The sequence below is a fragment of the Hippopotamus amphibius genome, chromosome 16 (genome assembly GCF_030028045.1).
Source record: "Hippopotamus amphibius kiboko isolate mHipAmp2 chromosome 16, mHipAmp2.hap2, whole genome shotgun sequence".
NCBI classification, from domain to species: domain Eukaryota; kingdom Metazoa; phylum Chordata; class Mammalia; order Artiodactyla; family Hippopotamidae; genus Hippopotamus; species Hippopotamus amphibius.
This window is the reverse complement of record NC_080201.1, coordinates 64,521,441-64,593,529: the sequence shown is the minus strand read 5'-3', so window position 1 is coordinate 64,593,529 and position 72,089 is coordinate 64,521,441. Positions and strand designations below refer to the sequence as shown.

The 72,089-nt window shown below is 42.4% G+C and overlaps 4 protein-coding genes and 2 pseudogenes across 4 annotated transcripts; all 6 read right to left on the bottom strand.

Annotated features, from left to right (window-relative positions):
• Positions 1 to 11,199: 11,199 nt before the first annotated feature.
• Positions 11,200 to 12,105, bottom strand: LOC130839156 (vomeronasal type-1 receptor 4-like). The gene has a single exon (XM_057713080.1). It carries the CDS (start codon positions 12,103 to 12,105, stop codon positions 11,200 to 11,202), a length of 906 nt encoding a protein of 301 aa, XP_057569063.1.
• Positions 12,106 to 29,786: 17,681 nt separating this feature from the next.
• Positions 29,787 to 30,698, bottom strand: LOC130838208 (vomeronasal type-1 receptor 4-like). The gene has a single exon (XM_057710937.1). The coding sequence runs from the start codon at positions 30,696 to 30,698 to the stop codon at positions 29,787 to 29,789; it is 912 nt and encodes a 303-aa protein (XP_057566920.1).
• Positions 30,699 to 42,200: 11,502 nt separating this feature from the next.
• Positions 42,201 to 43,157, bottom strand: LOC130838207 (vomeronasal type-1 receptor 4-like). The gene has a single exon (XM_057710936.1). The coding sequence runs from the start codon at positions 43,155 to 43,157 to the stop codon at positions 42,201 to 42,203; it is 957 nt and encodes a 318-aa protein (XP_057566919.1).
• Positions 43,158 to 52,506: 9,349 nt separating this feature from the next.
• On the bottom strand, positions 52,507 to 55,869 carry LOC130838206 (ret finger protein-like 3; annotated as a pseudogene).
• A 315-nt stretch (positions 55,870 to 56,184) lies between these two features.
• Positions 56,185 to 57,055, bottom strand: LOC130838205 (vomeronasal type-1 receptor 2-like; annotated as a pseudogene).
• A 9,824-nt stretch (positions 57,056 to 66,879) lies between these two features.
• On the bottom strand, positions 66,880 to 67,809 carry LOC130838204 (vomeronasal type-1 receptor 4-like). Its single transcript, XM_057710935.1, has one exon. It carries the CDS (start codon positions 67,807 to 67,809, stop codon positions 66,880 to 66,882), a length of 930 nt encoding a protein of 309 aa, XP_057566918.1.
• Between the last annotated feature and the right edge of the window lie 4,280 nt (positions 67,810 to 72,089).

Genomic DNA, 72,089 nt, shown 5'->3' with positions numbered 1-72,089 from the left:
TCTGGCTGAAAAAATTTCTTTTTTGTTACTTTTATATACAAAAATTCAACCATGTACCCTTAGCCCAGTTTGGTGGCCAGTTCTTTGGCCTTTGCTTCTCCAGTTCGGTAATGTGAGCCACCGATTTTGGACCCAGGACATTGCCTCCCCAGTGATGGTGGCTCTCGTCACATCTGTAGTTGTAATTGGTCCTGACGGCTTCCACCAGCTTAGCCAGAGTGCCCTTGTCTTCCGAGCTGACTTGTATGAAGGCAACAGTGGTGCAGGGTTTCCTGTGGACCACAAGCCTCAGCCTGGCTGTCCTCTTGTTGCTGTAGGGAATGATCAAATTCCTAGAGGAAAATAATAGAATGAAAAATTCTTGACATTGGGTTGGCAACGATTTCTTGGATATGACATGAAAAGCACAGGCAATAAAAGCAAAAATAGACAAATGAGACTACATCCAACCAAAAACTGCTGCACGTCCAAGGACACCATCAACAGGGTGAAATAAAACCTACAGAAGGGGAGAAAATACTTGCAAATCACATATCTGATAAGGTGTTAATATCTAACCAAGAAGAAATCCTATAACTTAAAAAACAACCTGATTAAGAAATGAGCAAACAGACATTTCTCTAGAGATGACATAGAAATGGGCAACCAGAATGTGAAAGGGTGCTTGACATCACTCATCTTCAGAGAAATGCAAATAGAGACCAACATGGGGTATCACCTCACACAAATAAGGTATCGCCTCGCACAAACTAACATGGCTACTATTAAAACAAAAACAAAAACAAAAACAGAAAATAACCACTGTTTTTGAGGATGGGGAGAAATTCAAACCCCTGTGCACTGTTGCTAAGGTTCTAAAAGGCAGCAACCACTATGGGAAACATGGCAGATCCTACAAAAATTGAAACTAGAACCTCCACACAACCAAGTCATCCAAATTCTAGGTACATACCCAAATAATAGAGAGCAAACTGGAAGAACATTTGCAAACCCATGTTCACAGCAGCACTTTTCACAATAGTGAGGAAATGAAATAATCCAAAGCTGACCTTCAGATGAACAAGGGAACAAAATACTGTATGGTGTTTACCCACAGGGGAATATGACTCAGCCCTTTAAAGGAGGGAACAACGTGGATGAAACTTGAGGGCAGTATGCCGGTGGAATAAACCCGACACACACACACAAATTGTTTTAGAATTCCACACACATGTGTGATGTAAAGTGGTCACATACATAGAATGTCAAAGTAAAATGGTGGATACCAGTGGCTGGAGACAGAAAATAAGGATTATTTTTAAGTCTATAAAGATCAATTTGGTAAGATGAAAAAGTTCTGGAGATCTATAGACTAACAACAAGAACATTCTTGACATTACTGACCACTATACTAAAAAATGGTTATATAGTAAATTTATTTTATGATTTCAACATTTTTTTTTCTTCTTTTGGCTGCAGGATCTTAATTCCCCCACCAGGGCTCAAACCCACGTGCTCTGCAGTGGAAACTCCCAGTTTTTTGTTTTTTGTTTTTTTTTTTTTGGAAGAAAATAGTATTTTATTTTGGTTTTATTTCCTGAGCCAGAAAACTGACACAGTTGTGAAATGAGAGAAAGCTGCTTGAAATGGCAAGAACTATCAAAAATGCAGTTCTGTTTGCTTCTACAGCCCCTAGAAAACAGGTCAGAAGCAAAATTCAAACAAACCAAAGGACTGGTAGAAAAGGAATTGAGTACACAAGTTCAAAACAGAGGAAACTCTGAGTCTTAACCACTGGACCGCCAAGGAATTCCAGCAACACATTTTTTAAATGTAGATTTTCAACATAACACAAATTAGTCAGAATAATACAAAACATTCTTCAAGATGAACAAATTATTTTTCTTTTTGAGGGGATATAATTGCTTGAACGAATTAGTTTTCTGACAAATATTCCAGAAAGAAAAAGCACATTAATGCTGCTTTCTTTCTTCTAGATAAGATTAAGTTTCTGTAGATACTACAGTTATTATTAGGATAACTGTATCCTACGGGCATTGTTTCTAATTACTGATAATGAGAACTTTGAATTTTTTCCTGAAATTTAAATATAAAAATTACATTTTTTTTGTAGAAAAAAAACTCAAGAAACAACCTAACAACACTTCACGAAACTTAAGAACAAACTAAGCTCAAAGTTAGCAGAAGGAAGGAAAAAACGAGCAGGACAAAAGTAAATAAAAGAGATACCAGATAAAAATTAGATAAAAGTAAATGATACCAAGAGGTGTTTTGGTTTGTCTTTTCTTCTTTCTTTTTTTTTTTTTTTTTTTCAGCTGCACCGTACAGCCTGCACGATCTTAGTTCCCCTCGGCAATGAGGGCGCTGACTCCTAACCACTGGACCACCAGGACTTTCCACCAAAAGTTGATTATTTTTACAATGATAAACATTCCTTTTGTTACTTACCACTGGCAGGAACGTGAGGGAGGGGAACATTCGTGGTTCAGGCACCTAAGGCTTTTCTAACTCCACTGCCGTCCTCTCTCCCTTTCCCCACCAGAGCCAGCTGAATTCCTTTCCCTAAAAAACAAGAAACACGTTTTGGTTTCATCACAGCAACTCCTGGAACGCCCCCTTCCCAGCACGTTGGTTGTTTTGCTCCTTCTCTGACGCCAGCCCGCTTGGCTTCACCTGCCCTTCATCACCTACTGGTTACCCGCGGTCACCACAACCCACTCACTCTCTTCCTCTCAAAATGAAATGTAAACTTTTTTTCTTGTTGTTTGTTCACTCCTTTATCCTGTCTCTTCCTAGTAAATGAGAGCTAGATCAGGACAGGCACCTTTCTCCTTATCCACTGAGAGACCCTCAGCCACAGGGTCTGGGCACACGGAGCATCCCTGCTGCTCTCCCACAGCCTCTCCCACAACAGAGGGGAAAATAGAGAAATTCATTCTGATCTCTCCTCTGAATTATAATTACCTGCAAATTTTCTGGTGTTCCAGGGAACCAGGTATTACTATAGCCCCGATGAACCCCATAAAGCCCTCTGTATTAACAAATGAACTGACTTAAAGCTCATGCCTAGTGAATCCTCCTATGACCCCACTGGAAACCGCACTCTCCGCTCCCTAAATCACACCTGCACTCGGCCAGAGCCTGGGTGTGGACACTCAGAGTGCGGCAGGGGCAGCGTGTGTCCTGCCCAAGGTCAGTGCACAACCAGAGCTCACATCCTCTCGTGTTGGAGACTTCCTCTGTCCTGTTTTCACCCTGAGATTGAAGCGCTCACGGGACTGGTCTCTGCTGCAAAGCTCTGTGCAGGGACGTGTCGATCAGGGTGGGTCAGAGGCTCTCGAGTCTATAGTTACAGGGACACGGTCCTCGAACCTGCTCTCCCCACAGAGATGCCGTCATCCCATCACCTGCTGTCTCGGCCACACCATCTGCATCTGCGTGGAGGGTGTGGGGCGTCTCCCGAGAGGAGCCAGTTTTATCCCGAGTGCTCCTCCCCCTCCTCCTCAGGTGATTAAGTGATTGAAGAAGAGCCTAAGCAGCAGCCCAACAGCAGGTGAATGAAGTTGTCTCGATCCCTGCGGAGACCAAGGTTCAGAACCAAAGCTGTCCTCAGGCGTTAAAGGGACGTCAAAGGTGCAGCAGTGGCTTCCTTTCCTCTGTCTTCCGTTGGACGTGTTCCTCAAAGCTTTTTCATCTCGACAGAATACTGAACATCATCTTGAATCAGGAGTCTGATTCCGATGACTTTACATCCTGTGATTCTTGATGCTTGTGGCCCTTTGCATCTGCAACACACCCCATTTCGAAGCCATCTCTCTCTCCTCAAAGTGCTGTGTATCCCTAATGCCCACATGACTCCACGGGAAGATGTTGCCTTTATTGGGAAGAGTATTGGAGGATTTTATTGGAATGCAGTCACACCATTTTCTTTTCTCTTTTTTTAAAAAATTAATTTATTGGCTGCATTGGGTCTTCGTTGTTGTGCACAGGCTTTCTCTAGTTGCAGTGAGCGGCAGCTTCTCTTGTCGTGGAGCACGGGCTCTAGAGCGCAGGCTCAGCAGTTGTGGCACACGGGCTTAGTTGCTCCGAGGCATGTGGGATTTTCCCGGACCACGAATCGAACCCGTGTCCCCTGCATTGGCACTGGTTTCTTTTTTTTTTTTTTTTTGCTAGATATATTAATAATCAGATTTTCTATCTTTTTAAATCGGTTTTTATAAGTTGTGGGTTTTTTTAAATTTTTTCAAGCTCTTTATTGGAATATAATTGCTTTACACTGTTGTGCCAGCTTTTGAGGTGCACCAAAGTGAATCAGCTGTATATATACATATATCCTCACATCCCCTCCCTCCCACGACTGCTTCCCACCTTCCCTATCCCAGCCCTCTAAGGCATCACCCATCATCAAGTTGATCTCCCTGTGCTCTGCAGCAGCATCCCACTAGCTATTTTCCATTTGGTTGTGTGTGTGTGTGTGTCAATGCCACTCTCTCTGGCAGCGGATTCTGAACCCCTGCACCACCAAGGAAGCCCCCACACCATTTTCACATCATCTATGTCCACGTCCACCTACAAAGGCAGCATTGAGTAGGTGTGACAGAGACCATATGGCCCGGGACCTAAAATACTTACTCTCTTACTCTTTAAGAAAAAGTTTGCTGGCCCTGCAACTCCTTGTAATTTGCAACATTTTTAGGACCTGCCCATGCCCCCCTCACCCCATCTGAAAGTCTACAGTACACACACCTCTGGCATAGCCACACACATCCTCCGGATTTCCAACAGGTTTTCACCAAGAAACTGTTCTTTTTGTTGTTTTTTGTTTCCTACTGAGTAAGTCTTCATGATTTTATTCTATTTTTAGGGCTAATTTGTTGCCTTCTCCAGTCATTGTAAATGATGAGGAACTCTTCAGCTGTGTCAATATCAAAGGTCACATCCCTGCAGAAAGAAAAAAATCATAGTTCAGCCAAAGGACAGACTGTACACTCACTCATCATTTCTACTGCAAAGACCCAAGATCTCATTCGGTGTAGCTTTCCTAATTCTGCTTTTCTCTCTCAAATCTAAACTTCCTAGACACTGTACCGAGCATCCCAGGTAGCTCAACTCATCCTTATACGTTTTGTAGAAACCCTTGCCTTTTGTTCAAAAGAGTCATTATGTTGAGAGTAAGTTCTGTGGTTATCACATTAAAGATGTTTCTTCTCTTTAACATGTAAGACACAAGAAGGCATTTAGTGTACATGTTAGTACAAGACCTATCAAAGTGCGGGTATATCATAGATGCTTTTAATGAAGGAAAATAATTATATTTAAAATAGAATAATGCTGAAAATAGCAAACCTTAATTTTCTTACAATACTCTTTCCCATTTCATCTTGTTCTCTATACTGTTCCATTCCAGTCATGCTTTCCTAGTGCTATAAAAAATGAAGCGATAAAACTAGGATTTCTGGAATGAGTTGGGGTGCCTATAGGAAAGTCATGATACCAGAAAGGGACTCACTTGTACATGAACGTGGTTCTTGGCAGCAAGTGGATACAAGACTGCAAGAAAATTGAGTGTCTATGGAATAATATCAAGTATCACAACATGCATGTCATCGGAGTTATGAAAAGAGTGCAGAGGGGAAAAAGAATAGAAAAATGAATTGAAGACACATGGCTGAAGACTTCCTCATGATTTTTTTCTTTTCCTGAGGGTGTTCAGAAACTTCCTTGATTTTCTTTTTCTTTTGGCTGCACTGCACGGCACGCGGGGTCCCAGTTCCCTGACCAGGGATCAAACCCTTGCTCGCTGCAGTGGAAGCTCGGAGTCTTAACTGGACCTTCAGGGAGGCCCTGAAAACATCCCAATTTTGATTAAAAAAAAATCAAGCTACTGATCCAAGAATCTCAACAAACCCTAAGTACAAAAGCCACAAATTTTACACTTGGACAATGTCATAGTCAGACTAATAAAGATCAAATGTAATGAGAAAATCTTGAAAGTTGCAAAAGAAAATGACATACCACTCATAAGGACGGGTGCCTAAACCTTAGGTCATTGATGGTTTTCTCAACAGTCAAGGTCATATCCTCTGCAGGAAAAATTCAATCAGCAAATCCACACTACAGGCAGACTCTTGACTTCTCCTCTAAAGGCACAAATACCTCACTTTTACTTCTGTGATTCTACTTCTTCCATAAATGAGAATTTTCCTGCAGAAACCTCCTTGTTCCTTGATTAGGTAAAATTTTACATACAGAATGAATAATTGTAATTGGAACTACCCCTCATTCACAGTGTCTATTCCCTTTACATTAAGTTATTTGATTACTTGATTAATTACTTAAATTATTATTTAATTTTCTTCTCTCTGGTAAGTAATATACATTAAAAAATGCAAAAGTGTCATTCTCAAATTATTATGACTATACACAGATTCCAAATATAGACATTCTTGAATGACTAAAAATATTTTACTTATTGCAGAACAATGATGAAATAATAAAGGTTCTCTTTTCTTCTTTGGCAATTAACTCCTCATTTACTGTTATTGAATAGACAATTGTATTCCAGGCCTTTCTTCCCCTAAGGCTATAAAAAATGAAGACGCAATGGGAGGAGTTTTCAGAAGAGATGGGTTTCCTCTGCACAGTCCAGGTAGAGGAAAGGATTCTCGTGGACAGGATTAGGGATGCCCTGGGAGCTTGGTGGCAACTTAGATCTCAAAGTCCATGCGGCAGTGCTGAGAGGGGCAGGTAAATTGGAGAACGACTGTGTATTGGCAGCATCTCCAACTAACCCTAGTGTCGAGTATGGTGCATAGAGCTGCTTGTCCTAATGCCACCGTGTGGATGGCGCCTCAGAAATAAACCCTCTGGACCACAGATCCATTACTGGACTGGACTCCCTTAGGACCTGGTTTATTGGAAGACATTTGACTTACCCCACACTGAGACAGCAGTTGTCAAGGAAAAATTGTCTCGGACAGTTTTCACCATCCTAAGTGCACGTTTGCATGGAGCAAGAAGAAAATACTTCTTTTCCCCCCACAGCTGATATTGCATTGTGGAATACTACAAAAACACACCCAACCTCTTACCAGAGCATAGGTCTTGTCTTGTCACACACAGAATTCAGAGGCCAGACACGGAGGGCGAGAAAGCAAAGTGAGGGTTTATTAAGCCATAGTAGCCTCTCAGGAGGGAGAGCGGGCAGGTTGACTCAGGGGAGCAGCTGCCTCCAGGTCCTTAGGTGATCTGGTTATATAGGGTGTGAAAATGGGCAGAATATTCATCGAGGGGGGAGGGGGTTTGGGGGTAATTTCCAGGGTTTTGTCCCAGCTCCACCTTCCCGAGGGGAGGGGGAGTTTTTGTCCTTATATAGTCTTGCTAGGAAGTGTCATGTTATTGACATAAAGAGTGCACGATGGGTCCCTTTTTTTTTTTTTGCAAGGCTAATTTTATTGTAACAAGGCCATAAAGAACAAAAGGTTACATTCTGATGCCGGAGCTTCCTGCCTTTTCCCACCTTTCTTGGTCTGTCTCTAGACACCACAAGATGTGTGGTTTCCTGTCAGCCTGGAGGTGCCTACTTTTCTTTGGCCCAAGCACCCCTGTCATCTCAGGATGCCACCCTGTGCGTCTGCAGAGCCTGCAACGGTAGGACCTGCAGCTGGCCGTCCGTCCAGGGGAACAGCCACCGCCCACACCTCCTACCCGCCTCCTCCGAGCCCTGCTTAACGTCGTGTGCTCACCGGTGCCAGTGCTCTCAGGGCATTAGAACTTCTCGGGGGAATCTGGATGCTTGATTCCGGGGCCTCTCAGCCAGAGAGAAATTCAAGTTTAAAGCCTCTAAGCTTTTGTTCCTCAAAGCATGGCCCCCAAACCACACCAGAAATCTCTCCCTTCAGAATCTGCATTCTCGCAAGATCCCCAGGTAAATCTTTCATGCTCTAAGTTTCGTGAATTCTGGTCTGGATCAGACCTAGACGGCACTGCTTTGGGTTAAACATCATTAAGTGACAACATCTGTTGTCAGGGCTCAGAAAGACAAAGTCTGGAGGAGCAAGAACACATATGCTGACAAAATGTAGTAGCTCAAGTGAATAGAGAATTCAAAGAACAGTCCCTTTTCCTGGGCTCTTGGTGGAAAGAGTCGGGTTTTACAGACTGACCTTGGAAATTCAGCATCCTAGCTTCATCTGAAGACTATCTCTGAGCAGAAGCTCCCCACCCTGAATCTTGGAACTGAGCTCCACCAGCTGCTGTTTGAGCCTGGTGAGGTCCTTCTGAGTAACTACAGGGCGAGAGGGGCTTAATTAACCTCTGTATCTATTATTATTTCCATGCAAGATACCCGAAAATATCATGTCATTTTTCGTACATACTCACAGTGGGGGAAAAATCTGTAAGTGATCGATCTGGGAAAAAAATGAGTAAGCAGTACTTAGGAAAAAAACCAAGAAGAACATTACAAAAATAATACTACACCATACAGCATATATTCCTCCCTTCTTTTATTTGAAAATGGTTCCGAACTAGCTAGTAATGCAGTAAAGATCTGGGTGCAGGTATGTCTGCGAGATCCTGATTTTAAGGTGCTCACGCCAAGGAAATGTAAAGTGATCTGGTCATGAGGAATCATCAGGTCCATCGGGAGGAGAGACCCTCTACAGAATGAAGTAGGTCAAAGATATGATGAAAGAATGACAGAGGAAGACTTTGGGATGAGAGAAGAAGGAAAAGGCCTGACAACTTAATGCAACACATGATCCTGGTTGGCAATCTGACCCCGAGAAGAGGAGGAGATATTTTGGATCGGTGGGGAAGTTTGAACACGACCTGTGCAGAGCGAGCAGGGTTGCATACACCTTGGTTTTCTACATGGAAAGACAGTGGGGTTGTTATGCAGGAGACTGTCTTTGTTGAGGGAAAATCACAGCTGTGAATTTAGGGGGGCATTTGCCACATTCGCACATTGCTGCAAGAGGTTGAGAAAAATCTAGTGATCACGAGAGAAAATATAGAGGCAGTTGTTGATAAATCAAAAGTATTAAAGTGTTAACTGCAGGAGTATCTGAGTAACGGAAAAAATGAAGTAGATTTTTATTTTGTTGTAGTTGATTTACAACGTTGTGTTAGTTTCAGGCGTACGGCAAAGTGAATCGGTTACACATATACACGTATCCACTCTTTTTCAGATTCTTTTCCCATATGGGCCATGACAGAGTTTTGAGTAGAGTTCCCTGTGCTATACAGTAGGTCCTTATTAGTTATCTATTTCATATACAGTAGTGTGAAAAAATGAAGTAGATTTGAAATTATTTCCAATCAATTCTTTTGAAAATAAAAATAATTCATAGACATTTAAATCCTTAGTGTGTAAAAGCTGTCTATCGCTAAGTATACTTTTATTATTGAAAACATTTATTACCTTTTTATACACTTTAACAGGAAAAACTAAGTAAAATTATGATAAATAAACTTTGAAACGATTCACTTATAGTAAAACTAACTCCTTCAAAGTTAAAGGAGGACTTCCTAGGTGGTGCAGTGGGTAAGAATCTGCCTGCCAATGCAGGGGAAATGGGTATGTTCCCTGCCCCCTGAAGATCCCACATGCTGCAGAGCAACTAAGCCCATGCGCCACAACAATTGAGCCTGCGCTATAGAGCCCGTGAGCCACAACTATTGAGCCCATGTACCTCAACTACTGAAGCCCACACGCCAAGAGCCTGTGCTCTACAAGAGAGGCTACTGTAATGAGAAGCCCACGCACCACAATAAAGAGTAGCCCCCGCTCACCACAACTAGAGAAAGCCCGTGTGCAGCAACGAAGACCCAACACAGCCAATTAAAAAAAAAATGTTAAAGGAAATTCTTCATACAGAAGGCACATTATACAAAGAGAAAAACACAAAAAGATCTACAAGCAGTAGAGGTGGCAATCACATAGATATATGAATAAACTATAGAGAATAAACTTCTCTTCCTTTCTGATTTTGTTTGACACACCTAGCTGATGACAGTGAAAATCATAGCATTTATTGCGGATAAAAACATATACAGGTACACTACTTGGGATCCACATATGATGGCTAAAACAATCACTGAAAAATAGTTATACCTAACACCTCACATTTTTAAAATGGAACTTAATAAATAATACGCTATCCAAAGGGATGGCAAAAACAAAACAAAACAAAACACACCCGGAAAACAACATATTGGACAAATAGAAACAAATCTCAAGTTTCTGACTTGCAATCATGAAAACTGTGTATTTAAGTGACAAATAAAAAAGAGTGCAGCCTCTAATCTGTCCTTCAGACTACATCATCATCTAATCAATTAAATTTACTGGTGGTCTACTGTGTAAACACTCCAGGTTTAAAGGAGGAACAACCCACTGAGAAACATTTTTCAAACAACACTACTGAGTGAAATAAAGCTACAATAGTAGTAATACAGAAAGTAATACAGAAAACCACATTCTCTATTTTCATGTATGTAATCTTCATGTAGGAAGTAAAATCTCCACCTACACGACAGTAATGTGTACGGAGACCAATATCCGATTATGTGCCAATGCATGTCGGATGTCAGCCACAACACATGGAGATAACACTTGTGGAAACTCTTGAAATGTTCCTGAAGAAAGAAAATTTCTTTCAGAGAGCTGCCCTGGTCAAGGAGGAATGGTTTCCTCAATAATGGTTTGTACCTTTTTCGAGCTGATAATTTCATGGATTGACTTTCAGATTTCCCAAGGCATCACTGGTATTACATTAACCTTCTACGTTCATTGGAAATTATGTAAAAATTTGAGTATAAACATCGAAAGGTATCCACTTTCAGTTACAAAATAAACACGTCATGGGGATGTGACGAACAACATGGTAAATACGGCCAATTATATTTCATTGCTTATTTGAAAAATGCTAAGAGAGTCAACCTTCAGAGTTCTCGTCACAAGAAAAAAGCTTGTATCATCTATGAAGGTGGAAGGATGCTAACTAGGCTTATTGTGGTCATTTTGCAACATCCACAAATACCCATTCATCATATTGTATATCTGAAACTAATATAATGGTATGTGTTAATTGTACCTCAATAAAAAAATTGGTACTGGGTACTCACAGAATAATTATGGTTATTACTGAAGGTGCCTACTAGATATTCAGCACTTTAGCTGTATATTCTAACAACTCAAGAGCAGAGCCTAAGAGTTCTAGGATCCCTAAGGAGCAGCAGGAAGGGGGAAACAGTGGGAAAATAGGAGACCAAGACATTAGAGGCCTGTAGCAACCATAGACGAAAATCTAAAGAGACAGTGATGTGAAAAACAAAACTGTAGTTGAGCACGTAGAAGATGACAAAGGTGACCACCAGCATCAGGATGGTGTGGGCAGCTCTGGTCTCCGGGGAGCATTTGTGGTGCCCAGCGGGGGTGCGAACACACTGCATTCTCTGGTGGTGTCTGCGCAGGAGCAGCACCGTGCAGCCACTGGACCAGACCATGAGGCCAATAAGCACGGCATCAGAGATGGACCACAAGAATGTAAAGCCTAATTTATCATCCAAGGCTGTGCAGAACCACTTGCCTTGGGTATCAGTATGGTTGCGCATGTCCTGTGGACCAGTGAGTGTCACAGGAACACAGGTGTACATTAAGACACTGACTATCCAGCAGGTGCAACAGGAAAAGCCAGTGTGTCTGGGGGCTCTTCTGAGCATCCTCCACTCTGGTCTCCTGCGGATGAGGGTGAAGGACTGATAGGTGCTCAGGACACAGGTGCAGCACAGGGTGGTGCTACGAGCCATTCTGTGTATATAATTTACAAGTTGACACCCAAGACTGGACAGGGGGTTCCTTGAAACAAAAAATGCCAGGGTGTGGGGAATCCCAGAGGAAAGAAGAAGCAGGAGATTGGCCACGGCCATGTGGGCGAGAATCGTGTGTGTGGGTCTCTGCTTGTGGCCAAGCAAGACTGGAGAGATGTTGTGGAAGAAAAGGATGACATTGGCCAGAGACCCCACTCCTATCTGTATAAGATATGTGGTTTTCAGGGCTGCCTGGCTTGTGATTCTCAGGGCATCTTTGTGAAAAGACATGGAGAGGACTTCAGAGTGGCCTGGAGCAGAAAGGAGGCTGTGCCAGTGACGACATCAGAAGTCTTCTTACACATCCAATGCTGGACAAGGTTTCCCACATTTTATTTCTCCTGAAAAGAGAAGACACTGTCATAGTTCAGAGAAACGACTTTACCTGGAGAACATACGCCTGCCACCAGTTAAATTATTCGCCATTCTTATTTTGTATTTTTCCTATTTAGTTTTATATCCTGATCCTCTACCTCCATGTAAGGTCTATGAACTTAGGAAACGTGACTGCCTTGTTCAGCAACATTGTTGGCCCAGTTCAATCATTTTCAATGTCATTATTCACAGAAACAAAAAAACCCCGCAAATTTGCATGCAGTCGCAAAATACTCCACATAGTCAAAGAATCTGGAGAAAGGAGAACAAAGCATCAAACTTTCTCATTTCAAACTATATGTCCAATTTATGGTAACAGAAGCAGTATGGTATGGGCATAAAAACAGGCAGATCAATGGAACAGAATAGAGGGCGCAGAAATAAGCCCATGCACCTGTGCTTAATTAATTTTTGACAAAGGCACTAAGACTATATAATGGAAAAACGGTAGTCTCTTCAATAAATGGTGTTTGGAAAACTGAACATCCACATCTAAAGAATGAAACTGAGAGACTAAACCTTTTAAGATCTGATTGCATGAAATGAATTATAACTACATGTATAATGGATATTAACTAGACTTACTGTGATCAATTGGCAATATATACAAATATCGAATTATTATTTCATACCCATGAAACTAACATAACATTACGTCAATTATATCCTAATTTTAAAAACTACAACAACAAAACAACAAAACAAAACAAAACAAACAAACAAACCTGAACACTATGTTACACCATACCCAAACATGATCTCAACCGGATTAAGACTTGGATGTAAGATCTGAAACTGTAAAACTCCCAGAGGAAAGAAGTAAGCTGCTTCATATTGGTCTTGGTAATAATGGTTTGGATTTGACAACAAAAGCAAAAGGAAATGAATGGGAGTACTTCATATAAAAGGCCCTGCACAGCAAAGGAGACCATGAACAGAATGAAAAGGCTAGCTATGCAATAGGAGAAAATATTTGCAAACCACATATCCAGTAATGAGTTAACATCCAAAATATAAAAGGAATTTATCCAAAAAACCAAATAACCCAGTTGAAAAATGGGCAAATGACCCAAATAGACATTTTTCCAAAGAAGATATATAAAGGGCTAAAAGGCATGTGAAAAGGGGCTCAGCATCTCTAGTAATCAGGGAAATAGAAATCAAAACCACAGTGAGATAGCATCTCACACCTGTTACTGTGTCTGTTATCCGAAAGACAAGAGGTAACACATTGGCAAGGATGTTGAGAAAAAGTAACACTTTATATACCCGTTGGTGGGAATGTAAACTGGTAGAGCCTCTGTGGAAAACATTACGGAAGTTCCTCAAGAAACTAAAACTAGAACTACCATATGACCCAGCAGTCCTGCTTCTAGTATACATCTGACATGAAATCAACATCTTGAAGAGATACCTGCCCCTCCATGTTCATTGCTGCATTATTTACAATAGCCAAGACATGGAAACAAGCCAAGTGTCCACTGAGAGATAAATAGGTAAGGAAGCTGTGGTATATTATACAATGGAATATGATCCAGCTTTCAAAAAACGGAACTCCTTCCTTTTGCAACAACAAGGATGAAACTGGAGGACATTTTGGTATGTGAAATATCTAGACATAGAAAGACAAACACTGCGTTCTATCAGCTAAAGCTGGAGTTTGAAAAAAAATTCAGTCTCATAGAAACAGAGGACAGAATGGTGGTCACTTGGGAATTAGGGTTGTGGGTAAAGGGGAGAAGATGGTAAAAGGGTACAAACTTTCAGTTATAAGATGAACAAGGTCTGAGGATCTAATGTCGAACATGGTGACTACAGGTGATGGTACCTAATATGTGAGGTGTTGGGTGTGGTAATTAACTCAACTGTGGGAATCCTTCCACAGCATATACACACATCACATCAGGTCCTCCATGTTAGCTATACTGCAACTTTACTAAGCAGTTATACCTCAGTAAAGCTGAAAAAATAATGTAATAACTTAAGTAAATAAAATGGAAAATATGAAAATACTGTGGAAATTCCAAGATTTTCTGACTCATTTTAATACAGTTGCAAGAGGATCACTACCTCTGAGAACTCATTAATTCATCCAACAGAGTCACTGGATAGAAAATATCTTTAAAAAATATTTACTGGCGTATAGCTGCTTTACAATGTTGTGTTAGTTTCTGCTGTACAGCAAAGTGAATCAGCTACATGTATACATATATCCCCTCATTTTTGGATTTCCTTCCCATTTAGGTCACCACAGAGCATTGGGTAGAGTTCCCTGTGCTGTACAGTAGCTTCTCATTAGTCATCTATTTTATACATAGTGGTGTATGTATGTCAATATCAAAAAAAATCAGACACCATCTGAATACACAAGTTGACTATAAAATCTACTAAAATACTCTGTTACAGAAAAGATCTGCAGTGAGCAAAATAGTCTAATCCTCAAAAATTCCCTAGATATTAATTTATAGAGCTTGGAAGTCAGGTTGTGGACACTTTCTCCCGAGTATACTCCAGCCCTTAGTGTTCACCAAAAATTAAACATCCCAAATGTTAGACACAAGGCTTAGATTGTTTTCATTCTTCATTAGTTCTGAGTGCCTGCCTTTGACACTGCTTTATTCTGAATTTCATAAAAATGAATCAGCCTCCTTGCTTCAACTCAAAGTCACCCACAGCACACACGGTGTTCCCTTAAAATCAAGTTTAGTCAGCCCCTCATGAGGGAATAAGAAGGTTATATGAGGGCAGAGCAATATTGACTCCCTCTAGTAGAAGGTGTGTGCTTTCTCGAGAAGAAATAATCCTCAATTAAATACGTAAAATTCAGAAGCCATTGTCAGGTACAGAACAGGGAAAGGAATTGGAAACAAAAGTCCAAAGTCAGGTGGGACTTCCTTGGCAGTCCAGTGGTTAAGACTCTGAGCTTCCATTGCACAGGGCCCAGGTTGGGGAACTAAGATATCTAGTGCGTACTGTACAGCATGGTCACAAAAAAAAAGAAAGAGAAAGAAAAAAGAAAAAAAAGTCCAAAGTTAGAAATAAAACTAGATCTTCAGGAAAGCCGTGTCCATCTTTTGAAAATACGAAGCAAAAGGGCAGCAGGACTGTGAAGTTCTAAACAGCTGTGGCTCCACCAGGTGGTCCTGGTGCCCACTCCCCACCCCCTGTGCTGAGACATGAGAACACAGGCTGGACTTCAGAACCTTCCCCTCATCTGTACTGTGTACCTCATTACAGCACCTGGGGTTAGAGGCAGGAGCGCAGGTGTCAAGGGTCCAGCCTCTGGATCAGAAAGCTCTTCTCTGAGTCGAGATCACCCACTTACTATTTCAGTGCAACCTAAGGAATTTCGTCACCAGCCTGAGCCACTTTTCTCCTGTAAAGAGTAAAGTATAACTAAGGAAGAACACGCATCGCAGGGTAGGCGTGAACACCCGATGTGGATTTCCTTGTGGATGGGATTCTGGGACAAAGTGGTCATTTACTATTAGTAGGAACCACCCTTATTGTAAACACTGTGCATGTTTTGTTTTCATAAGCCCTGGCGGGAAGACAGGAGAGATAATAAAATGCAGAGCTGGGCACCTAACTGCAGTCCCTGCCCCTCTTGCTTTACTCGCTAGATGCAGCCTGTGGAAGGAACAAGAACCGTGCGTTTCTGCTTCACACAGTAAAGCACATCCTTCTCTCTCATGGGACTCCCATCTTCCCACCACTTGCCTTGCTTCCTCCGTCTGGCTCTCCAGCTGCACGCGACCTTCAGCTGCACAGACACCTTCAATCACGCGCACTCGCCACGCTCCATTCCCTCCTTCATCTCACAATGAAGTGATGGCTTTTCCGTTTCTTTGTTTCTCCTTCTCTTCTCTCGTCCTAATACACTGAAAGCTACACCAGGGCAAAGCATAAGCCTGTTTCCTGCTGAGAGATCCTCAGTCCATAATCATGTCTGTTCACAATTCCTACCTATCCCTGGAGCACAGCACACTCATTCAGAGAGTCTTTTAAAAAGTTCCAGATCCAGGGATTTCCTAGGTGGTGCAGTGGTTGAGAATCCTCCTGCCAATGCAGGGAACACGGGTTCGAGCCCTTCTCTGCGAAGATTCCACATGCTGCGGAGCAGCTAAGCCGGTGCACCGCAACTATTGAGCCTGCACTCTAGAGCCCGTGGGCCGCAACTATTGAGTCCGTGTGCCGCAACTACTGACGACCACGTGCCTAGAGCCTGTGCTCTGCTACAAGAGAGGCCACTGCAGTGAGAAGCCCGTGCACCACAACGAAGGGTAGCTCCTACTCGCCGCAACTAGAGAAAGCCTGTGTGCAGCAACGAAGACCCAACTCAGCCAATAAAAAAAAAAAAAAAAAGTTCCAGATCCAAAGTCAATACAGTTATGGAAAATGTATCTGGTGCCAACATGTGTTTGTGTGAATGTCCCTGAGCATGTATGTGTATGTGTGTGAGTGTGAGCTGAGGGGACCGTGTCCTCACATACTTTGACTCCAACCCACATATCACACTGTGTTTTTTTTTCTCTCCAAAATTGTTGTCCCCTGGCATCTTCTTTCAAGTCCAACTTGCATCTGTTCAACAAAGCAAACTCTTCCCTGCAGTGTCTTTTGATGAGCCTGTACTATACAAGAAGATTTCAAACAGAGATTATTCAAATCTCGCCTTTGAGTTACAATTACCTGTACAATTCATAGTTCTCCAGTGTGTTAAATTTCCCTCTATTCTGCAAATCCAGCAGAACCCTGTTTATTGGTAAAAGATCTGACTTGCATCCCATGCCCAGTGAATCCTCACATGACCCTCCCTGAAACCCCCTCATTTCCCCTCTATCTCCCCTCTAAGTGCACACAGGTGCCCTCATCCCCGTGCACCTCTCCTCCCAAAAACACGGCCCACGGCCTCCTTTCTATGGGGCTGGGAGTTTCCTGGGTGAGTGATGAGGTCACACCTCCTGGGTGTACATTTCCTGGGACACACAGAGACCAGCGCCACAGGCGAGTACCTCCCTGACACCCACAACCATCACCCAGAACAGCAGAAGGACACGCCTGTCCCCACACAATCCAGGACCACCAGCCCCCCCAGCCACACATGGGCACCACCACAGCAAGAGTCAGAAACAAGCCACAGAAGCTGCCCTTGTGCTGTGACAGGGATGCACACCCTGGTGCCTGCTGCCTTCCTGAGCCTCTCTTCACCCGCAGGTTTGGGGACCAGCGTGGGCAGGTCAGCTTCCCTGTATCTGGACAAGCTGGTGCAAAACAAACTTGAAAAAAAGAGAGAGACCCCTGAAATCTTATTATGAAACAGCTCTGATTTCATAAAACAACACAAAATAAAAACAAAAAACTTCAAGTCAGCTGTGTATCTGGTGCCTGAGAATTTCTCCTCCACTAGCTTCCTCGCAACTTCTGGGTTTTATAACCGCTGTGACTGAAAATGCACACAATACAGGGGAAGCAGCAGTAATTAATGTGATGCTGAACCAGCAGAGGAGAGTGTCACTCACCTCATCCCAGGTGAGCACAGACATCAGGGCTGCTCTGTGAAGACCTCCTAAGAGGATGAGGGAGTTCTGCTAAGAGAGCTCATCCTGTGCCCAGGACCATGGACAAAGGAGTCGTGAACAGGGCCCCAGACAGAGGGACACAGGGAGAGCTGGGGGTGGGGGTGGGAGCCCTTTGCTTCCCGTGTAGAATCTCTACACCTTTTCTCAGAAACGGCCTCTGATGGGGACTTGGTCTTAGCTGTGACCTCCACCTGGAGTCCTTTTCTGTGGTGCTCACACGGTGCCTCCCTGGTGAGCGCCCTCTCCCTGATTTCTGCCTGGTGTCTTCTGGCTGTGTCCTCACGTGATGGACAGGGCTGAGCTGTTCTGGGGACTCTTTTATAAAGACACTATCCCGCTCACGAGGGCCCACCTTCCTGATTAAAGGACTTCTGAGAATCCACCTCCTTGTGCCATCCGTTTCGGTGGCAAACATTCCAACATATGAATGTTGGGGAGACACTAACAGTTGAGCCCTAGCTTGGCCCAAGGCACCTGCCACTGTATCTTCCAATGTACAATGCAATGTGGATTGACCACAGACAGTCCTATTTAATCCTGTTCCCAATGAGAAACAGCATACATTGCTTATTTTCCAACTGTCATAACATTTGGCAGACTTGAAAATCCATGGATTTCATTCCATTACATATTCTTTTTTCTTCCTTCTGCTGCTTCAGGTTTAACAAGGACAGAGGTGCATTTCCCATTTCAATCACACAGATAAAAGTATGAGCAACACTTACACACACAACGTAAAGACACTCACAATGGTGACTTACGAGGGTGAATCAAAAATTATCCCACCTCTGGCTGGAGAATTTACAGAGGTTATAATATAACTGGAGTGCGGATAGTTTTTTACTCACCCCTGTATATCTCAGCAAAATGACACACCAGACCCTAATCTGTAGGTCCTACAAAATCAGGAGACCCTTTTTAACGTGACCAGAAGCTCAGTGGCTTTGGCCATACGAGGCTTGGCACAGGTTCCACAGTGACCCCGTCCCTCTTTCCCTCACTGTCAGGGACGCCAGGGCACAGGGATTTGCAGTGAACCCACGACTTTGGTCCCCTCAGATACACACCCCAGCACAGTCACACCTTCTACCTGCGCAGCCAGGGCAGGAACGGGGCAGCTCAGGACAAGGCAGGGTGAGCACCTGTCCTGCCCAAGGCTGCTGACCACGCAGCCCTGAGCTCCTCTCCTGGGGGAGAGCCCTTCTCTCCTGTTTTCTGCCCTGAGATGGAACACGAGGAAGCACTCACCTGCCTGGACGTGGCTCCAGAGCTCTGTGCAGGGGCGTGTCCATCAGGATGGGCCACCGTTATAGGGACGGGGTCCCTGGACCCGATCTCCCTACAGAGGTGCCATCATCACGTCACCTGCAGCACAGCTGACACTGTCTGCATGGAGAGTCTGGGGCATCTCCCGTGAGGAGCACGTCTTACCCCCAGGGCTCATCCTCCTCATCCACGTCTGGGGACTCGTGAAAACTCCTGGCAATTATGGAGAAGATCTACATGAGCAGCTGAGCAGAGGGCAGGGGAAGTTTTCTACGTTCCCTGTGGGAGAATCCAAGTTTAGAGGGAAAGTCATAACTGGGGGGAAGGGACACTCAAAGCACACCCAGGCTCCCATCACTATGGTGCCCGTTGGGCATGTTCCTTCATGGCCTCATCTTTCCAAACTGTCCCAAAGTTTGTCCACCCTGATCATCAGCATATGATCTGGAAGCTGGTCTTCCCCCGAGTTTTAGTTCTACAACCCTTGCTATTTATGGCCTCATCTCTTTAATCTGGAAAATACCCCATTTGAAGCCAGTGTTTCCCTCCTCAGAATCCTGAAGTCTCCCTCGTGTCCACGTGACTCTGCAAGGAGGTTGTCATTTGTTCTAAGTCACCCCTGGAGCCCCTCCTGAAGCCTCTCACTGGACCTCCAGCCTGTCCCTGTGTTCTAGGCCACTCAGCCTTGTAAGATGCATTCCTGGACATACAGACAGGAGTTAGGAAAAAGAATTTTTTTTATTTATTATTTTTTGGGGGTACACCAAGTTCAATCATCTGTTGGAAAAAGAATTTTTTAGGAACATATTAGGGAGACATTAGAATTCTTCAAATTGATCACTGGAATGATCTATTGATACTGGAAATTTAAATTGATAATTGGATCTTTGAAACCTGGTCCATTCGCTGGGAAATAGGACTGATGTCATTCTTCTGAGGGACCTCGGAGCAGAAGGGGCTCCGTAGACCCTGCCCATTGGCTCCTTCTGCAGTGAGTTGGTGCATGAGGGCAGCAGAAATGTCCACATCTCATAAACACGGGTTTTTCCTGATAAGCCAGGCAGATAGAACATCTACCCCTTCATTAAAGTTGTACAGTCACAGCCCCTGACTGGGAAGATGTGCGTGATAATGGTTTTACTATGATGAATGATTACTCACCATGCAGATGCTTCCCGACTTGTTCAAACACACAGAGATACTTTGGACCTACTATGAGCCATACCGAGCACTACATAGTGAAGATACAAAGAGAATCACTAACACCCGGATTGTGGTACTTGAAACACATGATTCGTCACCAGACTCCTAGCTGAACTGGCAAAAGGGCCCAGAGCTGGGCTGTCCAGTGTGGAAGCTCCAGTCCCATGTGACTATCGAGCTCCTGAAACGGGCTCATCTGAACAGAGAGCAGCTGTGAGGGTCACACACACAGTGGATTTGCCTTATAGGTGGAGGTGCTCCTGTGTTGGGTGCATATCTATTTACAATTGTTCGATCTGCTTCTTGGCTTGATCCTTTGATCATATGCAGTGTTCCTCTTTGTCTCTGATAACAATCTTTATTTTAAACTCTATTTTGTCTGGATAAGTTTTGCTACTCTGGCTTTCTTTTGATTCTCACATGTGTGGAATACCTTTTTCCATCCCCTCACTTTCAGTCTGTGTGTGTCTCTAGATCTGAAGTGAGCATTTTGTGGGCAGCACACATGTGGGCCTGTTTTTCTATCCATTCAGCCAGCCTCTGTCCTTTGGGTGGAACATATATATTCTTACATATCCTTTGAAGTGGTCATAGTAGTTCTTATGAAAATACACTTCTTTGGGAATCTATACATAATGGCTACAGCAATCAATACAAATAGTTATACCTTAGGACTAGCAGTTTTAAAAATGGAATATTAGAGAAAAAGATGGCGGCGAAGTAGAGAGACGTGGAGTGCATCCCTCTCCACAGATGCATTGGGAATGCACGGAAGGACACAGTCATTCCCACAGAGAACCAGCTGAACACCAGCAGACGGCCTCGGACACCGGAAAGGGCTGCGGAGAACCTGACATAGCCGGTAGGGAGGCATCTACGAGGGCTCAAAGAGGGTGAAGCGGCGGAGCTGTGGCAGACGGGAGGGAGTGAGAAACATACGGAGGGTCCGCAGCGCTGCTCAGCGTTCCTGGACCGAGACATCGATCCGCGGCTGAACGGAGGGTCCAGGAGCAGGAGCGTGGGAACCGGAGAGCTGGTTCAGGGGGAGAAACATTGTTGCCGGTAGGGTGACGGACCGAGAGGACAGGAGGGAGGAGGTCCGCGGAGAGGAGTGACGATCCCTGAGAGCTGCCCGGCCATGATGGCAGCTGGAGGCTGCAGGCTCCCGGGCGGGAGGGAGGAGCCGCGCGCATAGCCTCTCTCTCTCTTTCTGCGCCTCTGCAACAGGCAGCAGCGGAGAGACGCCCTGCGGGGCCACATAAGGCGCTCAGGGATAACAAGCACCCTCAGGCGCTCGGGCGGGGCTAGATTAAAACTCCTTGCAACACCAGCAGCAGGGAGGCTGCCGAGAGAAAAAAAAAAAAAAAAAACCAGCGTCAAAAAGAAAAAACCCCGAGAGAGGCCCAACTCTAAGACTTTCTGTGTACGCCTGAGCCACCAGCGCCCTCTGCAACAGGCACCTCCAAGCCTGACTGAAGCAACAGTGCGCCACTGCTCACTCCCTCCCAGGAGAAGGAGCCACTATTGCACCCTCTCCCTCCCCACACACCGAGGCTTACAGACGAACAATAAAGGAACCTCTGCTGGTCACAGAATAACGCAAAAAAAAAAAAACCCAAGGCAAGGAAAAGGACACTTACAGCTGAGACGCTAAGGAAACAGAAATAGTAGTATCAATACCTATTGAACTGCTCCATTCGGGGATCAGTTCTGGATTTTTTTTTTTTTTCCTTTCTCTCTTTTTTTTTTTTTTTTTTTTTTTTGATTTATTAAATACGATCTTAGCCCTAAGGGATCTACAAGTTTTACAACATAATTTTATAAGGATATTTTTTACTCTTTTTTTTTTTTTTTTTTTTTTTTGCCTTTTTATATACTTCTATATCTAGCTAAGTTTTTGGTAGTATGGACAAAATATCTTTCATACTTTCCTTCCATCCCTTTCTTTTATACACTTCTATTCCTTTCTTTTTCTTTGCATATTTCCAACCACATTATGCTCTTCTGTTCCCCTTTCTTCCAGCCATTTTAAGTGTATTTTATCTTAACATACTTATAAGCAACACTATTGGTCTGCTCAGACTCCTTGCTCTATTCTCCAGATGATGCACTGCCTTGGTATTAATATTAGGCTTTTGTCTTTATCTTAGTTCTTAGTACAGTTGTCTAATTACATTCTGAGAATCTCCATTCTCTCTGGTGGTACTCCAGCTCATTTCTATATTTGATCCTAGCTTACAAAATCTCCCTGGATTGATGTTTGTATGTGTAGGGTGTTATTTGTTGTTTGTTTGCTTTTGCTTTTGTCTCTGATTTGTTCTGTTTCAGTTGTCAATTTCTGCTGGGTTTCTCTCTGAATATCTGATAGCACACTGGGGTTCTGTCAGGTCTTTCTAGAGCCTTATGTCCTAACGGATTCAATAATTGTATGTCTTATACATGTATGTGTTTCCTAGACTGAATATTCGTCTAATCCAATACTTGGACATTAGTCTGAGGCTTGGACAGTCTTCTATAAACACCTCTATCACCAGGACAAGCAACCCCAAAAGCTTGGACAACCATGAGGAAACAAAGAAACACCATGCAGGCAAAGGAGCAGGAAAAAAACCCACAAGACCAAATAAATGAGGAGGAAATAGGAAAAATGCCTGAAAAAGAATTTAGAGTAATGATAGTAAAAATGATACAAAATCTCGATAACAAATTAGAGAAAGTACAAGAAACAGTTCATAAGAACTCAGAAAAACAAACAGCAATGGATAACAAAATAACTGAAATTAAAAATACTCTAGATGCTCTAACCAGCAGAATGACTGAGGCAGAGGAACGAATAAGTGAGTTGGAAGATAGAATGGAAGAAATAAACGCCACAGAGCAGGAAAAAGATAAAAAAATAAAAAGACTAGAAGACAGCCTCAGAGACCTCAGTGATAACCTTAAACGTACCAACATTCGAATTATAGGCATCCCAGAAGAAGAAGAAAACAAGAAAGGGTCTGTGAAAATATTTGAAGAGGTTCTAGTGGAAAACTTCCCCAACATGGGAAAGGAAATAATTCACCAAGTCCAAGAAGCACAGAGAGTCCCATACAGAATAAACCCAAGGAGAAATACACCAAGACACATATTAATCAAACTAACAACAATTCAACACAAAGAAAAAATATTAAAAGCAGCAAGAGAAAAGCAACAAACAACATATAAGGGAAAACCCATCAGGATAACAGCTGACCTTTCTACAGAAACTCTGCAGGCCAGAAGGGAATGGCAGGATATACTGAAAGTCCTGAAAGAGAGAAACCTACAGCCAAGAATACTCTACCCAGCAAGAATCTCATTCAGATTTGAGGGAGAAATCAAAAGCTTTCCAGACAAGCAAAAGTTAAGAGAATTCAGCACCACCAAACCAGCCTTACAACAAGTGCTAAAGGAACTTCTCTAAGTAGGAAACACAAGAAAAGGAAAACACCTACAAATACAAACCCAAAACAATTAAGAAAATGGTAACTGGAACACACATGTCAATAATCACTTTAAATGTAAATGGACTAAATGCTCCAACCAAAAGACACAGACTGGCTGACTGGATACAAAAACAAGACCCTTCTATATGCTGCCTACAAGAAACCCACTTCAGACCAAGGGATACATATAGACTGAAAGTGAAGGGATGGAAAAAGATATTCCATGCAAATGGAAGTCAAAAGAAAGCTGGAGTAGCAATACTCATATCAGACAAATTAGACTTGAAAGTAAAGACTATTAAAAGAGACAAGGAAGGGCACTACATAATGATCAAGGGATCCATCCAAGAAGAACATATCACAATGGTAAATATCTATGCCCCCAATATAGGAGCACCTCAATACATAAGGCAAATGCTAACAGCTATAAAAGGGGACATCGACAGTAACACAATTATAGTGGGAGACTTGAACACCCCACTTACATCAATGGACAGATCATCCAAACAGAAAATAAATAAAGACACACAAGCTTTAAATGACACATTAGACCATCTCGACTTAATTGATATTTATAGGACATTCCATCCAAAAACGACAGACTACACTTTCTTCTCAAGTGCACACGGAACATTTTCCAGGATAGATCACATCTTGGGTCACAAATCAAACCTCAGCAAATTCAAGAAAATTGAAATCATATCAAGCATCTTCTCAGACCACAACGCCATGAGACTAGATATCAATTACAGGAAAAAAACTGCAAAAAATACAAACACATGGAGGCTAAACAATTCACTATTAAACAACCAAGGAATCACTACAGACATCAAAGAGGAAATCAAAAAGTATCTAGAAAAAAATGACAACGAAAACACAACAACCCAAAACCTATGGGACGCAGCAAAAGCAGTTCTAAGAGGGAAGTTTATAGCAATACAGTCCTACCTTAAGAAACAAGAAAATGATCGAATAAACAACCTAACCTTACACCTCAAACAACTAGAGAAAGAAGAACAAAGAAACCCCAAAGTGAGCAGAAGGAAAGAAATCGTAAAGATCAGAGCAGAAATAAATGAAAAAGAAAGGAAAGAAACCATAAGAAAAATAAATAAAACTAAAAGCTGGTTCTTTGAGAAGATTAACAAAATTGATAAACCATTAGCCAGACTCATCAAGAAAAAAAGGGAGAAGATGCAAATCAACAGAATTAGAAATGAAAAAGGAGAAGTCACAACGGACACCTCAGAAATACAAAAGATCATGAGAGACTACTACAAGCAACTATATGCCAATCAATTGGATAACCTGGAAGAAATGGATACATTCTTAGAAAAATACAATCTTCCAAGACTGAACCAGGAAGAAACAGAAACCATGAACAGACCAATCACAAGTACAGAAATTGAGGCAGTGATTAAAAATCTCCCAACACACAAAAGCCCAGGACCAGATGGATTCACAGGCGAATTCTATCAAACATTTCGAGAAGAGTTAACACCTATCCTTCTCAAACTCTTCCAAAATATTGCAGAAGGCGGAGCACTCCCAAACTCATTCTATGAGGCTACCATCACCCTGATACCAAAACCAGGCAAAGATGTCACAAAAAAAGAAAACTACAGACCAATATCACTGATGAATATAGATGCAAAAATCCTCAACAAAATACTAGCGAACAGACTGCAACAGCACATTAAAAAAATCATACACCACGATCAAGTGGGGTTTATCCCTGGGATGCAAGGATTCTTCAATATACGCAAATCAATCAATGTGATACATCATATCAACAAATTGAAGGATAAAAACCATATGATCATTTCAATAGATGCAGAAAAAGCTTTTGACAAAGTTCAACATCCACTTATGATAAAAGCTCTCCAGAAAATGGGCAAAGAAGGAAATTACCTCAACATCATAAAAGCCATATATGACAAACCAAAAGCCAACATTGTTCTCAATGGAGAAAAACTGGAAGAATTCCCTCTAAGAACAGGAACAAGACAAGGGTGTCCACTCTCACCACTGTTATTCAACATAGTTTTGGAAGTGTTAGCCACAGCAATCAGAGAAGAAAAAGAAATTAAAGGAATCCAAATTGGAAAAGAAGAAGTAAAATTATCACTCTTTGCAGATGACATGATACTATATATAGAAAACCCTAAAGACTCTACCAGAAAACTGCTAGCACTCATTGATGAGTTTAGTAAAGTAGCAGGATACAAAATTAATGCACAGAAATCTCTTGCATTCCTATACACTAACAACGGAAGAGCAGAAAGAGAAATTAAGGAAACTCTCCCATTCACCATTGCAACCAAAAGAATAAAATACCTAGGAATAAACCTGCCTAAGGAGGCAAAAGATCTGTATGCAGAAAACTTTAAGACATTGATGAAAGAAATCAAAGATGACATAAACAGATGGAGGGATATACCATGTTCCTGGATTGGAAGAATCAACATCGTGAAAATGACTGTACTACCCAAAGCAATTTACAGATTTAATGCAATCCCGATCAGATTACCAATGGCATTTTTCACAGAACTAGAGCAAGAAATCTTACGATTTGTATGGAAACGCAAAAGACCCCGAATAGCCAAAGCAATCTTGAGAAGGAAAAATGGAGTGGGTGGAATCAGGCTTCCTGACTTCAAACTATACTACAAGGCCATAGTGATCAAGACAGTATGGTACTGGCACAAAAATAGAAAGGAAGATCAATGGAACAGAATAGAGAACTCAGAAGTAAGCCCAAACACATATGGGCACCTTATCTTTGACAAAGGAGGCACGAGTATACAATGGAAAAAAGACAGCCTCTTCAATAAGTGGTGCTGGGAAAATTGGACAGCAACATGTAAAAGAATGAAATTAGAACACTTCCTAACACCATACACAAAAATAAACTCCAAATGGATTAAAGACCTACATATAAGGCCAGACACTATCAAACTCCTAGAGGAAAACATAGGCAGAACACTCTTTGACATACATCAAAGCAACATCCTTTTTGACCCACCTCCTAGAATCATGGAAATAAAATCAAGAATAAACGAATGGGACCTCATGAAACTTAAAAGCTTTTGCACAGCAAAAGAAACCATAAACAAGACTAAAAGGCAACCCTCAGAATGGGAAAAAATAATTGCCTATGAAACAACAGACAAAGGATTAATTTCCAAAATATACAAGCAGCTCATGCAGCTTCATACCAAAAAAGCAAATAACCCAATCCACAAATGGGCAGAAGACCTAAATAGACATTTCTCCAAAGAAGACATCCAGATGGCCAACAAACACATGAAAAGATGCTCAACATCACTCATCATCAGAGAAATGCAAGTCAAAGCCACAATGAGGTATCACCTCACACCAATCAGAATGGCCATCATCACAAAGTCTGGAAACAACAAATGTTGGAGAGGGTGTGGAGAAAAGGGAACTCTCCTGCACTGTTGGTGGGACTGTAAGTTGGTACAGCCACTATGGAAAACAATTTGGAGGTTCCTTAAAAAACTACAAATAGAACTACCATATGATCCAGTCATCCCACTCCTGGGCATATACCCAAAGAAAACCATAATCCCAAAAGAAACTTGTACCATAATGTTTATTGCAGCACTCTTTACAATAGCCAGGACATGGAAGCAACCTAAATGCCCATCAACAAATGAATGGATACAGAAGATGTGGCATATATATACAATGGAATATTACTCAGCTATAAAAAGGGATGAGATGGAGCTATATGTAATGAGGTGGATAGAACTACAATCTGTCATACAGAGTGAAGTAAGTCAGAAAGAGAAAGACAAATATTGTATGCTAACTCACATATACGGAATCTAAAAATGGTACTGATGAACTCAGTGACAAGAACAGGGAAGCAGATACAGGGAATGGACTGGAGAACTCGAGGTATGGGAGGGGGCAGGGGGTGAAGGGGAAACTGAGAAGAAGTGGGAGAGTAGTACAGACATATATATACTACCAACTGTAAAATAGTCAGTGGGAAGTTGTTGTATAACAAAGGGAGTCCAACTCGAGGATGGAAGATGCCTTAGAGGACTGGGGCAGGGAGGGTGGGGGGGAATCGAGGGGGGGGCGTCAAGGAAGGGAGGGAATATGGGGATATGTGTATAAAAACAGTTGATTGAACCTGGTGTACCCCCCAAAAAAATAAAATAAAATAATAAAAAAAAAATGGAATATTAAAAATGCCAGATTTCATATACCCAAAGAAAACCATAATCCCAAAAGAAACTTGTACCATAATGTTTATTGCAGCACTATTTACAATAGCCAGGACATGGAAGCAACCTAAATGCCCAGCAACAAATGAATGGATAAAGAAGATGTGGCATATATACACAATGGAATATTACTCAGTTATAAAAAGGGATGAGATGGAGCTATATGTAATGAGGTGGATAGAACTACAATCTGTCATACAGAGTGAAGTAAGTCAGAAAGAGAAAGACAAATATTGTACACTAACTCACATATACAGAATCTAAAAATGGTACTGATGAACTCAGTGACAAGAACAAGGACACAGATACAGAGAATGGACTGGGGAACTCGAGGTTTGGCGGGGGCAGGGGTGAAGGGGAAACTGAGAAGAAGCGAGAGAGTAGCACAGACATATATATACTACCAACTGTAAAATAGATAGTCAGAGGGAAGTTGTTGTATAACAAAGGGAGTCCAAATCGAGGATGGAAGATGCCTTAGAGGACTGGGGCAGGGAGGGTGGGGGGGACTCGAGGGAGGGGGAGTCAAGGAAGGGTGGGAATACGGGGATATGTGTATAAAAACAGATGATTAAACTTGGTGTACCCCCAAAAAAATAATTTAAAAAATGCCAGATTTTCCAAAAGAAGGTATAAGGAAAAGGGAAATAGAAAACAGCAATTAGGTTAAAATAGAAAAGTTCCAAGACTCTGCATTTCCGTGATGAAAATGAAACATTTAAGTGACAAATAGGAAGAGGGCAGTGTCTACTATTTCCTTCCTATTACTTCATTCACCACATCAATCAGATTTACTGAGAGTCAACCCTGGAAAGAAAATCCAGGTTCAAAGGTAAAGTGGCTGATTGCACAATATTGATATTCTATGTAACATGACAGCATATTACAGAAATATAAGTGAAGTAGACACAAAATACTCTAGAAAATCTCCCCCATTTTCCAGGCTTCTTATCTTTATCTTAAAATAAACTCTCCCCCTACCCTGGAGTAACGTTTATCTGGACCAATATTGGAATAAGTGCCGGGAGATGTCAGGAGTGAGTCACGCTGACACGGCAATGAACGTGTGAGGACACATTTCACGTGTTCCTGAAGAAAGGACATTTCTTTCAGAGAATCACGCTGGTCAGGAGGGCAACCCGTTTCCTCACTATTTCTGTGAATCAATTTTGAGCTGGTATTTCCTGGATTGGCTTTCAGATCTCCCAAGGCAGCACCAATATAAAATTGACGTTCTGAGTTCATTGGATTTTATGTAAAAATTTGATGCTTAGTATAAATGTCAAAAGGTACAGGGAATTCCCCGATGGTCCAGTGATTAGGACTCCATGCTTTCACTGCCAGGGCCCGAGCTGGATCTCTTATCATGGATCTAAGATCCTGCAGCCATCAGGCAGAGTCCAAAAAGAAAAGAGCAGAAAAGAATTAATTTTTTTAAAAAAGGCACATACCTCCTCTTATAAAATAGTAATTCATGGGATGGTAATGTACTACATGGTGATAAAACCTAATAATACTCTATTGCATGTGTGAAAGTTGCCTACAGAGTCAGTCTTAAAAGTTCTCACCACAAGAAACGTTTTTGCATCTGTGTATAGAGACGATGTTAACCAGACTAGTCATATTTTGCATTATATATAAATATTGCATTTATATGCTGCCCAGTTGAAACTAGTATCATGTTATCTGCTAATTCTACTTCAGTATAAATGGTCGTGAATAGTCACAGAACAGAGAAGTTGCGGTTATGCTTGAAGCCTCTTCTACGTGTTTACCACTTCACCCCAAGAGCAGAACCGAGGAGTTTTAGGATCCCTGAAGATCAGCAGGAGGGGGCTAAACGAGGGGAAACAGGAAGCCAGAATGTTCGCGGTATGCAGCAACCACAGGCGCAAGTCTAAAACGGCAGCGATATAAAAAGCCAAAATGCAATCCAGCACGTAGAAGATGACAAAGGTGACCACCAGCATCAGGATGGTGTGGGCGGCTCTGGTCTCAGGGGGGCATTTGTGCTGCCCAGCGGGGGTGCGAATACACTGCATTCTCTGGTGGTGTCTGTGCAGGAGAAGCACCGTGGAGCCACTGGACCAGACCATGAGGCCAATAAACACGGCATCAGAGATGGACCACAAGTAGACAAAGCCTGCTTTACGAGCTGAGGTGGAGCAGAACCACCTGCCTTGGGTATCAGTATAGTTGTTTGTGTCCTGGGGACCAGTGACTCCTACAGGGACATAGATGTGCATTAATAAACTGAATATCCAGCAGGTGCAGCAGGAAGGACCAATGACCTTGGGGACTCTTCCTCTGAGCATCATCCACTCCTGTCTCCTGGGGATGAGGGTGATGGACTGATAGGTGCTCAGGACACAGGTGGAGCACAGGGTGGTGCTGTGAGCCACTCTCTGTGTAAAATATACAACTTTACACCCTAGACCAGAGATGGGGTTGCCTGAAGCAAAAGCTGCCATTATGTGGGGAATCCCAGGGGAGAGAAGAATCAAGAGATTGGCCACAACCATGTGGGTGAGGATCGTCTGTGTGGGTCTCTGCTTGTGGCCAAGCCAGATGGGAGAGATGTTGAGGAAGAAAAGGATGACATTGGCCAGAGCCCCAACCACCATCTGTAACAGCAAGATGGTGGTCAGGATCACCTCCCCTTGGTTTCTCGGCATCTTTGTGAAAAGACATGGAGAGGACTTCAGAGTGTCCTGGAGCAGAAAGGAGGCTGTACTGGTGATGACATCAGCAGGCTTCTTACACAACCAATAGTGGAAAATGTTTCTTGCTTTTCCTCTCTCTTGAGAAGGGAGACATTGATGTAGTCAAAGCGGGGGGTCTCAACCTAGAGAACATACGCATGTTATCAGTTATAGTTTCCCTGTTCTTATTTTGTAGTTATTTCTATTTACTTGTATATCCTGATTTCCAAAAGCCTGTAAAGTTCATGAACTGAGAACGATGTCTCATGTGGTCAATATCATAATTGACTAATACTTGCTCTTAAATAATATGTCCTGAATATATACATATTTGATCTGAGACAAAGACAATGTTATACTCTACCTCTCTGAGAGTGTATGGTCATCCTGCCTGTTATAAAAACATATTAACTTAGGAAAATGAAATGGAACAATGCAAAAACATTGCTGAGATTATATGACTGTCCAACTAAATTTAATACAGTTGCTGGTAAATCAGTGTCCACGTTTGAGAATTCACACTTGATCAGAGTTCCTGGATACAATATAACAATAAAACATCAGTCATAGAGTTTTGGCTTTTGGTTTCTCGTGGAAGTCAACTTTCCAACCTAACAATGATGAAAACAAGGAACTCTGAAAATTCCTGGATGTAACAGAGGTGAGAACACACGGAACATCACTGCCTCCCAGACTGGAGAGGTGGACCAGTGAGTAGAAGGAATCCAGGCTTATTGGAGCAGAGAGTCACGAGTGGAAACACCTCAGGAGCAAGACCCAGGGTAGGAAAACATGTAGTACAATGGATGTATGATGGATATACTTATCCTCCGTAGATTGTTGGAGGCTCAGTGTGCAGACGTCTGGTAGGCAGAACCTCCAGGAAAACCAAGTTCTAGGGAGATCCCAGTTTTGTGAGTTTTGTGATATTTCTCTCAGCAAATATCAGAGGAGAGTCGCTTTGTGCTGTTGGTGGGGGCTGGGAGGGGAAAAAACCACTTTGAAATCACCAGAGCGCTGGGCTCTGCTTAACAAGGTCTGCGTTAAGGAGAGATGAGGTAACTGCAGGCACACCTGCTGGGGTTTCCTTCGAACATATCTGACCCGGGAAGGGAACTAGCCAACCCTAGCACACTCTAGCCATCCTGTCCCACCCAAGGGGCAGAAGGAATGGAGAAACTCTTGTGGCGTTCACAGGCCAGAAGCACAGGCTCACTGAGAGACTGAGACCCACTCACAGGATATAGCAGCTTCCTCTCTGCCCACACATCACCACCTCCTCACTAAAGGTTTACTAACAGTAGTTCCTTTCACCTCGTACATCATGTCCAGATATCAAAAGAAAAAACAATGCTGACTAACAGGCAAAAAACAGTTTGAAGACACAGAGGAAGCAGCAGATCCAGACTTGACAAGAACGTGGGAATCATCAGATCAGAAACATGAAACAACTACAAGTAACACACTAAGGATGCTCGTGGATAAACCAGACCACACGCAGGAACAGATGGGCAATGTCTGCAGCGACTTGGACATTCTAAGAAACAACCAGAGAGAAATGTTAGAGACTAAAACCACTGCCGCAGAAATGAAGAATGGCTCTAGTGGGCTTGTTAGTGGATTGCAGGAGACTGGTGAGGAAAGACTCTCTGAGCTTGAGGCTCTATCTGTAGAAACACTGCAAAGTGCAAAGCCAGAACAGAGCCTTAAAAATCACAAAACAGAATAGACAGGCCTGTGGGAGAACTACCAGGGGTGTAATGGGATTAGCCAAAGGCGTAGAAAGGCAGAAAGAAAGAGAAGAAATATTTGAAGCAACAATGACTAAGAACATCTCCAAATTAATGTCAACACCAAACCAGAGATGCAGGGAACTCAGAGAACTCCAAGGAGGAAAAATACCAAAACCCCCGCAGACCTAGACATATCGTATCCAAGCTGCTGTACTCTCAAAATTAAGAAAATATCCTGAAATAAGACACAGCAACGTGGAGTGGGGTGGGGTGGGGTGGGGGTGGGGGGTGGGGGGTCACCTCACACATTGATAAATGTGCCTCTGACTTCTCCCCAGACTCTAAGGAAGAAGAGAATGGAGTGAATTATCTACAGCGTGGAAAGACAATATCCAACAACCTAGAGTCCTGTTTCCTATGAAATCATCTTCTGAAGTAAAAGAGAAATACAGGGACTTCCTAGGTGGTGCAGTGGGTAAGAATCCGCCTGCCAATGCAGGGAACATGGGTTCGAGCCCTGCCCCAGGCAGATACCACATGCGGTGGAGCAACTAAGCCCGTGCACCACAACAAATGAGCCTGTGCTCTAGAGCCTGTGAGCCACAACTATTGAGCCCATGTGCCACAACTACTGAAGCCCGTGCTCTACAACAAGAGAAGCCATGGCAATGAGAAGCCTGCACACCACAATGAAGAGTAGACCCCACGAGCCACAACTAGAAAAAGCCTGTGTGCAGCAACGAAGGCCCAACACAGCCAATAAAATAAACAAATATATAAATAAATAAATTTAAAAAAAAAAACTCAAAAAAAAAAAAGAGAGAAATACAGACTTTCTCGGACAAAATAAAATTGAGGGAACTTGTTGCCAGTAGACAGGCCTTAGAAGAAATGCTAAATGAAGTCCTTTAGAGGAAGGAAAATGATATAGATCAGAAATTCAGATGCACATAAAGAAGGAAGGACACTGAAGAACGATAACTGAAGTAGAATCAAAACATTTACTGTTCTTAATCTTAGACATAAATCTGTTGAAAATAATCATAGTAACACTGTGTGCGTGTGTGATCTCGTCTGTGTGTGTGTGATCTCATGTGTGTGTGTGTGTGATCTCATGTGTGTGTCCCACGTTTTCTTTATGGATTCAACACAGAGAAATCCCTTTCCTGCAGTTCTTTCAATAAACCTGTACTATACAAGCTCTAATGAGAAATTTAAATTATTCAGATCTCTCCTTTGAGTTACATTTACCCGTATAATTCCATGCTTCTCCAGCGTGTTAAATTTTACTATAGCCCCGGTGATCCCACAGAACTTTCTTTGTTGGCAAAATAAAATACTTTTAGCAAGAAATCAGGGTGCTGTCAAATTCATGGGCTAGAGTACAACCACTGTCACTAAGACTGCTCACAATACAGGGGAAGCAGCAAGAATTAATGTGATGCTGAACCAGCAGAGGAGAGTGTCACTCACCTCATCCCAGGTGAGCACAGACATCAGGGCTGCTCTGTGGAGACCTCCTAAGAGGATGAGGGAGTCCTGCTAAGAGAGCTCATCCTGTGCCCAGGACCATGGACAAAGGAGTCGCGAACAGGGCCCTGGACAGAGGGACACAGGGAGAGCTGGGGGTGGCGGTGGGAGCCCTTTGCTTCCCATGTAGAATCTCTACACCTTTCCTCAGAAACGGCCTCTGATGGGGACTTGGTCTTAGCTGTGACCTCCACCTGGAGTCCTTTTCTGTGGTCCTCACACGGTGCCACTCTGGTGAGGGACCTCTGATTAATTCGTGGCTGGCGTCTTCTGGCTGTGTCCTGACATAATGGACAAGGCTGAGCCATTCTGGGGACTCTTTTATAAAGACACTATCCCACTCATGAGGGCCCACCTTCCTGAATAAAGGACTTCTGAGAATCCACCTCCTTGTGCCATCCGTTTTGGTGGCAAACATTCCAACATATGAATGTTGGGGAGACACTAACAGTTGAGCCCTAGCTTGGCCCAAGGCACCTGCCACTGTATCTTCCAATATGCAATGCAATGTTGATTGACCACAGACAGCACTATTCTAATCCTGTTCCCAATGAGAAACAGCATACACTGCTTATTTTCCAACTGTCATAACATTTGGCAGACTTGAAAATCCATGGATTTCATTCCATTACAAATTCTTTTTTCTTCCTTCTGCTGCTTCAGGTTTAACAAGGACAGAGGGGCATTTCCCATTTCAATCACACAGATAAAAGTATGAGCAACACTTACACACACAACGTAAAGACACTCACAATGGTGACTTACGAGGGTGAATCACAAATTATCCCACCTCTGGCTGGAGAATTTACAGAGATTTTAATACAACTGGAGTGTGGATAGTTTTTTACTCACCCCTGTATATCTCAGCAAAATGACACACCAGACCCTAATCTGTAGGTCCTAGAAAATCAGGAGACCCTTTTTAACATTGTCCAGAAGCTCAGTGGCTCTGGCCATACGAGGCTTGGCACAGGTTCCACAGTGACCCCGTCCCTCTTTCCCTCACTGTCAGGGACTCCAGGGCACAGGGATTTGCAGTAAACCCATGACTCTGGTCCCCCTCAGATACATCCCCCAGCACAGTCCCACCTTCTACCTGTCTGGCCAGGGCAGCAACGGGGTAGCTCAGGACAAGGCAGGGTGAGCACCTGTCCCTCCCAAGGCTACTAACCACGCAGCCCTGAGCTCCTCTCCTGGGGGAGAGCCCTTCTCTCCTGTTTTCTGCCCTGAGATGGAACACAGAGAAGCACTCACCTGCCTGGACGTGGCTCCAGAGCTCTGTGCAGGGACGTGTCCATCAGGATGGGCCACCGTTATAGGGACAGGGTCCCTGGACCTGATCTCCCCACAGAGGTGCCATCATCACATCACCTGCAGCACAGCTGACACTGTCTGCATGGAGAGTCTGGGGCATCTCCTGTGAGGAGCACGTCTTACCCCCAGGGCTCGTCCTCCTCATCCACGTCTGGGGACTCGTGACAAGTCCTGGCAATTATGGAGAAGATCTATGTGAGCAGCTGAGCAGAGGGCAGGGGAAGTTTTCTACGTTCCCTGTGGGAGAATCCAAGTTTAGAGGGAAAGTCATAACTGGGGGGAAGGGACACTCAAAGTGCACCAGGGTCTCCCTTCACTATGGTTCCCGTTGGGCATGTTCCTTCATGGCCTCATCTTTCCAAACTGTCCCAAAGTTTGTCCACCCTGATCATCAGCATATGATCTGGAAGCTGGTCTTTCCCCGAGTTTTAGTTCTACAACCCTTGCTATTTATGGCCTCATCTCTTTAATCTGGAAAATACCCCATTTGAAGCCAGTGTTTCCTTCCTCAGAATCCTCAAGTCTCCCTCGTGTGCACGTGACTCTGCAAGGAGGTTGTCATTTGTTCTAAGTCACCCCTGGAGCCCCTCCTGGAGCCTCTCGCTGGACCTCCAGCCTGTCCCTGTGTTCTAGGCCACTCGGCCTTGTAAGATGCATTCCTGGACATACAGACAGGAGTTAGGAAAAAGAATTTTTTAGGAACATATTAGGGAGGCATTAGAATTCTTCAAATTGATCACTGGAATGATCTATTGATATTGGAAATTTAAATTGATCATTGGATCTTTGAAACCTGGTCCATTCGCTGGGAAATAGGACTGATGTCATTCTTCTGAGGGACCTCGGAGCAGAAGGGGCTCCGTAGACCCTGCCCATTGGCTCCTTCTGCAGTGAGTTGGTGCATGAGGGCAGCAGAAATGTCCACATCTCATAAACACGGGTTTTTCCTGATAAGCCAGGCAGATAGAACATCTACCGCTTCATTAAAGTTGTACAATCACAGCCCCTGACTGGGAAGATGTGCGTGATAATGGTTTTACTATGATGAATGATTACTCACCATGCAGATGCTACCCGACGTGTTCAAACACACAGAGATACTTTGGACCTACTATGAGCCATGCCGAGCACTACGTAGTGAAGATACAAGGAGAATCACTAACACCCGGATTGTGGTACTTGAAACACATGATTCGTCACCAGACTCCTAGCTGAACTGGCAAAAGGGCCCAGAGCTGGGCTGTCCAGTGTGGAAGCTCCAGTCCCATGTGACTATCGAGCTCCTGAAACGGGCTCATCGGAACAGAGAGGAGCTGTGAAGGTCACACACACAGTGGATTTGCCTTATAGGTGGAGGTGCTTCTCTGTTGGGTGCATATCTATTTACAATTGTTCGATCTGCTTCTTGGCTTGATCCTTTGATCATTATGTAGTGTCCTTCTTTGTCTCTTGGAACAATCTTTTTCTAAAGTCTATTTTGTCTGAATACATTTTGCTGCTTTGTCTTTCTTTGATTTTCATGTGTGTGGAATACTTTTTTCCATCCCTTCACTTTCAGTCTGTGTGTGTCTCTAGCTCTGTCGTGAGTATTTTGTAGGCAGCATGTATATGGGTCTGTTTTTGTATCCATTCAGCCGGTCTCTGTCCCTTGGTTGGAACATTTAGATTCTTACATATTCTTTGTAATGGACATGGAAGTTCTAATCAGAATGTAATAATTTGGGGACCCGTACATAATGGCTACAGCAATCAATACAAAGAGTTATACACTAAGACTAACCATTTTAAAAATGGAATATTAAAAATGCCTGATTTTCCCAAAAGAAGGTATTATAAAAAGGGATCACAAAAAACAGCAATGAGGATAAAAGAGAAAACGAAGCCCCACGATTCTGTATTTCAGTGATGAAAACTAAACATTTAAGTGACAAATAGGAAGAGGGCAGCCTCTACTATTTCCATCCTATTACTTCACCCAACAAATCAATCAATTTATTGGGAGTCGACCATGGAAAGAAAATCCAAGTTCAAAGGGAAAGCTACCCATTGTACAATATTGATATTCTGTGTGACGTGACAGCGTATACAGAAATAGAAGTGAAATTAAGACACAAAATAATGTAGAAAATTACCACCATTTTTCAGGTTTCTTATCTTCATCTCCAAATAGATACTCGCCCCACCCTGGAGTAACGTTTATCTGGACCAATATTGGAATGAGTGCCGAAGGGTGTCAGATGTGAGCCAAGCTGACACGGCAATGAACGTGTGTGGACACATCTCACATGTTCCTGGAGAAGGGACACTTCTTTCAGAGAACCATGCTGGCCAGGAGGGCAACCCATTTCCTCACTATTTCCGTGAATCAGTTTTGAGCTGATATTTCCTGGATTGACTTTCAGATCTCCCAAGGCAGCACCAATATCAAATTGACCTTCTGAGTTCATTGGATTTTATGTAAACATTTGGTACTGAGTATAAATGTCAAAAGGTATAGGGAATTCCCTGGTGGTCCAGTGGTTAAGACTCTGTGCTTTCACTGCCAGACCCTGGATTTCTGGTCTGGGATCTAAGATCGTGCAAGCCATGCAGTACAGCCAAAAAAGCAAAGAAGAGAAAAGATTTAGTTAAAAAAAAAAGAGAGAGAAGGCACATACCTCCTGTTATAAAATAATAAGTCATCAGGTGGTAATGTACCACATGGTGATAATATTTAATAACACTCTATTGCATATTTGAAAGTGGCTAAGAGAGTCAATCTTCTTTTTTCTTTTTTTAAGCCCTTTATTACAGTGTAGTTGCTTTACACTGTTGTGCCTGTTTTTGCTATACAACAAAGTGAATCAGCTGCATCTACACATATATCTGCATATCACCTCCCTCCTGCGACTGCTTCCTGCCTTCCCTATCTCAGCCCTCTAAGTCACCACCCATCATCGAGTAGATCTCCCTGTGTTATGCAGGAAGTTCCCACTAGCTATCTATTTTACATTTGGTAGTGTATATATGTCAACGCTACTCTCTCACTTCGTTCCAGCTTCCCCTTCCCAACACCCCCCCATCCCATGTACTCAAGTCCATTCTCTACATTGCGTCTTTATTCTTGCCTTGTCACTGGGTTCATCCGGACCATTTTTTTATATTCCATATACATGAGTTAGCACACAGTATATGTTTTTCTCTTTCTGGCTTACTTCACTCTGTATGACAGACTGTGGGTCCATCCACCTCACTACAAATAACTCAATTTCATTCCTTTTTATGGCTGAGTAATATTCCATTGTATATATGTGCCACATCTTCTTCATTCATCTGTTGATGGGCATTTAGGTTGCTTCCATGTCCTGGCTATTGTAAATAGTGCTGCAAGTGAACATTTTGGTACATGTTTCTTTTTGGATTATGGTTTTCTCAGGGTATATGCCCAGGAGTAGGATTGCTGGGTCATATACTAGTTCTATTTTTAGTTTTTTAAGGAATGTACATACTGTTCTCCACAGTGGCTGTACCAACTTACATTCCCACCAACAGTGCAGGAGGGTTCCCTTTCCTCTACACCCTCTCCAGCATTTATTGTTTCTAGATTTTTTGATGATGGCCATTCTGACTGGAGTGAGGTGATACCTCATTGTGGCTTTGACTTGCATTTCTCTAATGATTACTCATGTTGAGCATCTTTTCACGGGTTTGTTAGCCATCTGCATGTCTTCTTTGGGGAAATATCTATTTAGGTCTTCCACCCATTTGTGGATTGGGTTATTTGCTTTTTTGGTATTAACCTATTAACCTACATGAGCTGCTTGTATATTTTGGAGATTAATCCTCTGTCAGTTGCTTCCCTGGCAAATATTTTCTCCCATTCTAAAGGTTGTCTTCTTGTCTTGTTTATGGTTTCTTTTGCTGTGCAATAGCTTTTAGGTTTCATTAGGTCCCATTTGTTTATTCTTTTTTTTCTTTTAATTTTATTTAGATGTAATTAACATACAATATTTTAAATTTAAGGTGTACAACATAATGATTTGATTTATATATATTGGGAGATGATTATCACAATATCCACACTCAATAAAATGTGATACCCTAACATTTCTACTGTTTAACTATTTATTTCTTTTTTTATTTAATTTTATAAATTTTTTTTGAGGTACACCAAGTTCAATCTTCTGTATTTATACACATATCCCCGTATTCACTCCCTCCCTTGACTCCCCCCCACCCTCCCCATCCCAGTCCTCTAATGCATCATCCAACCTCGAGTTGAACTCCCTTTGTTATACAGCAACTTCCCACTAGCTATCTGTTTTACAGTTGGTAGTATATATATGTCTATGCTACTCTCTCACTTCTTCTCAGTTTCCCCTTCACCCCCCACCCCTCCAAACCTCGAGTTCTCCAGTCCATTCTCTGCATCTGCGTCCTTGTTCTTGTCTTGTCATTGAGTTCATCAGTACCATTTTTAGATTCCGTATATATGAGTTAGCATACAATATTTGTCTTTCTCTTTCTGACTTACTTCACTCTGTATGACAGACTCTAGGTCTATCCACCTCATTACATATAGCTCCATCTCATTCCTTTCTATATCTGAGTAATATTCCATTGTAAATATATATGCCACATCTTTATCCATTCATTTGCCGATGGGCACCTAGGTTGCTTCCATTTCCTGGCTATTGTAAATAGTGCTGCAATAAACATTACAGTACATGTTTCTTTCGGGATTATGGTTTTCTCTGGGTATATGCCCAGGAGTGGGATTACTGGATCATATGGTAGTTCTATTTGTAGTTTTTTAAGGAACCTCCAAACTGTTTTCCATAGTGGCTGTACCAATTTACATTCCCACCAACAGTGCAGGAGAGTTCCCTTTTCTCCACACCCTCTCCAACATTTGTGGTTTCCAGATTTTGTGATGATGGCCATTCTGACCAGTGTGAGGTGATACCTCATTGTGGCTTTGACTTGCATTTCTCTGATGATTAGTGATGTTGAACATCTTTTCATGTGTTTGTCGGCCATCTGTATGTCTTCTTTGGAGAAATGTCTATCTAGATCTTCTGCCCATTTGTGGATTGGGTTATTTGCTTTTTTGGTATTAAGCTGCAGGAGCTGCTTGTATATCTTGGAGGTTAATCCTCTGTCCATTGTTTCTTTGGCAACTATTTTTTCCCATTCTGAGGTTTGCCTTCTTGTCTTATTTATGGTTTCTTTTGCTGTGCAATAGCTTTTAAATTTCATTAGGTCCCATTTGTTTATTCTTGATACTATTTCCATTATTCTAGGAGCTGGGTCCAAAAGAATCTTGCTTTGATGTATGTCATAGAGTGTTCTGCCTATGTTTTCCTCTGAGTTTTATAGTGTCTGGCCTTATAATTAGGTCTTCAGTCCATTTTGAGTTTTGTGTACGGTGTTCGGGAGTGTTCTGATTTCATTCTTTTACATGTAGCAAGTGTTCCAATTTTCCCAGCACCACTTGTTGAAGAGGCTGTCTTTCCTCCATTGTATATTCTTGCCTCCTTTGTCAAAGATAAAGTGCCCATATGTGCGTGGGTTTATCTCTGGGCTCTCTGTCCTGTTCCATTGGTCTATATTTCTGTTTTTGTGCCAGTACCATACTGTCTTGATCACTGTAGCCTTGTAGTATAGTTTGAAGTCAGGAAACCTGATTCCATCAGCTCTGTATTTCCTTCTCAAGATTGCTTTGGCTATTCAGGGTCTTTTGCATTTCCATATGAATCATAAAACTTTTTGCTTTAGTTCTGTGAAAAATGACATTGGTAATTTGATTGGGATTGCACTGAATCTGTAAACTGCTTTGGGTAGTATACTCATTTTCACAATGTGGATTCTTTCAATCCAAGAACGTGGTATGTCTCTCCATTTGTTTGTATCATCTTTGATTTCTTTCATCAGTGTCTTATAGTTTTCTGCATACAGGTCTTTTGCCCCTAGGCAGGTTTATACCTAGGTATTTTATTCTTTTTGTTGCAATGGTAAATGAGAGTGTTTCCACAATTTCTCTTTCTGCTTTTTCGTTGTTAGTGTATAGAAGTGCAAGAGATTTCTGCGCATAAATTTTGTATCCTGCTACTTTACAGAATTCATTGATTAGTGTTAGCAGTTTGCTGGTAGCATCTTTAGGGTTTTCTATGTATAATATCATGCCATCTGCAAAGAGTGACCGTTTTACTTCTTCTTTTCCAATTTGGATTCTTTTTATTTCATTTTCTTCTCTGATTGCTGTGGCTAAACCTTCCAAAACTATGTTGAATAATAGTGGTGAGAGTGGGCACCCTTGTCTTATTCCTGTTCTTAGCAGGAATGCTTTCAGTTATTCACCATATAGGGTGATGTTAGCTGTTGGTTTGTCATATATGGTGTTTATTATGTTGAGGTAATTTCCTTCTATGCCTATTTTCTGGAGAGCTTTTTTTTATCATGAATGGATGTTGAATTTTGTCAAAAGCTTTTTCTGCATCTGTTGAGATGATCATATGGTTTTTATCTTTCAATTTCTTAATATGATGTATCCCATTGATTGATTTTTGTATTTTGAAGAATCCTTGCATTCCAGGAATAAACCCCACTTGATCATGGTGTATGATCTTTTTAAGGTGCTGTTGGATTCTGTTTGCTAGTATTTTGTTGAGAATTTTTTCTATCTATATTCATCAGTGATATTGGCCTGTAATTTTATTTTTTGTGTGACAACTTTAAGATAGTCAATCTTAGTTCTCATCACAAGAAACATTTTTGCACCTGTATATAAAGATGATGTTAACTAGACTTGTGCTATTTCACATTACATATAAACACTGCATTATTATATTGGCCAATTGAAACTACTATCATGACATATGCTAATTATACTTCAGTATAAGTGGTACCAAATAAATAGTTACAGAAGAGAGAACATGTGATTATTACTAAAGCTTCTTCTTCTAAGTGAATTTACCACTTCACCCCAAGAGCAGAACCGAGGAGTTTTAGGATCCCTGAGGATCAGCAGGAGGGGGCTAAATGAGGGGAAACAGGAAGCCAGAATGTTCGCGATATGCAGCAACCATAAGCGCAAGTCTAAAATGGCAGCGATATAAAAAGCCAAAATGCAATCCAGCACGTAGAAGATGACAAAGGTGACCACCAGCATCAGGATGGTGTGGGCAGCTCTGGTCTCAGGGGGGCATTTGTGCTGCCAAGTGGGGGTGTGGATACACTGCATTCTCTGGTGGTGTCTGTGCAGGAGAAGTACCATGGAGCCACTGGACCAGACCATGAGGCCAATAAACACGGCATCAGAGGTGGACCATAGGTAGACAAAGCCTGCTTTACGAGCTGAGGTGGAGCAGAACCACCTGCCTTGGGTATCAGTATAGTTGTTTGTGTCCTGGGGACCAGTGATTCCTACAGGGACAGAGATGTACATTAAGAAACCTAACATCCAGCAGGTGCAGCAGGAAGGACCAATGACCTTGGGGACTCTTCCTCTGAGCATCATCCCCTCCAGTCTCCTGGGGATGAGGGTGAAGGACTGATAGGTGCTCAGGACACAGGTGGAGCACAGGGTGGTGCTACAAGACACTTTCTGCATATAATATACAAATTTACACCCGAGACCAGAGAGGGGGTTGCTCGAAACAAAAGCTGCCATTATGTGGGGAATCCCAGGGGAGAGAAGAATCACGAGATTGGCCACAACCATGTGGGTGAGGATCGTCTGTGTAGGTCTCTGCCTGTGGCCAAGCCAGATGGGAGAGATATTGAGGAAGAAAAGGATGACATTGGCCAGAGCCCCAACCACCATCTGTAACAGCAAGATGGTGGTCAGGACCACCTCCCCTTGGTTTCTCGGCATCTTTGTGAAAAGACATGGAGAGGACTTCAGAGTGTCCTGGAGCAGAAAGGAGGCTGTACTGGTGATGACATCAGCAGTCTTCTTACACAACCAATGGTGGAAAATAATTCTTGTTCTTTTTTGTGATTTGAGAAGGGAGATATTGCCATACTCCAAAGGAGGAGTTCAACCTAGAGAACATATGCATGATATCCGTTTTAATCTCCCTGTCATTATTTTGTCTTCCTTTCTAGTTCTTGTATGTCCTGATTTTCTACCAGTGTGTAAGGTCCATGAACTTGAGAACTGTGTATCTCTTGGTCAGTAACATGGTTGACCAACAGTTGGTGTTAAATAAAATGTCTTGAATATATGTATGTGTAACACGAGATAAAGACAACCAGGGGACTTCCCTGGTAGTCCATTGGCTAAAACTCCACACTCCCAATGCAGGGGGCCAGGGTTCGATCCCTGGTCAGGGAACTAGTTCCCACATGCATGCGCAACTAAGAGTTCCCACACCAGTGCTAAAGGTCCTGCATGCTGCAACTAAGACCTGGCACAGCTACAATAAATAAATAAATATTTTTTAAAATTGAGCAACAGACTCTATCCCTCTTAGAAAGTATGGTCTTCATGCCTATTATAATAACATATTAAGTAAGGAAAATGAAATGGAAAGTGCAAAAATATTGCTGAGAACATACGATTGTCAAACTAGATTTAACACATTTGTTGTTGAATCCGTTTTCCACATTGGAGAATTCACACTTCATCAGAGTTACTGGATACAAAACAACAGGAAAACATCCATCATGGAGTTTTGGCTTTGGGCTCCTCATGGAAGTCAATCTTCTGTCCTAACAATAATTAAAACATTGAACACTCTGAAAATTCTTGGATTCATAACATGTGAGAACACACGGAACATCACTGCCTCCAAGATTGGAGAGATGGACCAGTGAACAGAGGGAATCAAGGCTTATTGGAGCAGAGACCCATGAGTGGAAACATCTTGGGAAGAAGACCCAGCGTAGGGAAACCTGCAGTACCATGGATTTATACTGGATTTCTTTATCCTCCATAAATGTTTGGAGGCTCAGTGTCTTGCAGTGAGAACCTCCAGGAAGACCAAATTCTAGGGAGATCCCCACAGTTCTGTGAGTTTTGGGATATTTCTCTTGGCAAATATGAGGAGAAAATCCCTTTGTGCTTTTGGTGGCCTTTGGGAGGGCAATACTTCTCTGAAATACACCAGAACACTGGGTTTTTCTTTACAAAGTCGGCCTTCAGAAGAGACTAGTTAACTGGAGCCTAACCTTCTGGGGTTTTTCTCAGAGCCTGACTGACCTGGGAAGGGAAACACCCAACTCCAGCCCACTCTAGACTTCCTGTCCCACCTACTGGGGAGAAAAAGAAAGACAAACCCTTGTGAGGTTCACAGGCCAGAGGCACAGGCTCACTGAGAGACTGAGACCCAATCACAGAATATAGCAGCTTCCTCTCTCCCACACCTCACCACCTCCTCACTAAAGGTTTATTAATAGTTGTTTCTTCTACCTGGTACATCATGCCCAGATTTGAAGAGAAAAACAAGGCTTACTAACAGGCAAAAAACAGTTTGAAGACACAGAGGAAGCAGCAGATCCAGACATGACAGGAACGTGGCAGTCATCAGATCAGGAACATGAAACAACTACAATTAACACACTAAGGACGCTCGTGGATAAACTAGACCACACGCAGGAACAGGTGGGCAATGTCAGCAGGGACTTGGACATTCTAAGAAACAACCAGAGAGAAATGTTAGAGACTAAAACCACTGCCGCAGAAATGAAGAATGGCTTTAGTGGGCTTGTTAGTGGATTGCAGGAGACTGGTGAGGAAAGACTCTCTGAGCTTGAGGATCTATCCGTAGAAACACTGCAAAGTGCAAAGCCAGAACAGAGCCTTAAAAATCACAAAACAGAATAGACAGGCCTGTGGGAGAACTACCAGGGCTGTAACGTGTGTGTAATGGGATTAGCAGGAGGCGTGGAAAGACAGAAAGAAAGAGAAGAAATATTTGAAGCAACAATGACTAAGAACATCTCCAGATTAATGTCAACACCAAACCAGAGATGCAGGGAACTCAGCGAACCCCAAGGAGGAAAAATACCAAACCCCCGCAGACCTACACATATCGTATCCAAGCTGCTGTACTCTCAGATATAAAGAAAATATCCTGAAATAAGCCTCAGAGTGGTGGAGAGGAGGGGAAAGCAAAAGACATATAGAGAAGCCAAGATGAATATGACCCTGACTTCTCTCCAAACTCTAAGTAAGAAGAGGGTGGAATGAATTATCTAAAGCGTTGATAGAAAATATCCACCAACCTAGAATTCTGTTCCCTGTGAAACTGTCCTGCTGAAGGAAAAGTGAAATAAAGACATTCTCAGATGAAATAAAATGGAGGGAACTTGCTGCCAGCAGACAGGCCTTAGAAGAAATGCTAACTGCAGTCCTTTAGAGGAAGGAAAATGATATAGATCAGAAATTCAGATGCACATAAAGAAGGAAGGACACTGAAGAAGCATAACTGAAGTAGAATCCAAACATTTACTGTTCTTAATTTTAGACATAAATCTGTTGAAAATAATGATAGTGACACTGTGCGTGTGTGTGTTTGTGTGTATATGTGATCTCATGTGTGTGTTCCACATTTTCTTTATGGATTCAACACAGAGCAATCCCTTCCCTGCAGTTCTTTCAATAAACCTGTACTATACAGGCTCCAATGAGAAATTTAAATTATTCAGCTCTCTCCTCTGAGTTACATTTACCCGTATAATTCCATGGTTCTTCAGCATATTAAATTTTACTGTAGCCCCAGTGATCCCTCAGAACCTTTTTACTTGTAAAGGAAAATATCTTTAGCAAATAAACAGGTTACTGTCAGGTTCATGGGCTAGGTTTTAATCGCTGTGATTAAGAGTGCATACACGGGGGGATTCCCTGGTTTTCCAGTGGTTAAGATTCCAAGCTCTCACTGCCTCGGGCCTGGGTTCAGTCCCTGATTGGGGAACTTAGATTCCACAAGCCATGCCATGCAGCTACATAAGTAAATAAATAAATAAATCAAATTAAATTAAAGAGAAAAAAAGAGTACAGACACCGGACTTCTGAACTTCCACTACCCAGGGGTGCGGGTTCGATCCCTGGTTAGGGAACTAACATCCCATATACCATGCAGCGTGGCCAAAAGCCAAACAAACAAACAAACAAAATACAAAACAAACAAAACAAAAGAGTGTATACAATACAGTGGGAGCTGCAGAAATTAATGTGATGCTGAACCAGCAGAGGAGACTGTAGCTCACCTCATCCCAGGTGAGCACAGAACTCAGGACTGCTCTGTGGAGACCTCCTAAGAGAATGAGGAAGTCCTGCTAGGAGAGCTCACAGTGTGCCCAGGACAGTGGAGCAGGGAGTCAGGAACACGGCCCTGGATGGAGGGACACAGGGAGAGCTGGGGAGGGTGGGAGCACTTTGCTTCCCGTGTAGAATCTAAACCTTTTTCAGAAATTGCCTCTGATGGCGTCGTGGTTCTAACCCTGACAACCACCTGGAGTCCTTATCAATATTGGCCTGTCTTAGTGCGTTTGAGCTGCTTTATCCAAATGTCAAACTGTAGCAACTGGGCAGCTTATAAATGAGAGGAATTCATAGCTCACAGTTCTGGAGGCTGGACGTCCAAGATCGAGGCTGCGGCATGGTCCCTGTCTGGTGAGGCCCTCTTCCTGACTCATGGCTGGCACTTTCTCCCTGAGTCCTCACACGATGGAAAGGGCTACGGAGCTCTCTGGAGCTTTTTAAAAGAAGGGCATGAATCCTACGTGTGAGGGCACCCCATGACCTAAGCACCTCCAGAGGCCCTCCCCCATCACGATCATGTTTGGGGCTTAGGTCTCAACATATGAATTCTGGGGAACACGAACATCAGACCACAGCATCACCCAAGGTGCATTCCAGTGCATCTCTGAGTATAAAATTCAAAGTGGAATTACCACAACCAATGTTATTCTAACTCCTATTTACCTCTAAAAAAGTGTGTACCCTGATTGTGTTCCATCAGTCACATCTTTTGTATTCTTGAAAATTAGCTGGATTTCATCTCACAGCAAATTCTTCTTCCTTCCCCTGCTGCCTCGGATTAAGGAAGGACACAAGGTTTTCCCATTTAATTGAGAAAAATACATGCATCACTTACACACGTGACACAAAACCCACACACAATGGTGAGGGAGTATCTTTGCAGAAATTAGTGAAGCAAGTGCATCCAGCTGAAGAGGGGTTGAAACAGAAAAACCGTGTGTGTTGTTTCAGGGCCACGTATTTCTCTGTGCAGCACTGCGTGTGCGCGCGCGCGCGCGTGTGTGTGTGTGTGTGTGTGTGTGTGTGTGTGTGTGTGTGTGTGTGACACTAGGTCTTATTTTCTGTTGCAAGAACTTTAAGTTCTAACCCAAACCCTGCACATAAGTTTCTCATCCTATATTCATACCCAACCCTAATCTGTCAGGTCTGAAAAATCCCGAAGACCCTTTTCTACATGATTGAGAAGCTAAGTGGCTCTGGCCATACAAGGCTTGGCACAGGTTCCACAGTGACCCCGTCCCGCTTTCCCTCACTGTCAGGAACTCCAGGGCACAGGGATGTGCAGTGAACTCATGACTTCGTCCCCCTCAGATACACCCCCCGGCACAGTCCCACCATCTACCTGCCCAGCCAGGGCATGAACAGGGCAGCTCAGGACAAGGCAGGGTGAGCGCCTGTCCCGCCCAAGGCTGCTGACCATGCAGCCCTGAGCTCCTCTCCTGGGGGAGAGCCCTTCTCTCCTGTTTTCTGCCCTGAGATGGAACACAAGGAAGCACTCACCTGCCTGGACATGGCTCCAGAGCTCTGTGCAGGGACGTGGCCATCAGGATGGGCCACCGTTATAGGGACGGGGTCCCTGGACCCAATCTCCCCACAGAGGTGCCATCATCACGTCACCTGCAGCACAGCTGACACTGTCTGCATGGAGAGCCTGGGGCGTCTCCCGTGAGGAACACGTCTTACCCCCAGGGCTCGTCCCCCTCATCCACGTCTGGGGACTCGTGACAACTCCTGGCAATTACGGGGAGGACCTACATGAGCAGCTGAGCAGAGGGCAGGGGAAGTTTTCCATGTTCCCTGTGGGAGAATCCAAGTTTAGAGGGAAAGTCATAATTGGGGGGAAGGGACACTCAAAGTGCACCTGGGGCTCCCTTCACTATGGTTCCCATTGGGCATATTCCTCCATGGCCTCACGTTTCCAAACTGTTCCAAAGTTTGTCCACACTTATCGTCAGCATATGATCTGGAAGCTGGTCTTTCCCCAAGATTAAGTTCCACGACCCTTGCTATTTATGGCCTCAGGTCTTTAATCTGGAAAATACCCCCTTTGAAACCAGTGTTTTTCTCCTCAGAATCCTCAGGTCCCTCTTGTCCACGTGACTCTGCAAGGAGGTTGTAATTTGTTCTGTCACCCATGGAGCCCCATCCTTGAGTCTCTCATTGGACCACCAGCCTGTCCCTGTGTCCTAGGAAATTAGGGGTGGAAATAAGCATTAGTGGACATACAGGGAGGGATTAGGAAGAAGCAATGGTTAAGGAACACAGAGATCTACTAGAAGTCTTTAAATTTGACATTGAAGTAATCAACTGATATTTAGACATTTCAACTGAAAATTGAATATTTGAAACCAGCTCCATCATCTGGCAGATGGGCCTGGTGCAAGTCTTCTCTTAGGCGATAGGAAAAAAAGGGCACATAAATCTTCCTAGTGGGCTCCTTCTGCAGGGAACTGATGCACTGGGGCCAGCAGACATGTCCACATTTCAGGTACATGGATTTTAAAAGATAAGTCAGTCAGATAGGACAGCTACTGCCTCTTTAAATTGTTTCTGTGGTCTCTACTTGAGGAAAATGTGTATTATAACGATTTAATGTGTTGAATGACTATTCATCCTCAGAATCTGTCCCCACCCATTTAAGCACATGGAGGTGCTATGAAGCTACTGTGTGCCACCCCTAGTACTAGTTAATGAAGATACAAACAGAAATACGCATCATCCTGGTTCTGATATTTCAAATGCTGATTACTTAAAAGACATGATTCATCATTAGACTTTTCACTGAACTTGTGAAAGGGTCCAGATCTGGGCTGTCTAGTATGGTAGCCACATGACACTAGATTTCAAACGTGTGTTAAGATAGACAGATTGTGAACTATCTTGTCAAGACCTTTTCAGAATTGATTACAGCTCTAAATGGCAATATTTGTGATACCAAAATAATTGACAGTTTCTGTTCACTTTCTTTAATGTGGCTACACGTAAATTTTGAACCAGGAAAATATATAGGTCCAGAAGAAACACTCATTAATTACAAAACTGATATAATATACTCATTCTCTATACATGTTCTCTAATGGCAAGAGAATTAAATTAGAAATCAGAGGCAAAAATTCTGGGAAATCCCTCCATGTGTGACAATGACACACCACACTTATAAATAGAGAGCAAAGATGAAATTATAAGAGAATTAGAAAATACCATGAACTGAATGAAAACAAAAGCACAAAGTATCAAAATGTAGATGCCCCTAAATATTAGAGGCAGATGTACAGCATCGAAAACTTTATTAGCAAGGATGAAAGTACCATGATCAGTTATAGAATCTTCCACTTTAAGCTAGTACACCAGGAGCAATTGACCTGCAGAAGATACAGTAGGAAAGAGGTAATAAAAACCACGGTGGCTATCAATAAAACAGAAAATTGAGAAATATGAGATAAAGTCAAGAAACTTAATGTTGGATTCCACAAGATCAACAAAATGGATAACTCTTTACTTACAGCAAGAAAGAGGTTGGGGTAGCGAGAGGACACACATTACCTGTAGTATAAGGAATGAAGAAGCAACATCACTACAGATGCTGTAGACGTTAACAGGACAGTAAGAGAAAATAAGAGAGTAGCACCCAGAAAGCTTGCAAAATAACAAACAAGGCATAGGTCATCTCTCCATATCAAAAAGTATTTCAACCCAAAATGTCAATATTACTAGTTGTAGAGATGCAACGTTATGAATATGTCATTATTCTCTTGCAATTTTTAAGATTTTCTCTTTACCTTTGTCCCTTATTAGTTTGAGTATGATAATGTCCAGATATAGTTTTCTTAGCTTTTGTACTTAGGGTTTCTTGAGCTTCTTGGAGTAGTAAATAGATACTTTTGGGCCCAAAGTGGGACCTTTTCAGCACGTACTTCTCCAGTTAATTTCTGTCCTTTTCTCTGTCACTACAACTTCCTTGACTCCACTTACACGTATGTTTTAAGCCTGATGTTTCTGCACACACCACTCTTAATTCTACTCAGTTTTTCATTTTTAAAGAATTGCAGCAAGATACACAGAACATGAAATTTACCACCTTAACCATTTTAAAGGGGACAATTCAGTGGTATTAAGTACATTCATGTTGTGCTGCAATTATCATTATACACCACTTCCAGAAATCTTTTTGTTTGCAAAACTGAAACTCTGTACCCATTAAACAATAACTATTTTAACATGAATTCCCAGGACCTGGCAACCACCATTCTTTCTGTCTTTATAAATTCAACTCCTTAATGGTCTTTGTATGTGGGGTCATAGCATATTTTTCTTTTTGAGATGGGTGCCCCTTTATGTAACACAATATCTTCAAGGTTCACCCATTTTGTAGCGTGTGTCAAAACTTCCTTCCTTGTCCAAATGTTATCATCAACTTATAATATTCCAGGTCAATCTCAGAAGGATAAAAAATTAATATTTTAGCTATATTATTAAAAATAAGTAAAGGATGTATTTTAGGCGGTAGGTTTTAACATTTTTGAAACAGTCAGTCCCTATTCATAGAACTGTAAAATAGGACAGAAGAAGCAGGAGACTCTTATAGAATGAAGAGTAAAGAACAAGGAAGTAAAAAATTAGAAAATATCTGATTGATTGGGACCACATATGAAAGGTCGTTTGGGTGAGAAGAAATAGGAAATAGGTACAGGGTCCAGAGGTGGCTTGGCTATTGGAGGTAGGCTGATGGGATCTACTCTGTTTATGATCGAGTGGAGCTCTTACAGGGAAACAGGAGCTGTCTAAGATTCAGTGAGCTGACCTGGCAGCAGTAAGTAGGGGCGGCTCCACCTTAGACCTAGAAGGGTGTTTTATTACTATTAACAATATTGCTAAAAATAAAATGACCCCCAGGATAAATTGTTTTCCTTTGTTTGTGGTCACCTCCCTACCTTCAATAAAACCTCACATATTCCAGAAATAAATCAAAATTTGACTAGGTTAAGGAATGTGACTATGGAGGAAATGGGAACCATATACAGTAAAAGCCCCTGCCGGGGAAGCTCCCTCCACAGCTGAGCGGTCCGTGGAAGCAGGTGGAGGCCGCAGGGGAAGCTTGTGGACAGAAGGTGGGTCCCCTCTGGTGGAATTTCTTCTTCCCTTCTCAAGTTTCTCCAAAAGGCACATTGGAGGGACCAAGGTCTGCAGGACGGAGGCATTTATTAACTCAGCAAGTGTTGTCTGAGGCCATCTCTGTGCCAGGCAGTGTGTGAGTGTGCATTTAGGGGCACTGGACTGAATACTCTGTCCCGAGGGAAGTCAACTGACTTTGATTTTATACAAAAGCTAGAGAAAGGACAGGGTCTTCATTTTGTTTATCGTCACAGCTTCACATGGTCCATAAGATGGTGAGTGTCCCCCAATGACTAAATCACCCTCCCAGGTTCTGCCAGGCCTCCTGCCACAGCCAGGTGGGTCCAGCCGAGGGGCAGAAGGGTCGGAGCGTGACTGGCAACGTCCGACAGAAATGGAATACGGCCCACAGAGCTCAAGGTGCTCTTGAAATGACTGCATGTTTTTCAGTTGTTGAATGACACTGAATACATGCACACATTTTTACTGTTGAAACACGTCTTATTTCCATAATACACAGAAAAATGAATCTGAAGAGTCACAAATGAGCTTTATGTAGTTTATAACCTCCATTACACACTAAGTTAAGCTTACAGACAATTAAAAAAATTTAGAAATTGATCTGAAAGAACATAATAATTGGAACACAAATAAACAAGTCCTGAAACCATCACACTAATTCTGGAAACGTAAGTTTCCCTGATACAATTTGTGTTAATGATTCATGAGTTGTCCCACAATTTCCTGTTACGCTTTTGTACCAAATGTGTAGCAAACAGGAACGTTCCCATCCACAGCTGTGTGTACACAAGAACTTTCTACCCATGTTTCCGTAGTCAGAGTTTCATTTGCTTTGCCCTGGATTTATCGGAGGACATCAGTGCCTAGATTCATCACAGGACAGGTTCTCAGCAAGCTTTGAGCATCCTCAGTCAGATATGCAGGAGAGAAAAATGGAAGCAGTGGCTCCGCAGCAGAAACTTTAGTGAATGTAAATATACAGGATCCATCACCAACGTGATAAATGGAAACAATCCCAATATTCATATCCAGGAAAATCCCCACTCGATGTAACCGGGGGCTCACCTTGAGAACAGTGGAAGGCACAGTGTGGGCAGAGAAGACGTCTCCATTTCTCAAACTCACAGTCCAGGAGCCAAGATCTGGAGCCAGCTGAACCTTCCCTCGGCAAAGCACAGATTCTTTGCAAACGCCCACATCCCACTCTTGGCTGGACCCTACCCACCTCCCAGTAATGGCGGCCAGAGGTGAACAGAGGGAATCCCAGGACACAAGTTGTACGGCTGAACCTCTCCCGTTGTGTATATGGACCACATCATCTTTATCCATTCATCTGTTGATGGACACTTGGGTTGCTTCCACATCTTGGCAACTGTAAATAATGCTGCTATGAACATCGGGGTGCATGTATCTTTCTGAATTAGTGTTTTTGTTTTTTTCAGATCTATGCCCAGGAGTGGAATTGCTGGATCCTATGGTAACTCTATTTTTAGTTTTTTGAGAAACCTCCATCCTGTTTCCATAGTGGCTGCACCAATTTACATTCCCACCAACAGTGTAGGAGGGTTCCCTTTTCTCCACATCCTCTCCAGCATTTATTGTTTCTGTTCTTTTTTAATTTTAAAGATGAAAATAATTCAGATTCAGCACAATTCCTGTTAAAATGCCAACAACATTTTTACAGATATAAAACAAATAATCCTAGTATTTATAAGAAACCTCTCAAAGACCCCAAATAGCCAAAGCAATTGTGCGGAAGAAAAACATAGCTGGAGGCACTCCCCCCCCTTATTTCACACTCTATTACTAAGCAAGAGTAATTAAAACAGTGTGGTATTGACATAAAAATAGACACATAGATCAATGGAATAGAATAGACAGCCCAGAAATAAACCCACACACACACTGTCAGTCAACTTATGACAAAAGAGCCAAAAATAATGAATTCAGTGACAAGAACAAGGACACAGATGCAGAGAATTGACTGGAGAACTCGAGGTTTGGGAGGGGGCGGGGAATGAAGGGGAAGCTGAGACGAAGCGAGAGAGTAGCACAGACATATATATACTACCAACTGTAAAATAGATAGCCAGTGGGAAGTTGTTGTATAACAAAGGGAGTTCAACTCGAGGATGGAAGATGCCTTAGAGGACTGGGATGGGGAGGGTGGGGGGGATTCGAGGGAGGGTGCGGGGGGAGTAGAGGGAGGGAGGGAATATGGGGATATGTGTATAAAAACAGATGATTGAACTTGGTGTACCCCCCAAAAAATAATAAATAAATAAATAAAATTAAATAAAAATCTGCCAAAAAAAGAAAAGAGCCAAGAATATATAATGCGGACATAGTAGTATCTCCAATAAATGCTGCTGAGAAAACTGGACAGCCACATGCAAAAGAATGAAACCCTACTATTGTCTTCCACCACACACAAAAACAAACTCAAAATGGATAACAGATTTGAACGTAAGACTTAAAACCATAACACTGCTAGAAGAAAACATAAGTGGCAATCTCCTTGACACAGGTCTTGGGATAATATTTTTAACCTCACAACAAAACCAAAAGCAACAAAAGCAAAAATCAACAGGTGGGACTCCATCAAACAAAAGCTTCTGCAAAGCACAGGAAACCATCAAGAAAATGAAAAGACAACCTACGGAATGGGAGAAAATATTTGCAAACTATATAGCCAATAAGGGGGAAATAACCAAAATATACAAAGAACTGATATACCTCAACAGAAAACAAAAAAATAAAACTCCAAACAATCTGATTAAAAATTTGGCAGAGGAACTGAATAGATATTTTTTCCAAAGAAGACATACAGATGGCCAAGAGGCCCATGAAACGATGCTCAGTATCACTAATCATCACTGATTCGTGAAATGAAAATCAAAACCACAATAAGATATCACTTCACACCTGTCAGAATGGCCATCATCAAGAAGTCTCCATGTAACAAATGTTGGCAAGGATGTGGAAAAAAGGGAACCCTTGTATGCTGTTGGTAGGACTATAAAGTGGTACACCCACTGTGAAAAATAGCATGGAAGGTCCTCAAAAAAGTAAGAATACAACTACTACATGATCCAGCAATTCTACTCCTGAGTATACATCTGGAAAAAACAAACACGACTTGGAAAAGGTACATGCACCCCTGTGTTCACAGCAGCACTATTTACAACAGCCAAGACAAGGAAGCAACCTAAATGTCCATCAACAGATGAATGGTTACAGAAGATGGTTCGTATATCTATAAACACAAAATGGAATATTCCTCAGTCATAAGAAAGAATAAAATTTTGCAGCAACATGGATGGACCTGGAGGGTATTATGCTTTAGTGAAGTAGGTCAAACAGAGAAAGAAAATACTATATGTTATCATTTATATGTGGACTCTAAAAAATAAAGCAAATGAACAAATGTAACGGAACAGAAACAGACTCATACGGATAACAAACTAGTGTAGGGGGCACAATAGTGCAAGGGGCTTAAGAGGTACAAACTACTAGGTATAAAATAAATAAGATACAAAGACATAACGTACAGCACATGGAACCTAGCCAGTATTTTATAATAAAGTCTTATAATAAGGTTAAATGGAGTATAATCTACAAAAATATCAAATCACTGTGTTGCACACCTGAAACTAGTATAACATTGTAAAGCAATTAAGCTTTAATAATAAATAAATAAATAAAAATATCACGCTGCCCCAAAAGAAGGCAAAAAGTAAAAACAAGGAGAGGAAAAAAGCAAATAGGACAAACAGAAACCTTAGCCTCAAGTTTCTGCTTTTCAATGATGAAAACTAAATATTCAAGTGAAAAATATAAAGATGTCAGTTTCTTCTCCCTTTTCATATGGCTGCATCCAACCAATCAGTAAACTTCACTGAGGGTTAGCCATGTTAAAAAAAGAAAAATCTGTGAGGATTAAATAGGAAGCAACTCACTGAACAAGACTGATTTTCTGTGTAACACTACAACATATTTGAGAAATGTGAGAGAAACAAAGATACAAAATAATGTCAAAAAACACCTTTATTTTTCTTTTTCTTCGTGTTCCACCCATGTTATCTTCATCTATGAAGTAAAATTCATGCCCAGCCTGGAGTGACAGTTATCTTGACCAATACTAGATCATGTGCCAATATATGTTAGCTATTGGCCACACTCTCATGGATATAAAACAGTGCAGACACTGCAATTGTTCCTGAAGAAAGGAGATATCTTTCAGGCAGCTGTCCTGGTTGAGGGCGAAACTGACTTCCTCAATAATTTGTCGCAATTTTTTCACGTCAATATTTCACCTATTGACTCAGACCTTCCAATACAGCACCAGTATGAGATTGATCTTCTAAGATTTTCGTGGATTTTCTGTGACAGGTTGCTACTAAGAAAACAGTTATAGAAGAGAGTAATTCTGATTATTATTATGATTATTATGGAAGCTGATTTCTGCATATTTAACACTTCACCCATGACTTCTGACAACTCAGGAGCAGAACCTAGAAGTTCTCGGACCCCTCAGGAGCAGCAGGAAGGGGCAAACAGTGGGAAAACATGCAACCAAAACATGAGAGGTCTGCATTAGCCACAGACGAGAATCTAAAAAGACACTGACATAAAAAGCAAAAATAGAATTCAGCACGTAGAAGATGACAAAGGTGAGCACCAGCATCAGGATGGTGTGGGCGGCTCTGGTCTCTGGGGGTCATTGGTGGCAGCCAGTGCGGGTGTGAATACACTGCATTCTCTGGTGGTGTCTGTGCAGGAGAAGCACCGTGGAGCCACTGGACCAGACCATGAGGCCAATAAACACGGCATCGGAGATGGACCACAGGACAACCAATGTCTGCACTGCAACTTGAGGTTGAACAGAACCACTTCCTATCGGTGTCGGTATCATTTCTTGTGTCCTGTGGACCAGTAAGTTTCACAGGAATATACATGTTCATTAAGAAACTGAACACCCAGCAGGTGCAACAGGAAGGACCAATGACCTTGGGGGCGCTTCCTCGGAGCATCCCCCACTCCACTCTCCTGGGGACGAGAGTGAAGGACCGATAGGTGCTCAGGACACAGGTGGAGGACAGGGTGCAGCTGCGAGCCACCTTCTGTATATAATGTACAAATTTACACCCAAGACTGCACAGGGGGTTCCTTGAAACAAAAGCTGTCATCATGTGGGGAATCCCAGAGGAGAGAAGAACCAGGAAATTAGCCACGGCCATGTGGGTGAGAATTATGTGTGTGGGTCTCTGTTTGTAGTCAAGCAGGATTGGAGAGATGTTCTGGAAGAAAAGAATGACATTGGCCAGAGACCCAACCACCAACTGGAAAAGGAAGATGATTTTCAGAGTCATTTTTCTTGGGGTTCTTAGAGTGTTGTTTATTATTGTTATTATTATTATTATTTTATTGAAGTACAGTTGATTTACAATGTCGTGCCAATCTCTGCTCCACAGCAAAGTGATTCAGTTATACCCATATAGGCACTGTTTTTTCAATATGCTCTTCCGTGATGGTTCATCACAGGATATTGAATACAGTTCCCTGTACTACACAGTAGGACCGTATTGTTTATCCATTCTATATATATAATACTTTGCATCTGCTCATCCCAAACTCCCATTCCACCCCTCCTCTACCCCTCCCCCTAGGCAACCACCAGTCTGCTCTCTATGTCCATGATTCTGTTTCTGTTTCACACATAGGTTTGTTTGTCCATATTTTAGATTCCACATACAACCGGTATCATATGGTGTTTGCCTTTCTGACTTACATCACTTAGTGTAATAATCTCTAGCTGCATCCACGTTGCTGCAAATGGCATCATTTCTGTCTTTTTCATGGCTGAGTAGTATTCAGTTGTATATATGCACCACATCTTCTTTATCCATTCATCTGTCGAAGGACATTTACCTTGTTTCCATGTCTTGGCTATGGTGAATAGCGCTGCAATGAACAGAGGGATACACGTATCTTTTTGAGTTATAGTTTTGCCTGGGTATATGCCCAGGAGTGGGATTGCAGGATCATATGGTAGTTCTATTTTAAGTTTTCTGAGGAACCTCCACACTGTTCTCCATTGTGGCTGCACCCACTTACATCCCACCAACAGTACCTCCTAGGGCATTGTTCTGAGGAGATGTGGACAGAGCCGCCGAGGGGCCTAGAGGGACGAGCAGGCCCAGCCAGTGCAGACGTGAGGACTCCCCTTAGTTACATAACCTGGTACAAGGATCCCGGCCCTTTTGTTCTCCTGTAAGGGGAGACACGGACACATTCCACGGCAGGGGCTTCACCTGGAGAACATATCACTGACACCAATCACATTTTTCCATTATTACTTTTTATTTAGTTCTATTTATCCGTATCGTCTGACTCTTCGCTAGAATGCCAGGTAGCATGGACTTCGGAGCCATGGCCTGTCCAGTTCAAAACTGTGGACGAGCCATAAATAAATGATAAGTAATACGTACTTAGTAAGTGAGTATGCGAAAGAGAGACAAGGGCACTGGACCCCCCTAGAGTTCACGGTCATCAATTATAACACATCAGCCTAAGACAATGAAATAGAAATATGCAAACTAACGTTCAAATTATAAGGTTCTCCAACTCATTGAAATTGCAAGAGAATCAACTGTCAGCTTTGGAGAACTCTTAACATTGTTCACCAGAGTGACTGGTGACAAAAAACCTTCCAAAAAAATCAACAGCCTTCTGAATATTCAATATGACCCTAAAATGTCCTCAAATATTATATTCAGTATAGAAAAGCTCCTCACTGGCCAAAGATTTTAAGTTATTAATAATTCTACAGGGAATTCCCTGGTGGTCCAGTGGTTACGACTTCGCACATCCATTGCTGGGGACCCAGGTTCAATCCCTGGTCAGGGAACTAGGATCCCACATGTCGTGTGGCACGGCCAAAAAATAAAAAAAAATTTTAAATCCCACAGATCTGAACTTGCTGAGAAGTCGGGTCCAGGAGAGCTTTGTCTGAGTGACCTCTTAGTCCACACCAAAAAATAAACACTATACAAAGTAGTAGCAAAAGAACCTAAGATACCTGCAAAGAACAAATGGATAATATAATATTACTAGACAATGCTTCACAGTTTAGTTTAACATCTTGTCTGGTAATCTGTTTCAGTATAATGGAATGAGTTCTAAACAGAATGAGCAGAGACAAAGTGAACTTCACTAACATAAATTCCTGGCTTCCATGAATCAACTCTTTAATTTAAAATTATTTTCTCTCTCTGAAAAATATAATATTATGATTATTCACATTTATGCACATATTCAGAGTATTAAAAATTGCTACTGAAAAATTATATTTATACTATAAACCTGAAAAATTCAGTAAATATGAATGAGATATGTTTAAAACTTAAAAAAAAAAATAAACACCGTGAATGTTAGACCCACTACACAGCAGATGGTTTTACATCTTCATTAGTTTTTGTGTTCCTACATCTTGTCTGACTTTTTACTTTGTTCTGGGTTTTACAAATCAGAGTCAGCTAGCGATCTGAGCTCAAAAAAATTGCCTATAGCACCTATGGTGTCATGTAAAAGTGAATTTTGATCTGAGCCCTTATGAGGGAATACCAAGTTTCCGTCAGGTAGAATGCAAATGTTGAAATGTTCTGATGAAAGGAGTAATGTGTCCCAGAGGCCGTAATCTGTAATATTTCTATAGGATTCAGAAGCCATTGTCAGGTGCAGGAAAGGAGATGAGAACTTGCAACAAAATCCCAGAGTTACCAAGACTCCCTTCTCTTCTGGAAAATCGGTTTTCTCTTGTGATAGTCTGTGCAGACATTGCGGGCAGTGGCAAAGTGAATAGCTCATGACCATAAGCTTGGGGTTCACCAGATCTTTTCCTTGGCACCCCCTCACTGCTGCTGGGACGTTAGAACACCTCTTTAAAGTCTCAAAACCTTATTCCGTCATGTAGAATATGGGGTATTAATAGGACAGTAGGTAGATGTCATGCACAGGTTAAAATTTCAGCCACTGGACCAGACAGCTCTTGTTTGATGTCAAGATCACCCACTTGTTAGCTTAGTCCAACTTGGGGAATTTTATTTATCTCTCTGTGTCTCTATTTCCTCATAAGAAATGTAAAGTAGGCATTGATACAGAACATAGATGCAAAAGCTGGCATAACAGTGAAATGAAAAGAACTCAAAACTCCTGTCTATATGGTTGTGCATTTGGGAATCATTTGCATCAGAAGATAACTTCTGGGATGTCCCTGGTGATGCAGTGGTTAAGAATCTGCCTGCCAATTTAGGGGACATGAGTTCAAGCCCTGGTCCGGGAAGACCCCACATGCCACGGAGCAACTAAGCCCGTGCACCACAACTACTGAGCCTGAGCTCTAGAGCCCACGAGCCATAATTATTGAGACCTTGAGCCACAACTACTGAAGCCTGCACACCTAGAGCCCGTGCTCCACAGCAAGAGAAGCCACCGCAATGAGAAGCCCGCACGTCACAACAAAGAGTAGCCCCTGCTTGCCGCAACTAGAGAAAGCCCACGTGCAGCAATGAAGACCCAACACAGCCAATAAATAAATAAATAAATAAATTTTAAAAATAAAGAAGAAGATAACTTTCATTTGCAACAGAAAGAGACTCACAGACATAGAAAATAAACTTACAGTTACCAAAGGGGAAAAGTGGGGGAAGGATAAATTAGGAGTTTGGGATTAACATATACACACTACCATATATAAAATAAACAACAAGAACCGACTGTATAGCACAGGGAAGTATATTCATTATTTGGTAATAACCTATAAGGGAAAGAATCTGAAAAGAATATAATTATACATATTCTATAGCCAGAGAGCAGTGACTGAACTTACCCAGTTCTGGGTCACCCTCTTCCATTTTCCAGGCATGGGGACAGAAAGTGGGGGGTCAAATGGGACAAGAAATGACTGACTCCTGTCACTATATGGTGCCTTTTTTAAAATGAACATTAAAAGTTTCCTTTTAGTAAAAGAAAAAAATTTTTTAAGTATTATTGAAACAAAAATAACTCAGTGCTTACCATGTTCCAGGTACCATGATGGAGGAAATGTGGAGAGAGAGAAAAGATGCTACTTCTGTTGAGAAGCTCATAGTTCAATGAGATTTTTAAGAATTGTTTGAATTTGAAAAACAAACAAAAAACGGCTGACGTGCACACATGTTTTCATGTTCATGGTTGATCACAGTAGCTTGAACAAAGTGCTCTAATATGGCATTAGTAGTAGCAGCAGTAAAAGCTACAGAAAATTTTACTGAATTATCCTTCACTACTAGGAATATGAGGGAAGGATATTAAAATGTAAAGCGGGAAGGATAGTTCAGCTATGTTCCACCAGCCCAACTATTCCTGAGACTTGAAAATTTAATAGAGTTCTTCTCAGTAATTTTTTTCTTTCTCCCCTTGTTGCCTGACACACACACAAAGCAGTACTCTCTCAAACACACACACACAATACAGAACATAAAGAAAAATTTGACCCCCCATATTTTGGAGGAATACTGAGGCAGCAGCACCCTACTGCAACAGGATTTCAGAAAAGAAACAAAAAAAGGCAACACAATGTCATTTCAGCACAGGCTATCTTTCTCTGTGAATATCTGTCTGTACATGTAAGTAACTATATGCCAATGGACCTTAGTTGATGCGTCAGGAGTTTGAAGTTATAACCCAGACTCTGCACATCAATGTCCCATATGTAGTCACACCCAAGCCTAAACCTCTGTGAGGTTTGGGAGAATAAGCAGACACTTGGGTACATGGTGGAGTGGTTCATCCAAGATTGGATCACATTCCAGAGACCCCCCCACTTTCTTCCCTCCTTGTCAGGGACACTAGGACCCAAATACCAGCACTGAATCTCATGATCATGGTCCCACCCTGCCACACCCCCCAGCACATTCCCATCTTCTACCTGCCCAGCCAGGGCAGGAACGGGGCAGGGTGAGCACCTGTCCTGCCCAAGGCTGCTGACCATGCAACCCTGAGCTCCTCTCCTGGGGGAGAGCCCTTCTCTCCTGTTTTCTGCCCTGAGACAGAACACAAGGAAGCACTCACCTGCCTGGACGCGGCTCCAGAGCTCTGTGCAGGGACGTGTCCATCAGGATGGGCCACCGTTATAGGGACGGGGTCCCTGAACCCGATCTCCCCACAGAGGTGCCATCATCACGTCACCTGCAGCACAGCTGACACTGTCTGCATGGAGAGTCTGGGGCGTCTCCTGTGAGGAGCACGTCTTACCCCCAGTGCTCGTCCCCCTCATCCACATCTGGGGAGTTGTGACAACTCCTGGCAATTACAGAGAAGATCTACATGAGCAGCTGAGCAGAGGGCAGGGGAAGTTTTCCATGTTCCCTGTGGGAGAATCCAAGTTTAGAGGGAAAGTCATAATTGGGGGGAAGGGACACTCAAAGTGCACCTGGGGCTCCCTTCACTATGGTTCCCGTTGGGCATGTTCCTTCATGGCCTCACGTTTCCAAACTGTCCCAAAGTATGTTCACCCTGATCACCAGCATATGATCTGGAGGCTGATCTTTCCCCTAGTTTAAGTTCCACAACGCTTGCTATTTGTGGCTGAGGTCAGTGTAATCTGGAAAATACCCCCTTTGAAACCACTGTCTCCTTCCTCAGCATCCTCAGGTCTCCCTCATGTCCACATGACTCTGCAAGGAGGTTGTCATTTGTTTAAGTCACCCATAGAGCCCCTCCTGGAACCTCTCACTGGACCTCCAGCTCTCCCTGTGTTCTAGGCCATTAGCCCTCGTAAGATGCATTCCGGGACACACAGACATGGGTTAGGAATAAGAATTTATTAGGAATAGAGAGACAACATTAGAATTCTTCAAATTGATTATTGGAATGATCTATTGCTAGTTGGAAATTTAAATTGATAATTGGACCTTTGAAACCTGGCCCATTACCTCGGAAGTAGACCTGATGTCATTCTTCTGAGGGACCGTGGAGCACAAGGGGCTCAGTAGACCCTGCCCATCAGGCTCCTTCTGCAGTGAATTGGTGCATGAAGGCAGCAGACACGTCCACATCTCATGAACATGTGTTTTTCCTGATAAGCCAGGAAGATAGCACAGCTACTGCTTCTTTAAAGTTGTACATTCATGAGAGTCAATACTGTTAAAATGACTATACTACCCAAAGCAATCTACAGATTCAATGCAATCCCTATTAAATTACCAATGGCATTTTTCACAGAATTAGAACAAAAATTTTTACTTGTAGAGAAACACAAAAGACCTTAAACAGCAAAAGCAATCATGAGAAACTGGAGCTGGAGGAATCTGGCTCCTTGATTTCAGAATATACTACAAAGCTACAGTAATCACGACAGTATGGTACTGGCACAAAAACAGAAATAGAGATCAATGGAACAGGATTGAAAGCCCAGAGAAAAACCTATGCACATATGGTCACCGAATCTTTGACAAAAGAGGCCAGCATATACAGTGGAGCAAAGACAGCCACTTCAATAAGTGGTGCTGGGAAAACTGGACAGCTACATGGAAAAGAATGAAATTAGAACACTCCCTAACACCATAGACAAAAATAAACTCAAAATGGATTAAAGGTCAAAATGTAAGGCCAGACACTATAAAACACTTAGATGAAAACATAGGCAGAACACTCTTTGACATAAATCACAGAAACATCTTTTTTGACCCACCTCCTAGAGCATAAGAATAAAAACAAACAAACAAACAAAAACAAACAGGACCTAATTAAAGTTAGAAGCTTTTGCACAGCAAAGGAAACCATAAACAAGACAAAAAGGCAACCCTCAGAATGGGAGAAAATATTTGCAAATAAATCAACAGACAAAGGATTAATCTCCAAACAGCTCATGCAGCTCAATAGCAAAAGAACAAACACCCCGATGAGAAAAATGGGCAGAAGACCTAAAAAGATATTTCTCCAAAGAAGACATACAGATGGCCAAGAGTCCCGTGAAACGATGCTCAACATCACTCATCATTAGAGAAATGCAAATTAAAACTACAATCATGTATCACCTGACACCGGTCTGAATGGCCAAAATAAAAAAATCAACAAACAATAAATGCTGGAGAGGGTGTGGAGGGAAAGGGAACCCTCCTGCACTGTTGGTGGAAATGTAAACTGATACAGTCCCTATGGAGAACAGTATGGAGATTCCTTAAAAACCTAAAAAGAGAGCTACCATATGACCCAGCAATCCCACTACTGGGCATATGCCCAGAGAAAACCATGATTCAGGAAGAGATGTACACCCCAATGTTCATTGCAGTACTATGTACAATAGCCAGAACATGGAAGCAACCTAAATGTCCATCAACAGAGGAATGGATAAAGAAGAGGTGGTATATATATACAGTGGAATATTAGTCAGCCATAAAAAGGAATGAAATTGGGTCATTTGTAGAGACATGGATGGACCTAGAGACTGTCATATAGAGTGAAGTAAGTCAGAAACAGAAAAGCACATATCGTAGATTAACACACATATGTGGAATCTGAAAAACTTGGTATAGACTATCTTATTTACAAAGCAGAAATAGAGACACTGACATAGAGAAAAAACATGGATACCAATGGGGAAAAGGGGGTGGTGGTGGGATGAATTGGCAGACTGGGATTGATGTATACACACTATTGATACTACGTATAAAGTAGATAACTTAAAAGAACCTACTGTACAGCACAGGGAACTCTACTCAATGCTCTGTGGTGACCTAAATGGGAAGGTAATCCTAAAAAGAGGAGATATATGTATACGTATAGCTGATTCACTTTGCTGTACAGTATAAACTAAGACAATATTGTGAAGCAACTATACTCCAAAAAAAAAAAGTTGTCCATTTATGGCCCCTGACTGGCAAAATGTGCATGGTAATGTTTGTTTGTTTGTTTTTATTTCCTCGGCTGTGTTGGGTCTTCATTGCTGTGCACGGGCTTCCTCCAGTTGTGGGGAGTGGGGGTTACTCTTCACGGTGGTGGGAGTGCTTCTTATTGTGATGGCTCCTCTAGTTGCAGAGCATGGGCTCTAGGTGCGTGGGCTTCAGTAGCTGCAGCATGGGGCTCAGGAGTTGTGGCACATGGGCTTAGTTGCTCTGAGGCATATGGGATCTTCCAGGACCAGGGATTGAACCCATGTCCCCTGCACTGCCAGGCAGATTCTTAACCACTGCACCACCAGGGAAGTCCCATGATAATGGCTTTAATATGTTGAATAATTATTCACCATGCAGATGCTGCCTGACATGTTCAAACACTCAGAGATACTTTGGACCTACTATGTATCATTCCGAGCACTAGGTTACGAAGATACAAAAAGAACCACTAATATCCGGGCTGTGATACTTGAAACACGTGATTCATCACCTGACATCTAGCTGAGCTGGTGAAAGTGTCCAGATGTGGGCTGGGCAGTGTGAAAACTCCAGTCCCATGTGGCTACTGAGCTCCTGCAATGGGCTCATCTGAACGGAGAGGGGCTGTGAGGGTCACACACACACTGGATTTTCCTTATATGTGGAGGTGCTCCTTTGTTGGGTGCGTATCTATTTACAATTGTTCTATCTTCCTCTTGGCTTGATCCTTTGATCATATGCAGTGTCCTTCTTTGTCTCTGATAACAATCTTTATTTTAAAGTCTATTTTGTCTGAATCAGTATTGCTATCCTGGCTTTCTTTTGATTCTCATGTGTGTAGAATACCTTTTTCCATCCCCTCACTTTCAGTCTGTGTGTGTCTCTAGATCTGAAGTGAGCATTTTGTAGGCAGCACGTATATGGGTCTGTTTTTGTATCCATTCAGCCAGTCTCTGTCCTTTGGGTGAAACATATATATTCTTACATATGCTTTGGAATGGTCATAGTAGTTCTAATGAAAATATACTACTTTGGGAATCTATACATAATGGCTACAGCAATCAATACAAATAGTTATACTTTAGGACTAGCAGTTTTAAAAATGGAATATTAAAAATGCCAGTATTTGCAAAAGAAGATATAAGGAAAAGGGAAACAGAAAACAGCAATTAGGTTAAAGTAAAAAACTAAGTTCCAAGACTCTGCATTTCCGTGATGAAAACTAAACATTTAAGTGACAAATAGGAAGAGGGCAGCGTCTACTATTTCCTTCCTATTACTTCATTCACCACATCAATCAGATTTACTGAGAGTCAACCTGGGAAAGAAAATCCACCTTCAAAGGTAAAGCAGCTGATTGCACAATATTGATATTCTGTGTAACATGACAGCGTATTACAGAAATATAAGTGAAATTAAGACACAAAATAGTCTAGAAAATCTCCCCCATTTTCCAGGTTTCTTATCTTTATCTTAAAATAAACTCTCCCCTCACCCTGGAGTAACGTTTATCTGGACCAATATTGGAATAAGTGCCAAGAGTTGTCAGGTGTGAGCCACGCTGACATGAGAATGAATGTGCACGGACCCATTTCACATGTTCCTGAAGAAAGGACATTTCTTTCAGAGAATCACGCTGACCAGGAGGATAACCCATTTCCTGACTATTTTCGTGGATCAATTTTGAGCTGATATTTCCTGGATTGACTTTCAGATCTCCCAAGGCAGCACTAATATAAAATTGACCTTCTGAGTTCATTGGATTTTATGTAAAAATGTGGTACTGAGTATAAATGTCTAAAGGTAGAGAGAATTCCCCAGTGGTCCAGTGATTAGGACTCCATGCTTTCACTGCCAGGGCCCAAGCTGGATCTCTGATCACAGATCTAAGATCCTGCATCCACCAGGCACAGCCCGAAAAGAAAAGAACAGAAAACAATTAATAAAAAAAAAAAGGCACATACCTCCTCTTATAAAGTAATAATTCATGGGGCGGTAATGTACCACATGGTAATAATATCTAATAATACTCTATTGCATATGTGAAAGTTGCTAAGAGAGTCAGTCTTAAAAGTTCTCACCACAAGAAACATTTTTGCATCTGTGTATAGAGACGATATTAACCAGACTTGTCATATTTTCCATTATATATAAATACTGCATTTATATGTTGCCCAGTTGAAACTAGTATCATGTTATGTTTTAATTCTACTTCAGTATAAATGGTCGTGAATAAATATCACAGAACAGAGAAGTTGTGGTTATGCTTGAAGCCTCTTCTACGTATTTACCACTTCACCCCAAGAGCAGAACCGAGGAGTTTTAGGATCCCTGAGGATCAGCAGGAGGGGGCTAAACGAGGGGAAACAGGAAGCCAGAATGTTCGCGGTATGCAGCAACCACAGGCGCAAGTCTAAAATGGCAGCGATATAAAAAGCCAAAATGCAATCCAGCACATAGAAGATGACAAAGGTGACCACCAGCAGCAGGATGGTGTGGGCGGCTCTGGTCTCAGGGGGGCATTTGTGCTGCCCAGCGGGGGTGCGAATACACTGCATTCTCTGGTGGTGTCTGCACAGGAGAAGCACCGTGGAGCCACTGGACCAGACCATGAGGCCAATAAACACGGCATCAGAGATGGACCACAGGTAGAAAAAGCCTGCTTTAGGAGCTGAGGTGGAGCAGAACCACTTGCCTTGGGTATCAGTATAGTTGTTTGTGTCCTGGGGACCAGTGACTGTCACAGGGACATAGATGTGCATTAAGAAACTGAGTATCCAGCAGGCGCAGCAGGAAGGACCAATGACCTTGGGGACTCTTCCTCTGAGCATCATCCACTCCTGTCTCCTGGGGATGAGGGTGAAGGACTGATAGGTGCTCAGGACACAGGTGGAGCACAGGGTGGCGCTGCGAGCCACTCTCTGTGTATAATATATGAATTTACACCCGAGAGTGGAGAGGGGGGTCCTGGGAACAAAAGCTGCCATTATGTGGGGAACCCTGGGGGAGAGAAGAATCAAGAGATTGGCCACAACCATGTGTGTGAGGATCGTCTGTGTGGGTCTCTGCTTGTGGCCAAGCCAGATGGGAGAGATGTTGAGGAGGAAAAGGATGGCATTGGCCAGCGTCCCAACCACCATCTGTAACAGCAAGATGGTGGTCAGGACCACCTCCCCTTGGTTTCTCAGGGCATCTTTGTGAAAAGACATGGAGAGGACTTCAGAGTGTCCTGGAGCAGAAAGGAGGCCGTGCTGGTGATGACATCAGCAGGCTTCTTACACAACCAACACTGGAAAACGTTTCTTTCTTTTTCCATCTCTTGAGCAGGGAGACATTGATGTAGTCTACAGAGTAGTCTCCACCTAGAGAACATAAGCATGGTATCAGTTATAATTTCCCTGTTCTTATTTTGTAGTTATTTATATTTACTCATATATCCCGATTCTCCAGAAGCCTGTAAAGTCCATGAACTTAGAACCATGTCTCACATGGTCAATATCATGATTGACTAGTAATTGCTGTTAAATAATATGTCCTGAATATATGCATATTTGACCTGAGACAGACAATGTTATACCCTACCTCTCTGAGAACGTATGGTCATCCTGCCTGTAATAATAACATATTAACTTAGGAAAATGAAATGGAACAATGCAAAAACATTGCTGAGATTATATGACTGTCCAACTAAATTTAATATAGTTGCTGGTAAATCAGTGTCCACGTTTGAGAATTCACACTTGATCACAGTTCCTGGATACAAAATAACAATAAAACATCAGTCATAGAGTTTTGGCTTTTGGTTTCTCGTGGAAGTCAACTTTCCAACCTAACAATGATGAAAACAAGGAACTCTGAAAATTCCTCAATGTAACAGAGGTGAGAACACATGGAACATCACTGCCTCCCAGACTGGAGAGGTAGACCAGTGAGTAGAGGGAATCCAGGCTTATTGGAGCAGAGACTTATGAGTGGAAACACCTCAGGAACAAGACCCAGGGTAGGAAAACGTGTAGTACAATGGATGTATAATGGATATATTTATCCTCCGTAGATTGTTGGAGGCTCAGTTTGTAGATGTTTGGCAGGCAGAACCTCCAGGAAAACCAAGTTCTAGGGAGATCCCACAGTTTTGTGAATTTTGTGATATTTCTCTCAGCAAATGTCATAGGAGAGTCACTTTGTGCTTTTGGTGGGGGCTGGGAGGGGAAAAAACCACTTTGAAATCACCAGAGCCCTGGGTTCTTCTTAACAAGTTCTGCTTTGAGGAGAGACTAGTTAATTGCAGCCTAGCCTGCTGGGGTTTCCTTAGAACATACCTGACCTGGGAGGGGAAATACCCAACCCTAGCCCACTCTAGCCATCCTGTCCCATCCTAGGGGAAGAAGAAAACAGAGAAACTCTTGTGGCATTCACAGGCCAGAGGCACAGGCTCACTGAGAGACTGAGACCTAATCACAGGATATAGCAGCTTCCTCTCTCCCCACACCTCACCACCTCCTCACTAAAGGTTTACTAACAGTAGTTCCTTTAACCTTGTACATCATGTCCAGATATCAAAAGACAAAACAAGCACTTCCTAGGTGGTGAACTGATTGAGAATCTGCCTGCCAATGCAGGAACATGGGTTTGGGCCCTGCTCTGGGAAGATCCTACGTGCCGCAGAGCAACTAAGGCCATGAGCCACAACTATGGAGCCTGTGTGCCGCAACTATTGAAGTCCATGTGCCTGGAGCCGGTGGTCTGCAACAAGAGAAGACACCACAATGAGGAGCCTGTGCACCAGAAGGAAGAGTAGCCCCTGCTCACAGCAGCTAGAGAAAGCCCACGTGCAGCAATGAAGACCCAACACAGCCAATAAATAAATAAAATAAATAAATAAAAAGAAAAAAAAGAAAAAACAAGGCTTACTAACATGCAAAAAACAGTTTGAAGACACAGAGGAAGCAGCAGATCCAGACATGACAGGAACGTGGGAATCATCAGATCAGGAATATAAAACAACTATAATCAACATACTAAGGAGAGAGGAATCAAGATGGTGGAGTAGGAGGACATGCACTCACACCCTATTGCAAGAGCACCAGAATTACAACTAACTGCTGAACAATCATCGACAGAAAGACACTGGTACTCAGCAACAACAAAAAAACACTCCACATGCAGAGACAAAGGAGAAGCCGCAATGAGACGGTAGGAGGGGCGCAATCGCATTAAAATCAAATCCCATAAATGCTGGGTGGGTGACTCACAAACTGGAGAACAGTTATACCACAGAAGTTCACCCAGTAAAGTGAGGGTTCTGAGCCCCATGTCAGGCTTTCAAACCTGGGGGTTCAGCAATGGGAGGAGGAATCCCCAGAGAATCTGACTTTGAAAGCCTGCGGGATTTGATTGCAGGACCTCCACAGGACTGGGAGAAACAGAGACTCCACTCTTGGAGGGCACACAAAAAAGTGCGCTCACCAGGACCTGGGGGAAGGAGCAGTGACCCCATAGGAGACTGAATGAACCTACCTGCTGGTGTTGGGGGGTTGCCTACAGAGGTGGGGGGAAGCTGTGGCTCACCGAGGAGACAGGGGCACTGGTGGCAGGGGTTTGCGGAAGTGTTCATTGGCATGAGCCCTCCCAGAGTCCACCATTAGCCCCATCAAAGAGCCTGTAAGCTCCAGTGCTGGGTCGCCTCAGGCGAGACATCTAAGAAGATGGGAACACGGCCCCACCCATTGGCAGACAAGCAGATTAAAGTGTCACTGAGCTCTGTCCACCAAATCAGGTTAAAGTTTTACTGAGCTCTGCCCATGCAGCCCAACCCACCATCAGTCCCTCCCATCAGGAAGCACCCACGAGCCTCCTAGACAGCTTCCTCCACAAGAGGGCAGACAGCAGTATCAAGCAGTATCAGCACTATTTCATCTTATGGAACTGAAAACCACAGCCACAGAAAGACAGAGAAAATGAAAAGGCATAAGACTTTGTACCAGATGAAGGGACAAGATAACACACCAGAAAAACAACTAAATGAAGTGGAAATAGGCACTCTTCCAGAAAAAGAATTCAGAATAATGATGGTGAAGATGATCCAGGACTTTGAAAAAAGACTGGATGCAAAGATCGAAAAGTTGCAAGAAAAGTTTACCAAAGACCTAGAAGAATTAAAGAGCAAACAGAGATATGCAACACAATAACTGAAATGAAAAATACACTAGAAGGAACCAATAGCAGATTAACTGAGGCAGAAGGGCAAATAAGTGACCTGGAAGACAGAATGGTGATAATCACTGATGCAGAAAAGAATAAAGAAAAAAGAATGAAAAGAACTGAAGACAGCCTAAGAGACCTCTGGGACAACATTAAATGCACCAACATTCACATTATAGGGGTCCCAGAAGGAGAAGAGAGAGAGAAAGGACCTGAGACAATACTGGAAGAGTTATAGCTGAGAACTTCCCTAACATGGGAAAGGAAATAGCTACCCAAGTCCAGGAAGCACAAGGAGTCCCAGGTATGATAAATCCAAGGAGAAACATGCCAAGACATATAGTAGTCAAACTGACAAAAATTAAAGACAGAGAAAAGTTATTAAAAGCAACAAGGGAAAAATGACAAATAACACACAAGGGAACTCCCATCAGGTTAACAGCTGATTTCTCAGCAGAAACTCTGCAAGCCAGAAGGGAGTGGCATGATATATTTCAAGTGATGAAAGGGAAGAACCTACAACCAAGAATACTCTACCCAGCAAGGATCTCATTCAAATTCGATGGAGAAATCAAAAGCTTTACAGACAAGCAACAGCTAAGAGAATTCAGCACCACCAAACCAGCCTACAACAAATGCTAAGTGAACTTCTTTAAGCAGGAAACATAAAAGAAGAAAAGGACTTACAAAAATAAAAACAAAACAATTAAGAAAATGGTAATAGGATCATACATATTGATAATTACCTTGAATGTAAATGGACTAAGTGCACCAACCAAAAGACACAGACTGGCTGAATGAATACAAAAACAAGACCCATATATATGCTGTCTCCAAGAGACCCACTTCAGACCTAGGGACACATACAGACTGAAAGTGAGGGGATGGAAAAAGATATTCCATGCAAATGAAAATCAAAAGAAAGCTGGAGTAGCAATACTCATATCAGATAAAATAGACTTTAAAATAAGAATTGTTACAAGAGACAAGAAAGGACATAAAGATTGAGGGATCAATCCAAGAAGAGGAGATAACAATTATAAATATATATGCACCCAATATAGGAGCACCTCAATACATAAGGCAAATAACAACTATGAAAGAGGAAATCAACAGGAACACAATAATAGTGGGGGACTTTAACACCCCACTTACACCAATAGACAGATCATCCACACAGAAAATTAATAAGGAAACACAAAGTTTAAATGACACAATAAATCAGCTTGATTTAATAGATATCTACAGGAAATTACATCCAAAAACAGCAGATTACACATTCTTCTCA

Excerpts from the sequence above, each read along its gene's own strand:
- LOC130839156 (XM_057713080.1), bottom strand. The coding sequence starts at position 12,105 with ATGTCTTTTCACAAAGATGCCCTGAGAATCACAAGCCAGGCAGCCCTG.
- LOC130838208 (XM_057710937.1), bottom strand. The coding sequence starts at position 30,698 with ATGCCGAGAAACCAAGGGGAGGTGATCCTGACCACCATCTTGCTGTTA.
- LOC130838207 (XM_057710936.1), bottom strand. The coding sequence starts at position 43,157 with ATGCCGAGAAACCAAGGGGAGGTGGTCCTGACCACCATCTTGCTGTTA.
- LOC130838204 (XM_057710935.1), bottom strand. The coding sequence starts at position 67,809 with ATGTCTTTTCACAAAGATGCCCTGAGAAACCAAGGGGAGGTGGTCCTG.